The sequence below is a fragment of the Mesoplodon densirostris genome, chromosome 3 (genome assembly GCF_025265405.1).
Source record: "Mesoplodon densirostris isolate mMesDen1 chromosome 3, mMesDen1 primary haplotype, whole genome shotgun sequence".
In the NCBI taxonomy this organism is placed as follows: domain Eukaryota; kingdom Metazoa; phylum Chordata; class Mammalia; order Artiodactyla; family Ziphiidae; genus Mesoplodon; species Mesoplodon densirostris.
The window spans coordinates 177,421,073-177,492,073 of NC_082663.1; the positions used below are offsets into that span (position 1 = coordinate 177,421,073).

At 48.5% G+C, this 71,001-nt stretch overlaps 1 protein-coding gene across 2 annotated transcripts; it reads right to left on the minus strand.

The window, feature by feature from the left end:
• Positions 1-5,594: 5,594 nt before the first annotated feature.
• On the minus strand, positions 5,595-38,244 carry RASGEF1C (RasGEF domain family member 1C). 2 transcript variants are annotated; one of them, XM_060092670.1, is made up of 13 exons: positions 38,068-38,244; positions 37,774-37,896; positions 36,441-36,578; positions 29,270-29,470; positions 28,115-28,189; positions 22,697-22,786; positions 20,919-21,021; positions 20,331-20,410; positions 20,153-20,248; positions 15,040-15,135; positions 12,885-13,008; positions 6,111-6,183; positions 5,595-5,619 (listed from the first exon to the last, which is right to left on the minus strand). In XM_060092670.1, the coding sequence occupies exons 1-13, from the start codon at positions 38,242-38,244 to the stop codon at positions 5,595-5,597; spliced, it is 1,401 nt and encodes a 466-aa protein (XP_059948653.1). The 2 variants fall into 2 exon arrangements, with proteins under 2 accessions (XP_059948653.1, XP_059948654.1); XM_060092671.1 differs by lacking the exon at positions 37,774-37,896 and having other exon boundaries at positions 38,068-38,115.
• Positions 38,245-71,001: the final 32,757 nt, after the last annotated feature.

The window sequence follows — 71,001 nt, forward strand, 5'->3', positions numbered from 1 at the left end:
AGAATCCATTTAAGTTTTTATATTAAGGTCCCTGTATTAAATACTCCCATTTAGCATGATTTTAATTTCTCTTGTCTGGAATCTGATTGATTTATCTTCTACATCCCTGAGCAATCATTTTAGGGAGCGAGGAGAATTATACCAAGGAGTGGGATCACTGGTTTATAGGAAATATGCACACAATTATTCAAAATACTGCTAAAACATTTGCCAGCATGGCCAGCACACATAAACGCCCTCATCAGCAAACAAATGAGAGGCCTCATCCCCTCACATTCTCATCAATATTTGATATTATCTACCTTCCTAACTTTTTTTTTTTGGCTGCGTTGGGTCTTCACTGTTGCGCGCTGGCTTTCTCTAGTTGCGGCGAGCGGGGGCTACTCTTTGTTGAGATGTGTGGGCTTCTCATTGTGGTGGCTTCTCTTGTTGTGGAGCACGGGCTCTAGGCACATGGGCTTCAGTAGTTGTGGCATGTGGACTCAGTAGTTGTGGCTCGTGGGCTTAGTTTCTCTGCAGCATGTGGGATCTTCCTGGACCAGGGCTCAAACCCGTGTCCCCTGCATTGGCTGCTGGATTCTTAACACTGTGCCACCGGGGAAGTCCCTACCTTCCTAAATTTTGATGTTTGGGCATAGAAGTGGTATTTCATCTTGGTTTTAACTTGTTTTTTTCCTGATTCTTAGAGAGTTTTGTTTTTCTTTCTTTTGTGTATTTATTTTTCTTAATTGAAGTATAGTTGATTTACAATATTATATTAGTTTCAAGTGTACAACATAGTGATTCAATATTTTTATAGATTATACTGCATTTAAAGTTATTATAAAAGAGTAGCTATCTTCTCTGTGCTGTACATTACATCCTTGTATCTTATTTATTATATACATAGTAGTTTGCATCTCTTAGTCCCCTTCTCTTATCTTGACCCTCCCCTCACTCCTCTTCCCATTGGTAACCACTAGTTTGTTCTCTGTATCTGTTAGTCTGTTTCTGTTTTGTTATATTCATTCATTTTATTTTTTGATTCCACATAATAAGTGAAAACATACAGTATTTGTCTTCTCTGTCTGACTTATTTCACTAACCATAATACCCTCCAGGTCCATCTATGTTGTTGCAAGTGGCAAATTTCCATTCCTTTTTATGGCTGAGTAGTATTCCTTGTATGTATATACCACATCTTCCTTGTATGTATATACCACATCTCCTTTATCTATTCATCTGTTGATGGACACTTAGGTTGCTTCCATACCTTGACTACTGTGAATAATTCTGCAATATTGGGGTGCATTTATCTTTTTGAATTTCTGTTTTCATTTTCTTTCAAAGTATACCCAGGAGTGGAATTGTTGGATCATATGGTAGCTCTATTTTTAGTTTTTTGAGGAACCTCCATACTGTCTTCTGCAGTGGCTATACAAATTTACATTTCCACCAACTGTGTGCTTGGGTTCCCTTTTCTCCACATCCTTGCCAGCATTTATTATTTGTTGTCTTTTTGATGATAGCCATTTTTACAGGTATGAGGTAATATCTCATTGCGGTTTTGATTTGCATTTCTCTGATGACTAGCGATGTCAAGCATCTTTTCATGTGCCTGTTGGTCATCTGTATGTCTTCTTTGGAGAAATGTCTATTCAGATCTTCTGCCCATTTTGCAATCAGGTTGTTTGTTTTTTGATATGATGTTGAGTTGTATGAACTCTTTATATATTTTGGATATTTTAACCCCTTATCAGACATACCATTTACAGATATTTTCTCCCATTCAGTAGGTTGTCTTTTTGTTTTGTTGATGGTTACCTATGCTGTACAAAAACTTTTAAGTTTTTGTTGATTTGTTGATTTTCCCAGAACCACTTATTGAAGAGATTCTTTTCCTTATTGTATATTTTTGCTTCCTTTGTCATAGATTAAATTTCTCTATTCTGTTCCATTGATCTATGTGTCTGTTTTTGTGCCAGTAACATACTATTTTGACTACTGTAGCTTTGGAATATAGTCTGAAGTCAAGGAGCCTCATACCTCCAGCTTTGTTCTTTTTTTCTCAAGATTGCTTTGGCTATTCTTTTTTTTTTTTCTTTTGTGGTTCCATACAAATTTTAGGCTTATTTGTTCTAGTTCTGTGAAAAAGGTCATGGGTATTTTCATAGGGATTGCATTAAATCTGTAGATTGCTTTGGGTAGTATGGACATTTTAACAATATTACTTCTTCCAATCCATGAACATGGGGTATCTTTCTGTTTATTTGAAACATCTTCAATTTCCTTCATCAATATATTATAGTTCTCAGAGTATAGATCTTTCACCTACTTGGTTAAGTTTATTCCTAGGTATTTTATTCTTTTTGGTGCGCTTATAAATGGGATTGTTTTCTTGCTTTCTCTTTCTGATAGTTTGTTTTTAGTGTATAGAAAAGCAATTGATTTCTGTATATAAGTCTTGTATCTTGCAGCATTACTGAATTCATTTATTAGTTCTAATAGTTTTTTGGTGGAGACTTTAGACTTTCCTGTATATAGTATCATGTCATCTGCAAATAGTGACAGTTTTACTACTTTCCTTCCAATTTGGATGCCTTTTATTTCTTTTACTTATTTGATTGCTGTGGCTAGGAATTCTAATATTACGTTAAATAGAAGTGGTGAAAGTGGACATCCTTTTTCTGTTCCTGAATTTAGAGGAAAAGTTTTCACTTTTCACTACTGAGTATGATGTTAGCTGTGGTTTTATCATAAATAGCCTTTATTATGTTGAGATATGTTCCCTTTATACCAACTGGAGAAAGGGCACCAAGATCCCCACCTGCGGAGTTACTGAGAGAAGGCCCTCCTCCTGGCCTGGGCACCTGGGGCTTGGTACCAAGTGGGTGCCCAGTGAGGCGGGGAGCAGGGCCCCTGGGATTAACCCAAGACACAAACACACTCAGCTTGAGTCCTCTTGGCCCTGTGATCTCTGTGGGGCTGGCCATGGGCTGCGTCCTTCCCTCCTTCCCTGGACCCTCTCCCAGCTGGGGATGAGCCCAGGCCTCACACCACCATCCTCACCTGACACCTATTCTGCACTGGGCCACTGAGGGGCTTGCAGACTAGAGGGAGCAGATGTGGGTGAGGGGGCTGCATGTCAGGAACCCCAGCCTAGAAGGGGGAACTTACAGCGGAGGTTGCAGCTCCGACTAGATCAATAAGCTCAGGAACAGCATGCCAGGCAGTGGGAAGAGCAATTGCAAGGCCACAGAACTAGGAAATAGGAAATAGCCTCAGGCCTGGGGGTGGGCCTCTATCAGCAGTGACATGCTTGACCTGCCTCCCACCTAACCTCCAGAGTTTCAGCTGCGGGCCCTGTACTGCTTCTCCAACATCCTTTCTTCATGCTCCCCACAGCCTGGACGAGGCTGCCGCAGTCTCCCAGTATGAGATGGAGAGGACGGCGAGGGGTATGGCTGAGCTGAGGAATTTGGGATCTGGCCTTGGAGAGAGAGCTGGGATCCTGGGCCTGGGTGAGGGATTGCATGAGGCAGGGGGGACACTGTGGCCAGCTGCCCTCAGCCCCCTGACCTCACCTGCTGCTTCCTGAAGCTCAGCATTCTGGGGTTTCCTCATAGGTCCCTGCACTGAGTTGCTCAGGAGCAGGGAGCTGGAGCCAGGTGACCGAGAAGGTCGGGGCCCATGGGTAGACTGGGAGCCCCCTCCAGAGTGTCCTGTCTCCCTGTGGCTGGGGAAGGATATAACCTCCTCCTCCCTGGGCAGGCCTCCCAGAGCTCCATGGGCATCAGCCCTGGACTGGCCATCACATGTCTCCAAGGCCACTAACCCCTTCTGTGCCACTTGCCCCTGCTCCTGACAGGCAGCGCTCAGTGTGACCAGGACGCAGGGACAGTCCCTGCTGATGTTTGTAGGGGTCTTGTCTAATGTTGCCCCAGACACCAAGGGAATGTGTTGGGTAGGGACGAGGGGATCAGGAGGTGCTTCTAGTCAGGTCCTGGAATGCCTCAGGACTCCTTGGGTTTGGCACCAGGGCCCCACCCACACCCCTGTGAGGAGCTAGATATGGTGTGAGGCAGGGTGGGAGCCTGGGCTTGGCTGAAGCCCAGTTCCTGCTCTGCTACCCACTTCACTACTCACCCTCTCTAGGGTCTCAGATGAAAAGGGGTGGGCTGGTCTGGTGCAGAGCAGGTCCCATTCAACCCCAACGTGCAGCATTCCCGTGCCTCTGTCAGGCTGCAGGGCCCTTCTGGGGCCTTGCTGAGGTCCTGGGTTCATCAGGCAAAATTCCTCAAGTTGGGGGAGGCACCTGGGGTGCTGGTTGCTCTGTCTCTGCCTGTCCCTCAGGTGGCACCCAAGGCCACACTGCCAGGACAGCGGTGTCAGGTCCTAGCTGAAGGGGGCCTAGACTCTGAGAGTCCTGACATGGTCAGGAGCTGGCCAGGATGCATCAGTGCACCTTCAACACATCACTCTGCCCTCAGGCCCTGACCAGGAATGGGGGTGTACATCACGCTCCCTGACTTCTTGGCTGGGTGACCTGGTCACTTGTCAGGTGGGAGCTCAGCAGCTCCACAGCCCCTCCACTTCCTGGCCCAGAAACTTGGCTCAGTGTGTGAAGGGCTGCTGGGTGAGAGCCCCAGGGGAGGAGCTTCATGGTGGGCTGAGGGTCCTCCCTGGATTCATCACTCGTTACCCAAACAAGAGAGGCATCTGGCCTCACACAAGGCTGTCAGTATCCATTCACCGGAGCTTACCTAGCATCTACTGCACACCAGCTCCTTTTAGCAGGACATGGGGTTTATGGAGTGGAAACAGCCACCAAGTCCCCCTCCTAAGCTGTGGTCACAGCATTCCTGGGCTTGAGCTGGGAAACTGCCCTGCATCCTGGCAGAAGCCCACAGTGAGAGACATGAAGTGGATGTGGATACGCAGGGTATACCAATGTGTTTATACCAACTCTAAAATTTACAATGTACTGTACACACTGTCAAGTCAGTGACTTAAATTTGTCCTGCTGACCAGTATCATAGTGGTCACCAGAAAGCTATCCCGATACCAGCAGGATGCAGAAAGGGGGTGCTGCAGAAACCAGCCTATCTCAAGGGGCAGGGGCAGGTCCATCAGTAGAATGGCAGGGGCCACTGGTGGGCTCTGGCCTTTCTCACGTCATGGTGATGCTTGCTGGAGATACAGAGGCTCCCAGGCCATCTGGAGACGGACTGGGTGTCTGTCTCCATGGCACGAATCACCCACTGAGAGTGACACTGCAGTCACCCAACCCCTTGGCTCATCGCCGAGGACAGACAGACTGACCAACAATGTGAGCCCCACTGTCCTGAAGGCAGGGTCCCTGAGGCATGTGCCACCCCTGTGTTTGGAGGCTCTGGGCCCTTCCAGGGCTGAGGTTCCACAAAAGGTGGAGAAAGGTCTCCTGTGCTGTGTGGTCACTGTGATGGGCACCAGGCCACAGGGTCACGGTTTGCAAAGCAGCGAGGCACCAATGCCTCCTCCTCCCACTGGGCTGGCTGGGGCAGGGCGGCAGAAGGCTTCTGCTGGCTTCCTCTCCTCCTCCTCCTCCCCCTCCTCCTCCTCCAGCTCAGTGCTTTTCACGTCTTCCCCAGAATAGAAGACCTGCAGATTTAAACATGCCGAGCGAGGGTGGTGAGAGCCTGCTGGCCCGGCCCGTGGTTATAATCCAGCCCCCCACCCCACAGGGGCATGTGCAATCCTCTTGGCTCAGTCCTTAGAGCCCGCTGCTGCGCATCATTTCCAACCTCCGCTCGGCTGTGTTAACAGGCCGAACAAGCAGGAGGTGGTGTGTGTCTCACTTTCTGGCATAAGAGTATGGACTGCGGTTGCAGGTCCTGGGGTACACCTCTCAACTGCCCATGGGGCAGCCTCCAGTCGTGGGGGATCGTGGTTCCAGCCTCTTCTCCCTACCCCAGCGCTTAAGTTCCTCCCCCACCTCTAAGACCCTGGTCTGACCTGCCCCCTCCCCACGGAGGGGCTCCCAGGAAGCTGACAACCGGGTGTAGATGAAGTCCCTCTACTCTGTCTTGGCCCCAAGCGCCCACCCGCTCCCTCCACCTGCCTCCCACACTTGTCTTGGCACAGAGACTCACCTTAGAGATTTCCATCTCTCTTTTTCTGTTTGGTTCTCTGGACTCTCACTTTCATAAGAAGCCAAATAAAGACCTAGTCAGAAAATGAAGTGATATTATGCATTTATGAGCCAGGACAATAACCTCTTCTACACCCAGAGTCTCACCTGCTTTTTGTTTTTAAATTAAATTGTTGTTGGGAGGTAACTGTAGACTCACAAGCAATTGTAAGAAATAATACAGGGATATCTGTGTATCTTTTACCCAGTTTCCCCCAATGGTAACCACTTGCTAGACTATAGGATAGGATCATCACCACGATTTTGGCGCCGACACAGTCAAGATATAGAACATTTCATCACAAGGATCCGTCATGCTACCCTTTTATAGCCACACACACTTCCCTCCCATCCCCACACCTCTCTTAACCCCTGGCCACTACTAATCTGTTCCCTGTGTCTATATTTTGTCATTTCAAGAATGTGATATAAATGGAATCACACAGTATGTAACCTTTTGGGATTGACTCTTTTCACACTGTAATTCTCTAGAGATTCATCCATGCTGTAGTGTGTATCAGTGTGGTTCATTCCATTTTGTTGCTGAATCGTATTCCATACCATACTTTGTTTAACCATTCACCCACTGAAAGACATCTGTATGGTTTCCAGTGTTTGGCTGTGACAAATTAAGCTTCTGTAAACATTGGTGTATGAGTTTTTGTGCAAACATGTAAATTCATTTCTCTGGAATAAATATATGCCCAAGAGTGTAATTGCTGAGTCACATAGTAGTTGCATACTTAGTTTTATAAGAAACTCTTTGTCTGGTTCTACATCTTGAAGATTTTCTCTTGCTTCTTTTTTTCTATAAGTTTTATAGTTTTACATTTTACATTCAAGCCTGTGATCCATTTTGAGTTAATTTTTGCATAAAGTGTGAGACTTAGGTTGAAGTTCATTTTTTGTCCTATGGATGTCCAAATGCACCTGCACCATTTGTTGCAATGACTATCTTTCCTCCACTGAATTGCTTTTGCACCTTTGTCAAGAATCACTGTGGGGGGCTTCCCTGGTGGCACAATGGTTGAGAGTCCACCTGCCGATGCAGGGGACGCGGGTTCGTGCCCCGGTCCGGGAGGATACCACATGCCGTGGAGCAGCTGGGCCCGTGAGCCATGGCCGCTGAGCCTGCGCATCCAGAGCCTGTGCTCCGCAACGGGAGAGACCACAACAGTGAGAGGCCCGCGTACCACAAAAAAAAAAAAAAAAAAAAAAAAAAAAAGAATCACTGTGGGTATCTTTATGGGTCCTCTATTCTGTTACATTGATCTATGTGTCTGCAAACACCACACTGTCTTGAATACTGTAGCTCTTCAAGCTATATTGGCCTTAATATTGGGTAGAGTGATTCCTCCTATTTCATTCTTCTTTTCAAAATTGTTTCAGCTATTTTAGTTCCTTTGCATTTTTATATAAACTTTAGAATAATCTTGTCTGTATCTATAAAAACTCTTCCTGGAATTCTGATAGGAATTGCATTAAATCTGTCCTGAAATTTGGAAAGGAGAACTGATATCTTTGCTGTGTTAGAGTCTTCCAATTTATGAATGTCATGTCTCTCCATTTATTTAGATCTTCTTTGATTTCTTTCATCAGCATTGTGTAGTTTTTAGCATACAAATTCTATACATCTTGTGTTAGATTTATACCTAAGCATTTCTTTTTTGATTGATTGTAAATGGTATTGTATACTTAATTTCAGTGAACTCATATTCATTGTGAGTACATGGAAATAAAATGATTTTTGCTTGTTTATTTTGTATTCTGTGATGCTTGCTGAACTCATTTTGTTCTAGGAGTTTTTATGGATCCCTTGGGATTTTTTACATCTTCTGCAGATAGGGGCAGTGTTAATTCCTTTCTGATATGTATGCCTTTTATTCCTTTTCTTGCCTTATTGCACTGGCTAGGTCTTCCACCAATGTTGAATAAGAGTTGTGAGAGTAGACATCCTTGAGTTGTTACCAATCTTAGTGGGAAAGCATTCCATCTTTCACCATTAAATATGATGTTAGCTGAAGGGTTTTTGTAGATGTAATTTATCAAGTTGGTAAATTCCCTTCTATTCTTATTTTTCTGAGAGTTTTTACCATGCACGGGTGTTGAAATTTGTCAAATGCTTTTTCTCCACTGATTGACACAATCTAGTTTTTTTTTGTTCTTTGGCCTGTTAATATGGTGGATTATATTGGCTGATTTTCAAGTATTGAATAGCCTTGCATTTCTGGAATAAGGCCACTCGGTCATGATATATGATTATCTTTATATTTTGCTGAATTATACTTGCTAATATTTTCTTAAGGATTTTTTGCATCTATATTCATGAGGGATTATCTGGGTAGGGTGTATTATCTGTACTGTCTTTGTCCAGTTTTGATATCATGATAATACTAGCTTCATAAAATAAACTGGGAAGTTCCCTCCTCTTCTTTTTTTCTGAAGGAGATTGTGCAAAGTTGGTGCTACTTCATTAAATATTTGGTAGAATTCTCTAGTGTAACTATCTGGGCTCAGACATTTCATTTTGGGATGTTTTTAAATGAAAAATTCAATTTCCCTAATAGCTATAGGGCTACTCAAATTATCTATTTTATGTTGAGTTGTGGCAGTTCGTGTTTTTTGAAGAATTGGTCCATTTCATCTAAATTGTTAAATTTACATGCATAGAGTTGTTCATAGTATTTTCTTACAAGTCTTTTGATGTTGGCAGAGTCTGTAGTGATACCCTGTTTCATTCCCGATACTAGTAGTTTCTGTCTTCTCTCTCTTCTTCTTTGTCAAGAAGTTCTTTGCTAGAGGATGGAAATTTTATTGTGCTTTTCAAAGAACCGGCTCTTCAATTAACTTTTAAAAATTGTTCTGTTTTCTGTTTCATTGATTTCTGCTCTCTTGTGCTCTTATTTCCTTCCTTCTGCTGACTTTTGGTTTATTTCACTCCTCTTTTTCTAGGTTCTGGGGGTGGGAACTTAGATGATTGATTTGAGGTGTTTCCTTTTTTTCTAATATATGCATTACATGCTGTAAAATTCCCTCTCAGCCCTGCTTTAGCTACACCCTGCAAATTTTGATAGCATTTTCATTTAGTTCAATTTTTAAAAAAATTTCCTTGAGACTTCTTAACTCATGGATTATTTAGAATTGTGTTGTTTAGATTATAAGTGATTGGAGATTTTCCTGTTATGTTATTGATTTCTAGCTTGATTCCATTGTGATCACATGCTGTGAACACACGCTGTATGGTTTCAATTACTTTAATTTGTTGCACTTAGGATACAGTCTATCTTGGTATATGTTCGTGGGCAAATGGAAAAAATGTGTATTCTGCTGTAGTTGTATGGAGTGTTCTATAAATGTCTATTAGATCCTATTGTTTGATGGTATTGGTGAGTTCTGCTATGTCTTTGCTGATTTTCTGTCTAGTTGTTATATTAATTGTTAAGAGAGGGTGTTGAAATCTCCAAACTATAATTGTGGATCTATTTATTTCTCCTTTCAGTTCTATTGGGTTTTGCTTCACAAATATTGCAACTCTTTTGTTTGGTAGATACACATTTAGTATTGCTATATCATCTTGGGAGACTGACAATTTTGTCATTACATAATGTCCCTCTCTGACTCTGGAAATTTTCTTTCCTCTGAAGTATACTTTATCTGATATTATTATTGCCATTTCTGCTTTCTTTTGATTAATGTGTCCCCATCCTTTTACTTTTTAACCTGTCTACATCATTATATTTGAAATGAGTTTCATGTAGGCAGCATATAGTTAGGTCACATTTTTAATTTACTCTGCCAGTCTCTGTCTTTTACTTGGTGTATTTGGACCACTTACATTCAATATAAGTATTGATATGTTAGAGCTTAAGTCTGCCTATTTATTTATTATTTTCTATTTGGTCTGTGTTTTGTTTTTCTTCTCTTTCTGTGGGTTACCTGAACAGTTTTTAGAATTCCATTTTGACTTATCTACAGTAAATTCCTAAAGGATATTTTCACTGGATATAGAATCATGGGTTGGCAGTTGTTTTCTTTCAGCACTTGAAAAATGTGTCACTGCCTCTGGCTATGGTTTCTGATGGGGAACCTGATGTCATTTGAATTGTTTTTCTCCTATAGGTAAAGTATCATTTCTCTCTCAGTGCTTTCAAGATTTGTTTCTTTTTCTTTAGTTGCCAGAAGTTTGACTATGATGAGTCTTGGTATGGGTTTCTTTGGGTTTATCCTGTTTGGGATTCACTCAACTCCTTGAATCTGTAGGTTTATGTCTTTTCCACATTTGGGAAATTTCCAGGCATTACTTCTTCAAGTACTTTTCAACCATACCCAATTTGTCCTCTTCTTCCCAGACTCGGATGACATGGGTGTTAGATGTTTTGTTATAGTCCCACTGGTCCCTGGGGCTCTGGTACAGTCTCTATTTTTCTCTGTTGTTCAGATTGTAAAAGTTCTATTGTTTTATCTTCCAGCTCACTGATTCTTTCCTCTGTCCTCTCCATTATGCTGTTGAACCCATCCATTCAGTTTTTTATTTTAGTTATTGCACTTTTCAGTTCTAAAATTTCCATTTGGTTCTTCCTTATATCTCCTGTTTCTCTGCTGAGATTTTCTATATTTTCACTTGCTTCAGGGAGCCTGAGACTGACTGGATTGCCAGCATGCCCTGTCAGGGGAGGTCTGGTGGAGCCGAGGTCAGGGCCAGGCTTTTGTCAGAGGCTTTTACCATCCTAGTTGGGGCCCAATACATCTTAGGTCCCTTCTCTTGAATTTATCAGCTCTTTTGGGGGGGTGGGTAGAGGGAAGGATAGGAAGAAGAGAAGGTCAAAAAGGAAGGTGCTTCTCTCTAAGGGTATTCCAGAAGGGCAGGGATTTTATTTGCAAGTTCATAGCTGTCTGTCTGACTGGCACACAGCAGACTCTCTAGAAGTATTGTTGACTGAAGGAGTGAATGAAATGCCCCCACCCCACCTCTGCCCTTCCTGCCTCTAGACTCTCCCCACCTCTCTCCTAATGTGCCTTTGACACAATTTATTGCCCAAGTTCCGCTGGGTAATGACAACAGTCATCATAATAACTAGTGTAGTAGGTTGAATAATGGGTCCCAGAGATATTTAGGTCCTAATCCCCTGAATATGACCTTTTGGGACTTTGCAGATGTGATTTAGTTAAGGGTCTGGAGATGAGGAGATTATCTGGGTGGGCCCTAAATGCCATCACAGGTGTCCTTATAAGAGAGAAAGGGGAAGACGACTAAGAAGGCAATATGATGGTGGAAGCAGAGGCTGGAGTAATGTACCCTGAAGATGGGAGAAGGGACCACAAGCCAAGGAATTCAGGCAGCCATTAGAAGTCATAAAAGGCCAGGAAATGGATTCTCCCACCAGAGCCTCCAGAAATAACCAGCTCTGCCAACACCTCTATTTTAGCCCAGTGGAACTGATTTCAGACTTGCTAACTTCTGTAATCATAAGAGGATAAATTTATGTTGTTCTGAGGCACTAAATTTGTGGTGATTTGCCACAGCACCAATAAGAAACTACTACAACTAGTATTGATTGAGTGCAGTCCTGTGGGCTTTGCTTGTGTCACATCAGTTAATTCTCACCATGGCCCTGGGAAGTAGTTTCTCTCATTACCTCATTACCTACCCTTTATAGATGCAGTAGGTGAGGCTTAGAGAGGGTGAGAAGGCTGCCCACGGTAACACAGCTTCTGCGGTGGGAGCAGCCAGGCTGGTTTATCCATCAGGCTGCTGAGCTTCTCATGTATGTGGGGTAGGGGAGACTCCAGATATGGATGAGACCCCCCAAAATTACTGGCTCCAAAATATAAAAAATAAAATGGCAAAATTGAAAGTATTAACGATTCAGAAGCAAGTCATTAAAAAGTCCTTCCCCCTAATTTTTTATTTTTGGCAGAATATGTTTTCCTGAGCACGGGTATGGGTCCCTGTGTAAAATGCCTGCCATGACAAGGAGACGGGCCTCCTGTGTGCTGAGCAGGGTTCTCCCAGGGTGGTACCAGGGCATCCTGCGTCCAGCGAGCACCTAACCATGGGGCCACTCTGCTTCCCACAGGGCCCATCAACTCAGCCAGATGACTGTTTGCTTCTCCAGCACTTTCTCTTCTGGAGGAGGGAGCTCCAGGAGTATGCTCATTTAGCAACTTCATAAGCAAATCTGTTGTGTCTGACAAATGATCGGATGGAAATACTGACTATTTAAGGGGACAGACATCAACAGTGCTCTGGAGAAAGGATGCCTCATTTCATGCTGGTGTGTATTACACATGAACACACACACATACACAGGTACACACTCACACACGCAAACATGCGCATGCACACACCAGTTGTGGAAAGACCCACGGTCAGCCTAGTGCTTTGCCACCCCCACATGAGCCCTGGAAGGGCTGTTTTTATCATCATGCCCACTTTCCTGATGAGGAAATTAGGGTCAGACATTGTTCAGATTTACAATGTCCAATGACATCTAAACTGTGCCTGGGGGAAGCCTGGCCTTGGGGGCCCAACCTGCAGCTCTTCGGGCCCTGTCCTGTGCTCTAGGGGTAGCAACTCTTCAGTGGGGGATGCAGACTTCCCTGCTTCCTCGCAGACCTAGCACACATGGGCGTGGTGCACCCCTGCTCAGAGCAGGGGCCCTGAATGGTGATGTGACCAAGAGACCACCCACGAGTTCTGTGGCTGGGGGTCAGGGAGGCCATGGGGCCACCTTACCATCCTCGCTGAAGACGGGAGCAGTGTGCAGGTAGTGGGTGATGCTGGGGTCTTGCTCAAAGGGACACTCCACTTGTTTCCATGTGATGAACTCTCCTACTTGCTTGGCCAGCTCCAGAAATTTCTGCCAGGGACACAGAGACACAAAACGATGCACCCTGAGTGCCTGGAGGTCACCTGTGACAGTGGGGCCGGCCCTGGCCCAGTGTTTCTCGTCATCCCCAGTGAGGCCTGCCTCTAGGGTGGGCAAGGTGGGACATGGGGCAGAAAAATGACGGAATTACCCATCAGGAAATCTGGACGTTTGTCACATCTCTTCATTTTCTCTGAAGAATTTGCTATGCCCAGCACCTAGGATTCACCTGTCCCCCTTGTCATGGAGAGAGAGCAGCCTTGGGCTATGTCATCAGCAGGCAGTGCATTTAGCTAGAGGTGACTATTACTTTAGTTTTGTTCTGTTTATCTTTGTGATTATCTCAACTAATGGCAAGCGATATATCCCTACTTACAGCAAGTTAGTTTACATAGAGAATGAGACAACTACATTTAAATAAATGTATTTAAGTAAAATTTAATTCATTTAAGTAGAATTTTAATTGAGTAAAATTTAAGTACGTTTATTTAAGATTTAAAAAACTGCTAACTTAAAGCAGGATTTTAAATACAAAGCTGTGACTGGGTGAGAACTCCACTCTGTGGCATTCCTTGATCAGCCTTGGTGTCTGCCCCCAGTCCCCCCTGCCCATGCCCCGGGATCTGGGGACACATGAGTACCCTGCCTTCTTGCCTCTCACTGCTCCCCCGCCCATCCTTCCGCCCAGGCCTTGATTCTGAGGACCAATTCAAGAAAGGCAAGAGACAGAGTGTGCATTGATATCACCTGGAGAGTGAGCTCCCAGGCCCCCTTGGCCCCTCCAGTCTCTCCCAAGCCCAGCCTCTTCCATGTCGCCTCCAGCCTGGACTGCCCCCTGGGATGCAGAGCCCAGGCATCCTGCTGGACTGGACTTCCTCCAGCTATGCCGGCCCCTAGGGGTAACCAGGCCTGTGGGCAGCATGTGACGGTCTGCTGGGGTGTCCATGTGAGGCCCCACAGCAGAGGCAGCTCCAGGCCAAAGGGCCCAGGCATTCTCTGTGGGCCCTGTCAGCAGGAGACACGTGCAGAGCCTTTGGCGGGCCATGCGGCATGTCCACTCCTCCTAGCCACTCTGTGTGGTCATGGTGGCAGCCCTGTTTCACAGAGGGAGAGACTGAGGCTTGGACTGAGCGAGGGGCTGGCCCAGGACTCCTGCCCCTTGGAGTTGGAGGCTGAGTGGGGCAAGCACTAGGGGAGGGCTGGCCCTCTCGCAGGAGAAGAGCCCCTTCTTTCCTGTGGATTGGGGGGTACCACTGCTCATGGCAGGCTCTGTCTGACTCAGTGACCATCTGCTGTCACTGTCCTGTGCCCTTGAGGCTCCTAGGCCCCATTCCTCCCCCTCCCCATGCCTAGCTCACCAGCCACTTCGAGACGTACATGCTGGGTAAGCCTGTATGTGGGGTCGAGACATGGAGTGGATCAGCCTGGCCTTGCTTCTAAAGAGCTTGGGGACTTGGGTGCTGTGACTGAGGGCTAATAGCCCACTGTAGAAGGGGCCTCTCTCCTCCTGTGAGGTCAAGGGGAACTTCCTGGAGGAGGGAGCATTTGAGCTGAGAGTGATGAGTGTCTGCAGAGGGAGAGGAAGTCTTTCTCTCCTTCCCACTCTGCCTGACACTTCCTCCTGTTGCTAAGGGCTCCTCCTTTGGGAGGCCTCTCCTGACCGTGAACTGTGCCCCTGTGCAGCTCCTGTCACAGCACCACGTCAGTTGTCACGGTGGGTCTGCTGGTCTGTCTTTCTCGCCAGCCTGGTGCTCCTTAAGGACTGAAAATGATGTTACTTCACCTGTGCTAGACACGAGGCCTGCACAGAGTGGGGGTCAATGCCTTCATGAGCCTCAGTCTCTTCCTATGGAAGATGTGGGGAGATCCCAATCATCCCACTCTGATGTTGGCTGCGAACTGCTGCACTCTGCCTCGGAGTCCTCCTTTAATGCAACCATTCAGGGCCAGAACTCCTGCTCTGGGAGCTTTTATCAGCCTGCTTAACCAGGTGGCAGGCCCTCCAAGGCCCCTGGACCCTACCTCAAAATTGACGTGTCCATTGGGGAGGCGGTTGGCACAGCCTTCGTTCAGGAAGTAGATGTCTTTGATGAGCAGGCTGAAGAAAGGGATGACGATCTGGAAGGGAGAGGGTGCAGGTCAGCCCTCAGTGGGCCTCCCCACCGTGGCTGCAGCGGAGAGAGGCAGCCTTGCCAGCAGCCACCTGCCCCAGGGACCTCAGATACAACACCAGGATGCAGAAGGCAGGAGAGACTTCCCACCTGGGCAAGGCTGGCCAGCCTCAGGGCTTCATGGGCCATAGGCTACTTAGTACGTACCATGGGGAGCAATGTGGAAACCACAAAGAAAGGAGGCACAAACTGGGGCCAGACCATTTCTTCCCAGGTCCCACCAGACCCCAGTGCAGTGCTGATTGAGCTCCTACTGTATACAATGCCATTCCCCCTCCTGTTGGGGCTGGGTGAAAGATGCATAGTTTCAGTGGCCTTTGAACATTTCTCCCATCGTCTGTTGGGAAAGGCCAGTGGGAGCTTCTCCCCACAGTCTAGGGGTCCACAGGCTTAGGTCTCCTGAGTCATGTGCCCTAGGAGGAATGGAGTGTGCCGAGCACACTGTTAAATATAAAATAAAAATTTTAGAAAAGAATAAATATACTGAAATAGAAAAAAAATTTTTTTTAAAGTTTTGGTTTTATGAATCAAAAAATATGCTAATGGAATGTGAATTATCTGCTTTGAAATTCTGTGGCCTCTTTTAAAAATATACATTTAACAATTTGCCATTCTATGTCTTTCTTGATGTTAAAGATCTGATCCTGCTGCACTATGGTAAGGCTGAAAGCATCCCTAACTCTGGTTCCTGAAGGGACGGGCTTATGCGCTCAGCCTGAGAAGGATGGGGTGTCTGTGTTTCACTGTCAGATGTCTTGTTTCTCCCTCCTTGTTCCATACCTGCTAACCCCTAGAGAAAGGAGTCCAACTGGTAACAGCTCAGACTACTCTTGGGGAACCAGCTGGGTCTACCTTGTGTTGTGGGTTGAACTGTGTCCCTCAAAAAGTTATGTTCAAGGACTTCCCTGGTGGTGCAGTGGTTAAGAATCCTCCTGCCAATGCAGGGGACACAGGTTCGATCCCCGGTCCGGGAAGATCCCACATGATGCGGAGCAACAAAGCCCGTGCGCCACAACTAGTGAGCCTGTGCTCTAGAGCCTGCAAGACACAACTGCTGAAGCCTACTGAAGCCAACTGCTACAACTACTGAAGCCTACGGGCCTAGAGCCCGTGCTCCACCACAAGAGAAGCCTGCACACCACAGTGAAGAGTAGCCCCCACTCGCCACAACTAGAGGAAGCCCGTGCGCAGCAACGAAGACCCAATGCAGCCCAAAATAGAAAGAAAAAAAAAGTTTTGTTCATGTCCTAAACCCCCCAGTGCCTATGAATGGGAACTTATTTGGAGATAGGGTCTTTGCTATGGATGGAATCAAATGGAGATGAGGTCACATGGATTAGGTGGGCTGGTATTTTTATAAAAAGAGGGAAATTTGGACACACACTGGGAAGGTAGTCATGTGACAACAGAGACAGAGATGGGAGTGATGTGGCCACTAGCCAAGGAGTGCCTATGGCCATCAGAAGCTGGAAGAGGCAAAGAAGAATCCTCCCCTAGAGCCTTTGGAGGGAGCATGGCCCTTTCAACCTTGATTTTGGCCTCTGGCCTCCAGAACTGTAAGAGAATACATTCCTGCTGTTCTAAGCTACCTAGTTTATGTGCTTTGTTATGTCAGCCCAGGAAACTAACACATCTGCTCTGCCCTTAGGCTCCAGAGCTGGGCACATGTGGCCAGGCCAGCTAGGGCCGGCTTCCAGCCCATCACCCGTAGGACCGGGCACCAGGCCCTGACAGACACTTCTGGCACAGGGACTGCCTAGGTCATTCCCCATCCAAGCTGACAAGGGCTTTGATGCGAGCACCTGGGCACTGACCACTCGGCACAGCATAGAAGCATGGATGGCTCAGCTGGGCAGGGAAGATGGGGAAACCAAGGTCCATAGAGTGGCAGGGCCTGACACAGGTCATCCAGCTAGTGATCACCAGGGCCAGGACCAGAGCCAGGTTTAGCAGGGTTTGTCCACAACTGAGGGGTTTCCTGGGATGCAGGACTTGGGGCAGTCCTAGGCAAACTGGGATGAACTGGTGACCTTAGATTTATGTCACTTCCACAAACATTTGCTCATGTCTTCTCTGTGCTAGGTGCCGGGGCTTGGGGGACAGTGAGAGTGTGTCACACACATTCATTCCTGATCCCAGTATAGTGGGAGACAGTCAAGGGAACAACCTACAGAACAAGGAAGCCTCATCTTGGCTTCCCCCACGCTGGCTTTAGTCCCTTTCTGTGCTCTCAAAGAGTCTCCACTTAGGCCCTTGTCAGCAGGGCATCGGTGGTGGGCCTGAGTGCTTCACTGTGCTGAGGTATATACACATGAGATCATGTTTCATCCTCCTCACTGTCCTGTGAAATAGAGCTTTTATGACCCCCACCTCACCGATGAGGAAGCTGAGACTCAGACAGGTTAAGTAACTCATAGAAGCTCACACAACAGTAAGTAGTGGATGCAGGACTAGGATTCTGCTCCAGAGCCCTGTCCTGTCTTCTTCCTCACTAGGCCAAGACGGAGGGTGGTCTCCATCCATCTCCCACCACCCACACTGGTGCTGAGTCCCTGGTCCAGTTCTTGGGCATGATGGCTGAATTGAGTTGGAATGGGGAGACCCACTGAGATGGGCAGGGGTGGGGATTAAGGGCCATGGGACTCTGGGGACAGAGACGGCTCCTCATGGGCCTGGTGCAGGTTTCCTGGTGGCAGGGCCATTGAAGTGGTCCTCTGGGTGGCAGCATTTCCCACGTGTGAGAATTTTTCACCACTTCTGTCTGTCCACATGACTGTAAACCTGGGCCCTTGTTTTCTGGACCTGAGCATTTCCATCAGAACCCAGCTCAACCTGGAGGGCACCCAGAGAAGCCTGTGTGAAGGCTGCTTTGTCACAGAGACTAGGGGAGAGGGAGGGGCAGACAGGAGCCAGCCATAGGCAGGAAGAAAACACAAAGTGACCTCCTGGCCTCAAAGTTTCAGCTGGGGGCACTGGGGGACTGCGAGAGCATCTCCAAGCTTCTTTCCCTCCTTCCCTACTTCATTTCCTCCCTCTTTCCTTCCCTCCCACCCTCCCTCCCTCTTTTCTTCCTCCCACCCTCCAGCCTTCCATTCTTCTATCTTTCCTTCCTCCCTTCCTTGCACCCTTCCATCCATCCGTCCATCCGTCCTCCAGCCTTCCCTCCATTCATAAAGGAACTTCTGTGGGTCCAGCCCATGGTCCATAACTCCCTGGAAGTTAGAGGAGAATGCAGTGAAACTAAGTGCACAGCTCTGTCGGTCTCCCACCTATAGCCCCAGACCTAAATGCACAGCGTCCCAGCACCCCAGAGCTAGAAAGGGTGCAGAGAGCAGGAGCACAAAGTCCCAGTCTGTTCACTCTGCTCTCAGGGTAGAAGGAAAACAGTGCGGAGCAGCAGTGCCGTGACTGACACCTCAGTCCAAAGGCCGCAGCCTCCTCTAGGCACCCCCACCCACAGTCCAACTCCTGGGCCATAAGCCAGTACCCCTGGGACTGCCACATGGTACCTGTGTCCCGAGGACGGAAGGTAGAAGAGACTCTGGGAGACTCAGAGGCTGATCCCTGGCTCTGCCGCCTACTTGCTGAGTGACTTGGCTAGTGAGGGCTCCTCTCTGAGAATCAGTCTTCTAATGCAGAAAGTGGCAATGCTGAAGTCTACCCCATGGAATAGTTGTCAGAATTAATTGGGAGATGGTGGTCAAGTGGCTCTCGTGCGGTGGGTGCTCAGTGAAGTGAAGGTGTCCTTGTTGCTCTGGTTTTCCAGCTTCCTGGCTCCCGGGGGACAGGCTCACCTGCCCTGGGACATGCCTTGTTGAGGACATGCCTTGCTGAGTGCTGCACCCCTGCACCAGGCTCCCCGGGACCCAGCATTGCTGAAGTGCTGACAGCCTGAACAGGAAGGGCCAGCTGGACAGGACATGGCCAACAAGTGTGGCCTGGGTCTGCGCACAATCTGTGCTCTGCGGGGAGGAGGCTGGGAAGGCCTGGTGGGTTACACGAGCGTGCATATCTCGGCCTGCTCCCCAAACCTGACCACATATGCATCCAATACAATCACAGAGTCACTTCAAATTTCCAGAACAGCAACTGGTTCTATTATCCCTCAAGCTGGAAGCAACTTCCACAAACTATGATGGGGCCCTGATTCCACCAATGTTCCTGCAGGAGACCAGACTGAAAAGGCACAGCAAGTCTTGCTGTTTTCTCCCCATGGAGATGAACGACTCTAATCATCAAGCTGGTGAGAGGTTTTAAGCCAGCGGATCATGGCAATCCCAGGGCCTGGGATGGTTTCTTGTATCAGAGGCCACTAGGAGAATTTGGAGGAGAAACAAAATTGATCAGGACGACCAAATGTCCTCCAAGTGCAAATGTATAAGAACGAGATCTGTGAAAATGCAATTCTGTGGCAAGAAGCCACAGAATTTTGGTTTAGTCATTTCCAAAAACAAAAATGTGATCTGAGGCATAAGACCCTATGTACTTGGAACCACAATTTGATCTGAAACAGAGGGACCCTGACAAATGGAGCTGTTCAGAGAACAAAGGGACCCAAGAGGGGAGGGAACTGGAGACCGCAGCATGGCAGGGCAGGCCTGGGGCTGCTGACACAGGAGGAGAGAGGGAGGCAAGGCCTGGGGCTCAGAAGGACTGGTGGCTGGAAGAGGGAATGGCCTTACTCTGTGTGGCCCTCTGGAGAGGACAGCCCCAGGTGGCTGACACAACCCCACAAGGCAGCACTTGCTACCAGTTAGAGCTGCTTGGGGGTGGGTTGATCTGTTTGGGGAGGTGGTGAGCTCCCTATACTGGAGACCTGCGAGCAAGGTGACATGACTCTCTATTACAGATGCTGTAGAAGGGCAGGGGATTGGACCAGGTGACCTTCAAGTCACCGTCCCGCCTGGGCCTAGGTGGTCTGGAGCGGGGAGGAGCTCTGGGGCCTGGGCAAGCCTCTGACCTACCTTCTCCCGGCTGCTGTGGGCGGTCAGGGAGCGGTGGGCTGCCCCGCGCAGAGCTGTTCTATAGTTGCAGAAATTCCCTGTTGGGTCCATCTGGTGCTGGAAGGAGATAGAGACGCATCTGGGCAACTGTGTCCTGGGGATGGCTGGTGGCACCCAGCAGCCCAGCAGCCTTGCTTACCTCGAGGATGAAAAACTTGGCTGTCTTCACTTTGGCCCAGGTCTTCTTCAGCCTTGAGACAGGACTCATGTTCATGCCAGCTGAAAGAGGGAAGGCTGAGCTGGGGGCAGGGCCAGGCAGGGAGGGCCGTTCTGAGCTGCACAGTCCCTCTGTGAGGCCCCCAGCTGGCCTAGCCCCTCAGGCTGCACCCTGACTGGGGCTGATGTTTGTGGAGCCTCAGCCTGCCAGATGGAGGGTGGGTGGGTGCTAATGGACACTGTGTACAGGTAAGCCTGGCTTCTGTATGTGCAGGGTCCCTGTCCCAGTCCCTGTCCCACACTGGCCCTATACTGTGACCAGGGGCCTGCTTTGGGCCCCTGCTTTCCCTGGTTCTGGGGACACACTGCCCAGCTCTCATCAAGCACCCTGAAAGGGCTGGGCTTGCCTCAAAAGGGGCACCCCTCCAAGACCTTTGGGGTGGGGTGGGGGAACACGGGCCCAGCCTGCACCCACCCCCTGCCCAGGTGGCCTGCACCCCACCTGCCATGTGTACCCGTTCCACCCTCTCTGGGAGCACTTGCAGGCTCCAGGCCTGGCCGGCCCACTCACAGATGATGGCCATCAGGGAGTTGAAGTTGCCGATGTTGAAGCACTCACGGGCTACGTCGATGAAGAACTCAATCATCTGGGCCCTCCGTTTCTTCTTGGACGGCTGGGGACAGGGCATATGAGCCTCAGTGATGAGGTGTCCCCACCCTGCCCTGACCACATATCCTGCTTACCTGTCCTGTCCCTCATTAACCTTCTTTAAGCCCATTTCACGGCTGAGTTGCTTGAGGCCTAAGCAATTTGTAGCCCAGGGGCTGAGGCTCTCGGTGCACCCCGGGTGGAGTTAGCACAGAGCCCATTGCCACGGAGGGCCGGATGGGGGCTGGTGGGACACCTGTTGACACACAGGAGCCACCTGCAGTGTGGGAGGTGCTGGGGGCCCCTCGTGTCCTCCTGCACTCTCAGGCCTCGCTCCAGCACCCCTACACCTAGAAGCAGAAAACATGGCTCCCTCACCTCTCTTCCCAGTACCAAACTTCTTCACTTCACATGGGGTGCGGGGGCCCCACGGTGACCCTGAGGCCCTGTCCCCTAGCAGCCCCACCAATGCTTTCTGTCGACTGACTGTGATTTCAACCCCAGCTCGAGTCGAGTGCGTGAGACTTTGACCTCTCTGATGGGTCAGAACCAAACTGTGTCCTCTTCCAGGCTGAAGCGCTGCCTGACTCCGGGGTGGGCTCTGCCCAGGCTTCACTCAGGCAAACCCTCATCTTGGCTGCCAGGCCAGCGATGCGGTGTCTGCAGCAGGCAAGGCCCACGGAACCCTACAGTGTTCTGTAGATTGCCCTCCTCCCATAAGTGCAGAAGTGGTCCTTACTGCGGCCAAGAAGCTTGCTGTGGTGTCTGAGGAGCTGTGCATCCAAAACTCCTTCGGAGAGCTGCCCGCCTGAGGTCCTGCCCTGTCTTTCATGGGACAGCCCACACAGGGATGGTGATGGTGACCGAGCAAGGTGGGGGATCAGGGCCAGCTACTAGGGTGGCTGTGGGCACTCTCACAGGAAGCGCTGTCTCAGGCTGAGGTATCACAGGTGAGTTTCTCCTTTCTCGGTCGCAGACCCCTCATAAACACCTTACGCCCCAAGCTCTGTCTTAGCATCTGCTTCCAGAGAGCCCACCCTGGCACATAGGCTGCCTCCAATCTTCCCCTGAGACGGGGGACCTTGGGCTTCACCTGACAGTGGGAGAATGGGCTTGGGAGAGGGTTCCACTGCCATAAGGAAGGGAAGAGGGTGGGCAGGGTCTGGCTTGGCGGGGCTGAGACCCGGTGGTGAGCATGTCCAGCTCAGTGTTGCCTGGTCCTCCTGCTTTTCAGGAGAAGCCAGAGACCTGGACTTTAAAGCGCAATCTCCCACTTCTTAAAGGTTAGATGACTTCTACCTCTAAGTCCTGAGTGAGCCAAATGGAATTCGGCTGCAGGCCAGACCAGTCTGCCCCAGGAACAGGTGGAAGAAGCAAAGCCCCTCCACCCCCTCAGCAAGCATGTCTCTGACACCCTCTGTGACTGGCAGGTGGATCCACGCCAGGCAGGATCCACCGGCATGCCAGGATCCACCGCATCACTGGCCTGGCAGCTAAGAAGGGGGTTTTCCAGGCTCTACCCAGAGGGGAGATATCACTACAGGCAAGCTGGGTGACACCCGGTGTCCCAGAGCATGCCCAGCCTGGCCCTGGGCTTGGAAACAGGCTCATGATGCTCTTCTGGTTCCCTCCCAAGAAGGCTCCTCTCAAGTCCTGGCCACCTTTGGCCATGCCGGGTCAGGCCCTGGCTTCCTACGCACCATGCAGATCTCAGTAGCCACGAGGTAGCACAATCTGTTGAACCATTTCACGTAAGCTTCCAGGTTGTTAGTCTTGTCACTGAAACAAGGCTAGGAAAGACACAAGGACCATGCTCAGGCTTTTTGTCAATAACTTTTTGAACACGAATAACGTTTTGAAGTCAGCCATGATCATTATAGACAATCTGGGAAATGTCGAAAACCTCAAAACCATCCACAAATATCTCAAAACCATCCACAAGTACATGATTTGACATGTATCCTTATAGTCTTTTTTTCTATACACTTGAAGACGTAACTTAATATGATATATATATATATATATATATATATATATATATCATATACCCACACACACAGTTAATCCTCATTATTCACAGATTTTTATTACAGATTTTGTGTTTGTGAATCTGTCTACTTCCTAACATTTCATTTGTAACCCCCCGAATAACACTCATGTCACTTCTTGGTCATTTGTGGACATGTGCAGAGTGGCAAAACATTTGAGTCACCCAATGCACCTGTGTGCTCCCAGCTGAGGTTGAGCTGATGCCCTGACTTTTGGTTTCAGCTCCCATAATGTAAACAAGTGCCCTTTTTGTAGTCTATTTAGTGTCTTTTTTTTTGCATTTTTGTGCTTTTTCTTGGTGATTTCACTGTTTAAAGTGAAGACAGCGTTGCCGTGCTATCTTGTGTTCCTAAGCACATGAAGGTTGTGACGTGCCCTAAGGAAAAAAATATGTGTTAGATAAGCTTCGTTCAGATGTGAGTCACAGTGCTGTTGGCCATGAGTTTAATGTTATTGAATCAACAATATATATTAAATAAGGTCTTATTATACAGAAACACACATAAATCAAGGTTATATATTGACTGGTTGATGAAAATGTTGTGATGAAAGGCTTGCAAGGAACCTAACCCTGTGTTTTCCCCAGGAGTAATGGCTCAGTATTTGCTAATTCAGTGTTCACAATGACTACAGGATATAAAGATGGTGAATAATGAGGACCAACCATATGTATTTATGTACGTATGTGTGTATTTATGTATGTATGTTTCTATCTCTATCTCTATATTCTATATATATTCCCACATTTTCCTACATGAACCCTTTCATGTGCTATAAAATATTCTTTGGAAACATAATTTTAAAAATTGATGTAGACTATTCCACTGTATAAATATACTATAATTTCAGAGAATCCAAAAGAAGTAAAGAAAGAAGGAAAAAGAAGCACAAGAGGTAAAGAAGACAAGGTACAACAGAAGACAGTAAAAGCAAATCCATCTAGAGCAGTAATTACCCTGATATAGACCAGTCAGTGTAATTAAAAAAAATCCAGCCTTCTGCTATTTTCAAGAAATACACCCCAAACCCAAGGATATAAGTAAAAAAATGGAAAAGTACACGTGATAAATATTTATGTGATATTTATCATCACATAGCTATATTAATATTAGACAAAATAGACTTTAAGGCAAAAAAAAAGACTCCAAGGCAAGAAGCATTAGGAGAGTTTAAAGGGTAACTGCATATAGATAAAAGTTTTGATTTATTGAGAATATGTCATGAGTCTAAATTTGTCTGCACCTAATAGCATAGCTTCAAAATATGGAGGCAAAAGTAATCCAGAAAGGTAAATTCCTTATAAAGAGGAGATTAAGAATACTTGTTCATTAAAAGACAAAATAATGAGAACGAAAAGCAAAGCAACCAACTAGGAGAAGAAAATTTGCAGTACATCTAACTGACAAGGGATAATTAACTAGTACACATTTTAAAAACTCACACAGGGCTTCCCTGGTGGCGCAGTGGTTGAGAGTCCGCGTGCTGATGCAGGGGACACGGGTTCGTGCCCCGGTCCGGGAAGATCCCACATGCCTCGGAGCGGCTGGGCCCGTGAGCCATGGCCGCTGAGCCTGCGCGTCCGGAGCCTGTGCTCCGCAACGGGGGAGGCCACAACAGTGAGAGGCCCGCGTACCGAAAAAAAAAAAAAAAAAAAGACAACGAAAAAAAACTCACAGAAAACTCTTAAAAATCCTTAAGAAAAAGACAAATCACCAATAGAAAACCGAACAAAAATCAGGGACAGGCATTTCATAGACGAGAAAACAAGAATGTCCAAAACACATGAAAATATGCTCCATTTAACAGTTTGACAAAAATTTAAAAGCCTGACAATTTCAAGCATCAGTGAGGCTGTGGAGCAAGAATAACTCCCTGCTGGCAGTGTAAATGGATACAGCCTCACCTGGCATCACCTGGTAAGGTTGATCCTATGCCCACCCTGTGACGGACACAGTGATTCCCTTCATAGGTATATATTAGAGCAACATCTCTAAGTGTTGTCCATGGACTCCTGGGGGTCCCTGAGACCGTTTCAGGGGGTCCACAAGGGCAAACCTAATTTCATATTCATAGATTATTGCCTTTTCACCTTGTTGACATTTGTACCAATGCATAATAGAATGATGGGTAAAATTGCTGCCACCTTAGCCTGAATCGAGACCGAGTCACCGAATGACACCAGTGGCCGTTGTGTTCTTCACTACCACACACTCACAGTAAAAGAAGAAAAGTGAGTGTGACGAAGAATGTCCTTGAGGACACAAAACGTTTCAGCGTTATTAAATCTCAACCCTTGAGTACATGTCTTTTTCATGTTCTATGAAAAAGGGAGTGCAGTTGTCCCTCGGTATCCTTGGGGGAATGGTTCCACCTCCCCCCTCAGATACCAAAATCAGAGGATGCTCAAGTTCCATATGTAAAAGGGTGTAGTATTTGCATAAACCTATGCACATCCTCCCGTATACTTTAAATCATCTCTAGATTACTTATAATACCTAATACAATGTAAATACTATGTAATTAGTTGCTTGGGTGAGCAGCAAATTCAAGTTTTGCTATTTAGAACTTTCTGGAGTTTTAATTTTTTCTAATATTTTTGATCTGAGGCTGGTGGAATCCGCAGTTGCAGAACCTACAGATACGAAGGGAGAACTGTAGACATAGGCACTTCTGCTGCACACAGAGTTTTGATGGTGGTCTTGCAGAAAAGCACTGGTGTGACTGACTTGTGAGCTGAACTTTACTCATGGAGCACCATTTTTACCTGAAAGAAGGACTGACCCATTATGGTTACTCAGACTTCAGTGTTTGGCTGATATTTCCTTGAAAATCAACAAAATGAGCCTGTAACTTCAAGGAAGACAACTGATAGTATTTGTTGCCAAGGATAAAATTCAAGTTTTCAAGAGAAAATTGGGAACTTATAAAGCATGTATCTGCCTCTGCAGCTTGACAGCTTCCCAATACTTAAGAACTTTTGGGGTGATATCAATAGTGAATATATATAATGAATATCATTTAAAAATATCATATAATGTAACATGCCAACATTCAGAAGTTCTGCTTGATTCAGTGAACCCATATTTTCCAAATGGACAATATATGTCACAAAATCCTGCATGGGCAAAAAGATCCATTCAAGATGCAAGATGGACCAATGAATTTTAAAGTGATAGAGTTTATTTTCAGATTCCAAATTGCAGCTGATCTTAAAAAATTACCTCTTGTTGAGTCTTAGTGTACTATCAAAGAAGAATATTCACAATTATCTCAAAAGGCTGTAATATACTCCTCTCTTTTCCAACTACATATTTGTGTGAGGATGGATTTTCAACCAAAATAATGTTAGGTCAAGAGATTGAATGCAGAAGTAGATTAAGAGAATTCAGCTGCCTTCTACTGTCAGTCATTAAAGAGATTTGTAAAAATACTGTAAAACAATATCACTCTTCTCATTAATTTTTTTTATTTTGGAAAATAAGAGTTATTTTTCATAAAACTTACATTAACATATAATGAGTTATGATTTTTGAATAAATAAATATTTTAAAAAGTTATTGGCTTTAATGGCTAATAGAATAAATACCGGTAGATATTATTAGTACATAATCAAAAGTTCTTTGGGGTCCTCCATAATTTTTAAGAGTAAAAAAGGCATCTTGAGACCAAAATATTTGAGAACTGGTGCCCTAGAAAAAATGTACCCACACACATTAGAAATGTGTAAGAATGTTCATAGCAGCAATATCTGCAATAGCCAAGAGTCTGGAAACAACACAAAAATGTTCGTCTACAGTAGAGTGGGTAAAGAAATGTCACGGGCAATATTTCACAATAAAAAATAATACTTGGTAATGGCCAAAACCCCAAACAAAACAAAACCGAACAACAAACAACTCAATAAGAGTAGCAAAGTCTCCTTCCCACCCTTCTCCCAGCTCCATGCTGGGCTCCCCAGAGTAACCAGTATTCCTAGAGATTGTCCACACGCATGTGCAAGGAGATATGTATCGTGCACCTTCCTATCTGTTGTTGTTACACAGATGGTCACATACTCTTTGCCACTGTTCTTCACTCTACTTTCTTTTCTCAACAATGGACCTTTGGTGATTATTCCATTCTTACAGTCGCTCTTACTCTAATAGTTGCATAGCATTCTACGTATGGATGTATTATAATGTTTAATCGAGTCCCTGTGGATGGTAAGGTAGTTTGCTTCCAGCCTTTGGTCATAAAGCACAGAAAGATATCCCAAATATCTTTGTGCATACATCTTTGTGTACATGTGTGTGTATATCTGCAGGGTAAATTGTTAGGTGTGGAAAGTTGGGGTCTGGAGTGTATATTTCAAGTGTTGATGCTATTGCCATTCTGCTCTCCAAAGTAGCTGTGCCAATTTCACCCCTTACCAGCCGTGTATGAGATGGTCCCTTTCCCTGCACATACACACCCATAAAGTTTAATCTTTGCTTATCAGAGAGGTGAAATGCAATTGCATATTTAGTTTGCTCTTCTTTTATTAGGTGCCAGGGCAGAAGACAGGATACTTCCAGTTCTGGTTCGGATTTAACTCCTTGATAAGCACCAGGCTAACTGCTGGTTGGGCTCTGAGAGAGAGGGGCAGGCTCTGAAATGCCACCTTCAGAGGGAAGAGCATGCCCTTAACTTCCCTGGGCAGCTGGCACCAGCCCGCGTTCCCCCGGGTGGCCGCTAGAGGGCACCGGCGCCCACCGTAAAGCACCGGGAGGGCACATGGGGTCTTGGAGCGGGCCCCGTGCGAACCTCTACCCTCTAACCCACCCAGGGCTTCTGCTCCTCGACCGCCACTCCGCCCTCGCTGGGTGGGTGACCCGGCCAGGCTCATCCCGCCCTCCCAGGCTTCCCCAGGACTCAGGGCTGCTGGGGTGTGATGGCCTTGGGCTAGGGGCATGGGTGGGGTGGGCACGACCCCTCCAAGCCCATCTGCCCTTGGTCCCTCCGAAGCTGGCTCAGCTGATGCTCCGGGGAACCCCCAGAGGGACCGGTGAGGAGGGGTCACTGCTGGGACAGTCCGTCCAAGGGCCTTCTACCTTTGTGCTGGCCAGAGGGTCCTTGTTCACAAAAGCCTGGACAAATTCCTCAGGTCCAATGTGTCGAAGCCGTTCCTGCACCAGAGACAGAAAAGGGGTTGGGAAAAGGGGAAATGTATGGGGAAGGGATGCTCCCTGGGGGCCTGGCATGGGCCCACCTGCCCTTCTCACCGGGCCTCTACAGCCCTGTTCTGGGTTGTCACAGAGCTTAGCACCATCTTGAAAGGGGCAGCCCCTCCTTTCCCATGCTCAGGGGTTGCTGTATTTCATGGGGGCAGGGGTCAATGTCTCCATAGGGAGTGCTTGTGGGGTGTGATACCTAGGAAACCAGGTTCGAAATCGGGTCATTGAAATGACCTGCTCCCTCCGGGGTAGGCCTGGTGGCTAAGAGCATGGGGTCTGGGTCAGAATTGAATCCTGGCCCTGTCCCTTCTGCTGTGTGACTTCTGGCAAGTCACTTAAACACTCTGGCTTTAGCTTCCTCGTCTGTGAAAAGAGAATAATAATAGCACCTATCTGGTAAGGTGGTGGGAAGATGAGATCGTGCATGTAACTCTTGAATATAATGCCTGGAAACCAGTAAGGGCGCCATAAGTGATGGAGGTTTAAAAGAAAAGAACCCTACTCCCCAGCTTCCCTCCTCTCTGGGGCAGGCCCCTTTGGCCTCTGCATCTACAAGGAACCCAATATACTGGAGGTTAGGCCAGGGCAGCCCTTTCACACACAGGAAGGCCTGTCTGCGCTTCTCTGGAAAGCTGGGGTGGGTACAGTGTGACTGTGGGAGTCCTGGATGGGGAAAACCGAGGCCCTGGTGGGGAAGGCCCTCGATGTGGGGGGATCACACGTCCGGTGGTGTCAGAGCTAGGATCTGAACCTACTTCCTCTGCCCCAGGCCTGGACTCTCAGGCAGGCCAGAGGTCAAAGTTGGGCAGGGCTGGTACCTCCAGCCTTCCTGTTCCTCGCCCCGCGTGTGGTGAGAGACTGCTCCAGAGTCAGGGTCCTCTGGAGATGCCTGGGTGGCCCTGATGTGATGGGCTCAGGCCCTGGGTTAGGCTGAGACCAGGTTGGGGACAAGATGGGGAGTTGGGGGGTGGCCGGCTATTTTCAGTGTTCCAGGCTCTGGGTCTGAGTGGAGGGTGGTATGGACCTGCTCACCAGCTCTACGTGGGTCAGCTGCTGAGCCAGTGCATAGGGGTCACTGCAGATGCTGAGGAGCTCCCTGTGGATAGAGGCTGGAGGCTTGTTCCTGTAGGAGATGGGCTTGTCAGTGCCCAGCAGGCTTTCCGGCCCCTGGCCCAGAGCCGCCAGCTTCTGGTGCAGAGCCTGCAGGAGCTGATGCATCCTCTTTCGGTATGCCTGGAGTAGGGTAGAGAGAGGGTGCTCAGGCCTGGAAACCTGTCTCCGCATATCTAATCTCTGAGGCAGGCAGGCTCCCCAGCTGTCCTAGGTGTGCCTGCACCTCCCCCACCCTGAAACAGGACCCAGTCCAGGGCAGGCTGGGTTTGGGGTCTACAGTCAAGGCTGGATGGGGAGAAGGCTGCAGGATCACCAGTGGGAACCAAGAAGAGCACACATTAGGGAGAGTGGCTGGGTGTAAGCCCCCCCAGCTGTCTGGGGAGAGGGGCAGCGTGGGGTGGGGACTGCCAGGGAGTGGAGGGAGAGAGGAGGGAGATGTGGAATGGGCCCTGCCCTGGGCGCTAGTCTTTTGCTTGGCTTCAATGGGGGTCCCCTCCTGTCTCCCAGGCCTAGCTTAGAGAGGCTTTCCCTGACCAGCCTTGCTGTCCATCCTCTGCCCCTGGCACTCTGTCTCCAGCTCACCCTGTGTGACTTCCTTATGGGACTACTGCAGGAGATGATTGGGGTTGTTTACTCCCCTGCAGAATGACAGCTCGGCAGGGGCAAGGAAGTCCGCGTTAACCTCTCTGTGTCGCAGCTCTGGGCATGCAGTGGGCACTTAATAAGCATTTACTGTACCGACAGAGCCCCTCACCATGCAGCTCAGATGCTCTGGGCTTGGTGCAGGGACCACCCTCCCACCCCACGGGGAAACTGATTATTGCCCCTCAGAGACCCCTATTTCCAAGGAAGGTGCATCAGACTAGCTGGGTTTACTGAGCAAGATGTCCACACATTCCCAAAGGTTTGGTCAGTAGCCCACAGAACAGGCCCCTGCATGGTCAGCAAATGGCTCCCCCAGAGGTGGCTTCAACCCCCTTGAGCCAGGAGCTGGCCTGGGAGTGGCAGTGGGCATCCGGGGCCTGGACTCTTGCCAACAACAAGGTGTCAGGAAGACAGGTTCCCAGCGGGGCCTGGTCCCAGAGGCCTCAGAAGAAGGTTGTGGATAGTTAGTACTGCCAGGTAATTTCAGATAGAAACAGTGCACGTTCTTCATGCACACAAACCCAGAGGCATTTTGCAGGTGGGGCGTAGGGTGTAGGGCTTGCCTGGGGGACCTCAGTGTTTCCTCAAGTCTCTGATGGGGCTCAAAGGAGCACTGAGGTCCAGCATTGTTGGTGCCCAGAGCTCTGGTGATGGATGTGGCATCCCAGCCCCTTATGAAAGTGCTTCTCTGTGGAGCGGCCAGGGCCGCTGTGGTAGAGCCCTCAGGACGCAGGAAACCCGAACCCAGACCCTAACACTAACCCTAACTCCCAGAGCCGTGGGGGGCAGACCCCGAAGGCACCCATGGCTTAGCTGGGCAGTGTGTGGGGAAACTGAGGTCCAACTCTTCCCTTTGTCGCCAGTGGAAGGAACAACCCGTCTCAGCTTTGCTGTATCCAAAAGTGTGGTCAGCACACACGCTGCCTCCCAGGTCTTCATTCGAGTGCCAGGAAGACGGTGAGTTTGGTCCAGTCAGAGCCGGCCCCGGTGACACAGTCTCCGGTGGTCCCCGACACCTCCACCAGCCCCCCACCCCTCTCTGCTACCCAGCCCAGAGGTGCCTACACTGGCTGTTGAGATCCCGCATTTCCCACTCAACCCTCCACCACCCCATCTGGCTCCCCTCCTGTCACCAGACTAACTTTCACTGGCACCAAGGACCTCCTGTCATGAAAGCCAGGGGCTGTTTCTCAGGCAGCATCCGCCTCAGCTCCCCAGTGTCTCCTGCCTTGGCTGTTTGCAGGCTTGTCTGTCTGCACTGTGATTGCGTGCTGGGTTCCTCCTGCCACTGTCTATTCCTCTCTCCACCATCCTCTCTACTTCATTCCCGGGTTTTCTGGTTCACGTGCAGAGTGTCGTTTAGCATTCGTGTGCGGGCAACCTTCTCCTCTGATCTCCAGAGCCGTGTGGGCAAGGGGCCACCTGGACTTGATGCATGCAAGAAGTCATGCTCTCCTCCCCAGGGCTGCCTCTTCCGCCGGCATCCCTGTCCACTGAACGGAGCACTGGCGTCAGGCACCTGGACGTGGAGCCATCCTCAAACCACCTTCTCCCTCAGGCCCTCCAGCCTCTTGATTTTGCTTTCTTCCATCTCCATGCTTGTCGTCCACCACAGAGTATGTGGTCCAGGCCATAGTCATTTCCCCGCTGGCTGCAGTGGCCTCCTCAGTGGACCCCACGCATTCATGCCGGCCTCTCTCCATTCCACCCTGTAGCAAGAGTGTTCTGTTCAAAATGCACATTTGACCACTGCACGCTTCTTCCCTAAATTGCCTCCCTGCTTTTGCAAAGACAAAAAGCCTGACGTGGCTTGGAGGCCCTGAGGCCAGCTCTGGGCATGCTCAATGGCCTCCATGTAGCCCTTGCTCCTCTTTTCTGTGCTCCAGACACAGACCACTCCGCCATCCCTTTGACCACTTGTCCCTCCTGTTCCATGACCCAGGCAGGACCTGTACAGCCTTCTCCCTCAGAGCTCCATGCCCTTCCTTCACAGCCCTTGTCCAAGCCTCTCACTGGAGTACCAGCTCCATGAAGGCAACACTGGGTCACTCTTTGCTGGTCCCCAGCATGAACAAGAGGGTCCCACACATATTTGCTGATTAGATAAAACTGGCCTTCACCTGCTTCTAGTCAGTCAGCCTCTCCAAGGCAGACTTCAGAGCCCTACTGAAGTCAAGGATGCAGTGCATCTGTGGCTACAGTTTGATAGAACCAGGCACTGGCCCTATTTTTAAAAATATGCAGACAGGGTTCCCCTGGTGGCGCAGTGGTTGAGAGTCCGTCTGCCGATGCAGGGGACACGGGTTCGTGCCCCGGTCCAGGAGGATCCCACATGCCGCGGAGTGGCTGGGCCCGTGAGCCATGGCCGCTGAGCCTGCGCGTCCGGATCCTGTGCTTCACAACGGGAGAGGCCACGACAGTGAGAGGCCCGTGTACCGCAAAAAAAAAAAAAAAAAAAAAAATTGCAGACAATTTAGCAGGACTTGTTTCTATTGAACCAATATTCACTCCAAACAATTGCCATTGCTTGCGTGCTAATTCATTTAAAAATTTTCCAAGTGTTAACCTCAAGCTTATCTGTTGGTTTTTTCCTGAATCTTCTATTCCCTCTCTGAATGTGGGGAAGGTATTTGACCTTCTCTTTGACCTCCTCTCATTCTCTCACTGATTTCTACACCTTGTGGACACTGTCTGGGAGATCTCAGTGAATCCGGGCAGGCCCAGGGACCTGCCGCTGAGAACGCCAGTGTGTTCCTTGTCACTGTCAGGAGCCCACATTCGCAGCGCCAGGGTGCACCCAGCATGGCTCAGCTCTCCCCCAGTGGCTCGCCCGTGAGCTGGGAGGATGGGGGCTGGGCTGTTTTCTCTGTCATTCTCACAGAGCCGCCTGTTGCATGCACGGAGCCGGGTGTGAGTGCAGAGGTCGCCGTCCAAGGGTGGCCTGGGTGGTGGCCATGGCTCTCCAGGGGCCTCCAAGTTCTCTTGGACCGAGCGTTTCGTGATTAGGATCCATTTGCATCCAGACAAGTACGGGCCCTTGTTTTCTGAAGTTCCTGAAAGCTCCCACCTGAGCCAGCCCACGGCTGATGTCCAGTGGGCTTAGCCCACCTGCACAGGCAGGAGTTCTGCACCCACTGCCAGCTCGTTCAGCTGTCCACCACCTATGCCCTTGGCGGGAGCCAGTAGAGAGCCATGTGAGTGGGAGAGCAAGGCCAGAGCGAGGAGGGCTGCCCGTACAGGCAGCCTCCTCTGGCCAGCCCAGTGGGTGTGGCCAAGGCACCGCTGTCCTCCTGTCTTGTCTCCCTCACCAGGGCTGTGACCCTCTAGGCCGTCCTGTGATCCCCCAGTCTCCCTCAGCCTCGGCATTGGCCTTCCTGAGCTGTAACTGCTGAGCCCAACCTACCAGGATGGGAGCCGAGGGTGGACTGGAGCAGCACAGAACCCACAGTCACAGAGAATGGCCTTCCCAGAGCCGCTCCAGCCTCTTGTTCCCGGTTACTGAGAGGTGGTGGGGAGCACAGTGAGGACATGAGGCTTCCAGGAAATGGCAGGGGGGCAGGAAGAAAGAGAAAGGTGTCGCCTTTCACAGCCACTTTGATGGGGAAGCCGCACTCCTTCCTGGCCCTGTACCACCTCCTCCACGTTCCTGAGCAGCATGGTTCTCCTCACAGCCCTTTGAGGGAGGGCTTATCATCTTCCCTCTTACAGAAATTAATTTAAGGTCCAGAGAGGTTAAGTAACTTGCCCAAAGACACGCAGTTCTGAAAACACTTGTGCTCATCTCATTGTATTATGCACAACACTTTATATCATTTGATCCTATCTCTGTGTAAGAAATCTTTTACAAGATGATTCTGAAATGTTTTTGGAGCAAAAGATATAATGCCTAGGATTTAAAAACATAATTTGGAGGGAGGGGAAGTGTGTGCGGGGATAGAAGAAACAAGTTTGGCAGAACGTTGATAATTGTTGAAGCTAGGCTACGAGCGCACAGGAGTTCATGGTTACTATTATCTCTGTTTGTATATGTTTGGAATGTTCCATAACAAAAGTTTCAAAAAAGTTAAAAATAATCCCCATGTGCCTGAACTTTGGAAAGAACTTGTTCCTCATCATAGCTCACATTTACCAAGTGCTGAAATACGAGCACACCTGACTTCAGGGCCTTTGCCGCAGACCTGTGTGGTGGGAGCAGTTGTCGTCTCTGTTTGACTGATGAAGAAACTGAAGTTCAGAGAGGGGAAGCACCTTGCCCAAAGTCACATCGCTGTGGTTTCTGAGCCGGGATCTGAGCTCAGAAGGTCTGACCCAGACCTCATGTTCTGAGTCCTGTGGGCTCTGACTCATCAGTTTGGTTCAGGGCTCACCGGCTCCTTTCCCAGCTGAGACTGTGCCTGTGATGGGAGGGGAGCAGCCTGCAGGCCACCCGCAGCATCCAGGGGAGGGAAACCAGCACCTACAGGACATCCCCTTGGAGCAGGTGCTTTCTGGGGAAGGGCAACTTGGGGGTTACAAAGACACATGGGGCACCCCTGGCCTGAGCCTGGGTGGGTGGCATGGAGACTAGGGAATCCCAGGTCCAGTTCACACCACTCAGCACACCTAATTGGATTCCAAGGGAAGGAACGAGAAATGCCTCGAACGAGTTATTTCTGCTTTGAAAATCCACACCTGGTGGATGACTGCTTTCTATAGCCCATTGATAGATCTTGGCTGTATCTTATTTTCATCTACTGGGTAGTTAGAAAAGATTTCCCGGCACAGTCTTGACAGATTCTTGAGGGCTCAGTGAGGAGGCACTGCTTCTCAAGGAAACAAGCCCAGGACTTACGCCCATCCCACGCCACCGTGGCCAGAATGGCAGGGTCTGCCTCTGAAATTGCTCTGCCAAGGGCAGAGGCAGGCCTGAGAAGGGCAGATAATCCATCTTGTCAATGGCTTAGCCCTCACCTGCTTGAAGGCCTACTGTGTGGGGGAGGGAGATAAAGCAGAGGACTGGGCTCTCATCTCACTACATACCCTCTGGTCCATCCATCCATCCATCCATCCATCCATCCATCCATCCATCCATCCATCTACCGTCCCTGCAACCATCTATTTCCCACCCATCTGTTACTGCCCACCTCCCCTTTTATACAGTCACCCACCCACAGATCCATCAATTCACTTATCTATCCTTCCTCCCTCCACTCTAACATTTGCCCTCATCCATCCATTCATACATCCATCCACCATCCATCCACCCACCCACCCATCCATCCATCCACCATCCGTCCATCCCTCCATCCATCCATCCACCCACCCACCTTCCCATCCATGTTCTCACCCACCCATCCATACCCACACACACCCATCCACCTACCCATTCACTCACCCTCCCATCCATCTAGTCATCCATCCACCCACTCATCTAGCTATACCATGTCTACCATTCTCCTCCACTTCCTTCCATCAGTCTCTCCACATCCACTTACCCCATAAACCCCCCTGCCGACCCAACTGCCCAAACATCTTTCTTTCCCCCTCGACTCATCCATCAAAGTAGCCAACTATGTACCAAGCCAGTCAGTCAGCATCTCCCCTTCCTGCTTCATCCTTCTGATTCATCCAATCATTGAGCCTTCCCTGAGTCTCCTTTCTGCTGCAACCTAAGCCAAGTGTTATAATCCCCAGATGGATCAGGGGATGCAAAGGAGGAGGAGGAGATGACCCTCATCTCACCGAGCTCTCAGAACAACTAACTTGCTGGCTATGTGAAATGACCTCAGGGCAGGGCATCCCTTTCTGAGCCTCAGTTAGGCCTTGGACTTTAGAGCTTCCTGGTGCCCAGCCTGCCTTGGCAGCTATCCTTTGGCTCTGGCTGGCTCTGTGTTCAGACCCACTGTGGGGCATGTCACTAGCTGTCAGCTTGCTACATTCAGTCTCCTCCCAAGGCAAGCGACATGCACTCCCCCTCAGTGTTCTCACCCTAATCCTGGGAGGTAGGGAGTAGGGAGTTTTGTTCCTCTTTCATCTTTAAGTGCCTTCCCCAGAGTCATGCAGCTGGGAGAGCAGGGCAGGGTGTGGGGCGCAGAGGTACCAGATGCCCAATACACTGGCTGCCTCCCAAGCTACTGGGGAAGAGGGTTCTGCCAGGCCAGCCGAATGGGTCATTGGCCAACGGCCCGACCACGCAGCCACAAGAGCCCTTCACTTGCCATCTGATGCCACTGATGAGAGCAGGACAGGAGAAAGGTCAAGAGACCAGGCCTAGAACCAGAGGCCTGCTCTCCCTGCCAGCCCTGCAGTGCCTGATTCTCTGATGGGGCAGAAAGGGGCTGATTTTAGAGGGGCTGCAGTGTGCTGGTGGGGAGATGAGGACCCTGAGGCCAGCCCCAGAACAGGCTCAGATCTGGGGTGTGAGGGTGTAGACAAGGTGAAGGGACTCCCGCTCGGCTCCGCCCACCTCGTCACAGGGGGCGATGCGGCCCACCACGTCCTTCAGGTGACTGATGGTCGACTCCTCCTGGAAGTCCCGCGGGAACGTCTCTGTCCACTCGGCCAACAACTGGAGCAATTTGGGGCCAAACTTCCGGACCTGGGCCTGCAAGGCAAGCCGAGGGTCGTCTGCATTTGGTGAGGGTTGCTTGGGAGGTGGGGGTCACGGCAACCACTGTCTCAGCCACTCGGTGCGCGTCTGGGCTGTCCGAGGGGCAGCGGCAGTGGCCGAGGCGTGGTGGGTCTAGTGCCTTCTTCGTGCCAGGAGGCAGAGACGGGACATGGGGATGGGGGCTGACCACGGCAGAGCAGAGGGGGACAGACACACGTTTGGAATGGGGGTCATCTCTTGTTTGTAACTGCCGGTCATCCCAGCTCCCTTTCTGTGGTGACAGCATCTCAGTTTTCCTGTGGGGTCTCCCTCTCCATCCTTCCCGGCAGATCCTGACCCAGGGCTCCAGGGGCGTGCCCAGATCAGTGCTGGCCAATCAGGGCATGGCACACCCCCATCATGCACCGTGATTGGCTCACAGAGGGGCATGTGGCCTAAGCTAAGCCAATGAGATCGGGGCTTTTATTTATCAGGATCCTCTTTCCACAGGATTGGGAAGGGTGGACCATGACCCTGGAGCCGCAGAGGCCATCCGTCACCGTGCAGAGAACCTGCCTAAGCAAGAGTGGGGTTGGCCAGAGGAAAACAAAGCAAGGGGTCTTAGGGAGAAAGACCACGTTTTAATGGTGTTTTAGTCCCTGGAGCCAGTGGTAGCTTGAGACTTTGCAGTTACATGAGCCAGTAAAGTCCCTTTGCCTTAGGCCAGTTGAAACTGGGTTTCTATCACTGGACAGTGGAGCCCTACTGACACATGTATAAATAGACAGTTGCAGCCCATGGGATATGGCGAGGGACAGGGGAAAGGATACGGGGAACCGAGGGAAGGCTGAGCCAACAGGGGACCCGCAGAAGAAGAAAGGGTGGAACAGAAGGTGCTGGGGGCAGGGAGACCAGCAGGCACTGCAGGGCCATCCCAGGCCACAGATGGGGATCTACTCATGGGACTCTGGGGGCCCAGGTCTGGGCTGTGTGAGCTCAAGGCTCCCCTGGGGCATTGGAAAACAGCCCTGGGGTCAAAGGTTCTGACTCTCTCCCTTCTGGCTCTGGGCTTCCGACAAGTCAGAAACCCCAGTGGGCTCCCTGTCAGGAGAATGGGAGCGATCGCTGCCTCTCCAAGATGTCGATTCACGAGTGCATGCCAGGGGAGGGCCGGTACACCCGGAGGCCCCCGCCCTGCCCTGCCTCTCACCTTGTCCAGCACTGGCTTGTCCAGCTGCTGCTGCTCGATGCACAAGTGGCAGACCCGGGCCAGGAGCTCCCGGGGCTCGATGAAGAGGCGGGAGCTCAGCAAGAAGGTAAAGATGTAGTCTTTCTGGGGGGACACGGGAGGAAGGCAGCATGTGCTCACCAGGGCATGGAAGGACGCGCCTCCCGGCCTACTCCACCCCCAGGCCCAGCCAGCCCCAGCTCTGCTCTCTCCCCCATGCCTGGTGGAAGAGAGCCCAGGCTGCTACCCCTCCTCCCCACTGGGTGGATCACCCACCTCAGGGTAGTAGTCAGCTTTGGGCACCAGCTGCTGGATCAGGGTGTCCAGGGAGGCTGAGGATGGAGCTCCGTCCAGGGGGGACTGCCCAGCCTGCTCACCATCCGTGGGCTCAGGGGGCGGTGGGCCGAGGCAGCCTGGAGTGACCATGTCGGAGGTGCTCAGTGTCCGGGGCATGCCTACCTGCAATGGCAAAGGGCATTTGGACCTGCTGGTCCCCCGGGATCCTGGCTGGGCAGGCCCTGCCTCCCATAGGCTCTTCTGTGCCCACCTGAGCCCAGTGATCACCTCCTGGGAGGGCTGTCAGGGAGGGATCCCCCCACCCCATAGCCACTGCATCCCCAGGAATCATTTCTTTTCCATTATCATTCTTAGCCATTTAGGGACTGACTGTTTCCAGTATCTACTCCTACTTGCAGTGAAGGTTGTTTTTGACCAGGCTTAGACAATCAACGTATTTGCCCTGCCGCTGGCCACAAGAATGAATCAGGGGTGGACCTGATCCAAACTAGAGGGCTCAGATGCAATCCTAGAACTTCTGTGGCACTTGAAAGCTCTTTCCCCTGGGTCCCTGAGCAGTGGAATGGCACCGTTGGGACCATCTTGTTCGTCAAGGAGCCAGGAAAGTGAGCACATTCTTGAGTTCAGTGGGTGAGGTCCTGGATCCTGCTGTGCCTGAAGCTGCTCTGTGGACTGCTCCATTACATGAGTCTGTTTGAGTTTCTCTCAGGTGCAATCAAATGACTGTCCAGGCTCTTTGTGATTAGGACCCACGGACCTGTCCAGCTACTCCCCCCTTGCAGGAAGGCTCTCCCACCATCTTCAATCCTCCATCCCTCTGCACGTGGCTGAAGTGACTCCCCCTAGGTGGGACCTTCCCTGTTTCCCTGCAGCAACCCCTCAAGGCTGGGCCTGACTTCCGGTGGGCATCAGCAGATTCTCCCTGTCGGCACTGTGGAGTGCTTGGGGTGCTGCTGGTGCCTGGTACAGAGAAAGCTCTCCAGCCAGACCTCCTCCAGGTGAGGCCAGAGCACACATGTCTTCTGACCCAGCACTGAGTCAAGGTCCTGGCCTGCAGCAGGCACCCGTCCACGAGTGTGCACTGGACAGTGCTTCCTCCCTCGGGCTCTGCACATATGCCTGTTGGCCAGTCTTCCTGAACGAAGCCTTTGGGGCACTCGTGGCAGTGAGTCCTGGCCAAGCCTGTGACTGTTTAACCATCTCCCACACGACATTCAAGTAGCCCCCGCAGCCTTAACTGTGGAGTCCTGCAGGCTCACCAGAGGGGCCTTACAGGGAGCAGCCTCCCCACTGCCCCTCTCACCTCACCCCTGCTGCCCCCATGGCAGACCCTGGCCCCAGCCTGTTTCTGACTTCTCCTGCTCCCTGGTGACCTGGCCCTGAAAGTAAAGACAGAGGGACTTGGAGAGTCCAAGCTGATGTCGGGGATCGGAAGCAGCCCCGCAGAGGGCTGTCCCTAGGGCATGCAGGGACTGGGTTACGGTGCAGGGAGGGTGCGGGAACCAGTCTGGACAGCGGCCTGGACAGGCCCAGCCCTAGGGACAGCCACAGCTGTATTTCACCTTTCCAGCAAAGTTGTAAGTGTTCAATTTTCAGTCGATGAAACTGTAAAATTTCACAAAATTGTCTCCTGTCCATCCCAGTGGGAAAGCTGCTGCACATGAGGGCACATGGGGGCTGCCCTGCAGGGAATGGTGGTTAACTCTGGGGTGGGCGCTGCCTCTGCCCGACACCCAGAGCCCAGAACCGGAGCCCAGTTCCACTAGACAGAACGCTCTTGAGGCCAGGAAGGTCTGCTCTCTCCTGCCAGACACCTGGCACCTCCTCCCTGTAGCCTGTCCCAGATCCCAGTTTTCTCAAAAACGAGCCAGTAGTGGAGGTGGAGGCGATTCTGGAAACCTCTCTGTAGCTCAGGGTGGTCTGTCAGACAGTGTGAGAGGGGCTGCAGAGGGGCCTTTCTGGAGAAGCTGGGATGCCACAACTTCAAGAGGTGAGCTGGGAAGCATCCAGAGCACCTCAGGTCTGGCCTGGTACTGGGGGCTGGGTGTTGGGGGCCGGACACACGAGGAAGGGGGGAGGGCTTGGACACAGCTCTGTTCCAAAGCAGCAAGTTTACACTGGAGGTCAGGGGTTGCGTGGAGCTGGGGGCCAGAACCATTATGACTCACAGGGATGCCCAGAGAGCAGATGGGTGGCCGATGTTGCCCTCCCACCTCCAAGCACCCATCGTGTTGCCAGCTGGGCCCTGGCCTGAGTATCAGTGGGTGGATGGGCTTGTCCCCCTGCTGCAGTCTCTGGTGTCTCCTGCTGTTGCTGACGGTCATTCATGCATGCGTGGAGTGGCTGCAGACGGACAGGACCTCTCAGAGCTGGCAAGGGGTTGGGGAGGCAGACATAAGCAGGCCAAGGCATGCAGAGAGACTGTACCACTGAGGCTCTGAAGGGTGTGCCCGGGAAAGGGGAGAGGGGATGATGACTTCCTGCATCTGGGTGTTCCTTTGAGATAGGGTGGGTGCAGTCAGAGCCATGGTAGTGCCCTGACATTCCTCCCGCCCCTCCCCGAAGGTGCGCTGGCACAGACGTCATCCTCCTCCCTTGAGCAGGGGCTCCAGCCTACTGGGAACACAGATGGGCTGCGGAAGTGGCTCCCATTCACCCTCTCCCATAGTAACTGCTTTTATTAATTTCTTACCTATTTTTCTATCCTTCTCTATACAAGGACAAGAAAATATAAATATATATATTCCCCCCTTTCTTTCTTTATTACACAAAAAGTAGTGTACTGCACACACTCTCCTGTGCTCTTTTCACTAACAGTACATTTTGGAAATCTTCCCATGGCAGGACAGAGCATGTTCATGCTTTTTATTTTTTAACTGTCCCACACTAATCCATTGTTTGGATGTCCAGCGGTAGTTTTTTTTTTTTTTTAACATTTTTATTGCAGTATAATTGCTTTACAACGGTGTGTTAGTTTCTGCTTTATAACAAAGTGAATCAGCTATACGTATACATATGTCCCCATATCTCCTCCCTCTTGCGTCTCCCTCCCTCCCACCCTCCCTATCCCACCCCTCTAGGTGGACACAAAGCATAGAGCTGATCTCCCTGTGCTATGCGGCTGCTTCCCACTAGTTATCAGGGTAATTTTTAAAAGCCAACTCAACTGTCCATCAACAGATGAATGGATAACAAAATGTGATGTATACATATGATGGGCTATTATTCAGCCTTAAAAAGGAAGGACATTCTGACACGTGCTACCACGTGAGTGAAACTTGAGGACTCTAATGCTGAGTGAAATAAGCCAGACACAAAAGGACCAATCTGTATGATTCCTCTTACATGCAGCTCCTGGAGTAGTCAAGTTCATACAGACAGACAGTAGAAGGTGGGTCCCAGGGGAGGAGGTGCATGGGGAGTTACTTTTATTCACAGAGAGCTTCAGTTCTGCAAGATAAAAAGAATCCTGGAGATGGATGCTGGTGGTGGTTGCACAACAATGTGAATGTATTTAATGCAATTGAACTGCACACTTACAAATGGTTAGGATCGTAAACTTCATGTTATGTGTATTTTACCACAATTTTAAAAGAAGCCAGTGATGCTGGGAAAATTGTTTATTGTCACAATTTCCCTTGAGAATCCTTGAAATCACCAGTAGTTCCCCAATGTGTGCTTCTAAGCACACTGCCTGCATGGTGTACGTGAGCAGCAGCTGGGAGTACAGGGCCAGCATAGAGGTCCCGAGCACGCTGGCGGGCTGCTCTGTGCCCCATCTAAAGAGCTGTTTCAAGTTATCTCTCTTTGCCTTGCCTGGGGGCCTGGGACTCTGTGTGTGTGTGTGGATAGACAAGTGCATGGTATGACTCCAGTAGGTGTCTGCTTTATACCCACTAAATGAACAAGACAACAAAACAACCAGGGCTGTCTGGTATGTTGGAACAGCCCTTTAAACACTGCTGGGCAGGGCTATACACCATCACAGCCCCTTTGAATTGGACAAGATTTGTCTCGATGTGCAAAGAGCCTTATGTTTGAGAGTGTTCTTTCACCTTAATCAAATCCTTGGAAATTTATCCCAAGAAAATAATCTAAAGAGGAAAAGTTTTGGAAAGGAGTTTGGTTTGGTGTTAATTATAAGCAGTGAACAAAACGCGAAATGCCACAGATGATGAACAGAAGGAGAACATACTCATTAGTGGAGTTTCTGTTGCTGTTGAAATGACAGTTACGAGGACTCAGTGATAACGTAAAAATGGTTATGATGTAACGAAGTGAAAATGGCAGGAGAGAAAACTGCACATATGACACGATACAAGCAATATTATTCCAATGAATAAAATTATAATGGGACACTGAAAAAATGCTTCATTGATGTGCATGCCCCCTTTGCCCCGATGTATGTTATTGTCTTCGTGCTATCCATTCAAGATGAATGAAGGTCGAGCTCAGTCATCAAACATAGATGAGAAGATGAAAGGCCCCCGGAACACCTGAACACATCCCAGGGCTATGGCGGGTGGTGGGATCGCAGGCATGCTCACCCCATGACCCCCTGAGGGGACGCAACCAACAGTGGCCCAGCCATGGTTTGAATGCAAAGTCCACTTTCTGATGTGTCCAGGTGAGGGACCCTTTACCCCAGGACTAGCCACACACCACACCTTCGAACACACTGCACCTGCTTGCCTGGCATGCCTCCTGACGCCTGGGACCCCTGGGCCTCCCCAATCCCGCAGACTTCACACTGGCCTTGGTCTCCTGGCATTGTGTTCTCTCCAGGAGGAGGCTGGCTCGCCCACTGCTGTACTCTAGGGCCCGGCCCCCTGACACACATGCACAGTGGGTGCTCGGTCAAGATAGGTGGCGTTCAAGTGACTCAGTGGTGCAGGTGAGAGGCAGTGAAGCCTGAAATTGAACAGTGCAAAAAGGGATGGTTGGGCCTCCCTGGTGGCGCAGTGGTTGAGAGTCCGCCTGCCGATGCAGGGGATACGGGTTCGTGCCCCGGTCTGGGAGGATCCCATATGCCGCGGAGCGGCTGGGCCCGTGAGCCATGGCCGCTGGGCCTGAGCATCCGGAGCCTGTGCTCCGCAACGGGAGAGGCCACAACAGTGAGAGGCCCGCATACCGCAAAAAGGAAAAAAAAAAAAAAAAAAAAAAAAAAAGGGATGGTGAGGTGTGGCCAACACACCAGGCATTCAAGTGTTGGAGTCTGTGGGAGGGAGGCTGAGGAGAAGCCTGGGGTCCTGACCTGGGAAGCCCAATCTTCCCTGCCTGACGTCCCATCTCATCCCTTAGGCCTCCCATCTTACAGATGAGGAAACTGAGGCTCAGAGTGGGAAAGGCAGGTACCCAGTTCTCATGCTGAGTACATGGAAGAGCTGGGACTTGAGCACAGGTGTGTCTGAACCCCAGGCCCTGTTCCTGACCATCAGCCCACCTGGGCACTGATGCTGGTATCCCCAGGCCACAGTGTCAGAGGGACTTGGTCAGACACTTGGGGTGTGACCAGCAGTGTCCAAAACACGAGGAGAGAAAAAGCCCATGCTGATTGGCCTGGGGTCACAGTGGCCCCTATGGGGACAGGCCATCCCTTCCAGGTATTAACTTTGGCCTGTGGGCCCAGGTACACAGAGGACCTCCTCTCCCAGGTGCCACATCTCCTCCCCAGCCCAGACCTGAGCTCCAGAACCAAATCTACCCCTCTTGGCACCTCCATTGGTTGGGTCTGCTTTTTGGCCTCCATCTCCTTTCCTTCTGGCTACAAACACAGGAGTTTTGCTTTGGGGAGTAACCACCCCCTCTGATGAATACTGACAGTCCTGGTGGGACTACCAGGGAGGCACAGCCTCACGTGGCCAAGGGGCGGGAACCAGCCCAGCCTGGGCCAGTCAGACGCCACTGCCCTGGAAAATGCACCTGGTGGTGGTGGTGGTGGGGACCTGACCTAAGCAGGCGTAACCTGCTGCAGGCCAGGCCTGGGAGGGGCAGGGGTGGCTTCTGAGTCACAGTTTCCCCCCAACCTAGGCTTGCGCTCCTGCCTCAGTTTCTCTGCCCATGTCTCCTATTCCCCTGCTTAGTCCCTGCCCCTCAGGTGTATATATGGATCCTCGTGTTTGAGTCTCCAGGCCCCGCATGTGGAGGTCCTGGGACTCCCATGACAGTTATGGGGGGTAGGCAGCGAGCCTGCATTGCATGGATCTGATCTGCAGGAAGACTGGCAGATGCAGGGAGAGGACCCCCAGCAAGCCACCCTGCAGGTGAGGCTGGTAGAGAGTGGCCAGAGCTGTGGGCACGAGAAAACACAGCTCCACTGGGCTCCCCGAGGGCTGACCACGTGCTTAGACCTTCCAGGTTTAAGAAAGCCCAGAATTCCTGACATTTTTTAATTTTGATTTTAATTAAATTTGTTTTTTAAAAAAAGCCACAGTGGGGACCACACTGTATGACGAAAGCACACTTAGAAACGACATCTCTGGCTCCTGGGTGGCCAGTCTACCACCCTCATTCTGCTGGCCCAGCCCACAGGGCTGGTGATTGGCATAAAAAACTGCCAAAAATGGAAATCCAAAGACCCTAGGGAAGGAATGTGTGGGGCTGGTCAGTGCAACATGTCTTGGGGACTGGAGAGGAGATGTTCTCTCCAGCCTTCTTTCCTGGGTGGGCACTGGACCAGCCTTGGCCGAGGGGTCAGAGGGAAAGGACACTCCTAGAAAACGGGCCTGAAAAGTGCCTTTGTGCACTGAGAACAGGGAAGAGAATCCCTCTTCTTCAGTTTATGAAGAGGAACTGGTGAGCTTAAGTGCACAAAGCACTCAGCACAATACGTACCATGGAGAAGAAAGGACCACCAAGGCCAGTCCTCCCCACGGGTGCTCACCACCTGCAAGGGCTTAGAACACAACATGAGCAGCAATTCCAACTGCTAATGGAGCTCTGTGCCAAAATTCAGAACAGCACTCCTGTGCTTCACCAGGTTTTCCAAGCTGGCTGTGGCCTGATGGCCCTCTACCCTGCTCCTCCGGGCTTGTAGCTGGAGCTTCTGAAACCAGCTATCAATAGCTGCTGGGGGTTATCCCTGCCAACTGACTCTTGAAGGATGTAGTTGGCCACACCTTCAAATCAGAGCTACTTCTGCCTCTGCCTTCCTATGTAGCATACGTTTACATATTTACATCTTTGCATCCCATCATTTCTTCCCCTCCCCCATTATATCTTTCTCAGAAATTGTCGTAATATCTGCTTAACATAAAATTTATCATATTAACCATTTTTTTTTTTTTTTTGCGGTACGCGGGCCTCTCACTGTTGTGGCCTCCCCCGTTGCGGAGCACAGGCTCCGGACGCGCAGGCTCTGGACGCGCAGGCTCAGCGGCCATGGCTCACGGGCCCAGCCGCTCCGTGGCATATGGGATCCTCCCAGACCGGGGCACGAACCCGTATCCCCTGCATCGGCAGGCGGACTCTCAACCACTTGCGCCACCAGGGAGGCCCATAACCATTTTTAAGTGTACACTTCAGTGGCATTAACCATTTAGTTGCTCAATCATCACCACTATCCATCTCTAGAGATTTTCCATCTTCTCCAAATAAAACTTCATGCCCAGTAAGCAATCACTCCCCATTCTCCCCTCCCTTCAGCCCCTGGTCATCACCATTCTATTTTCTTCTTTAAGAAGTTGACAATTCTAGGTACCTGTATAAGTGGAATCATATAGTATTTGTCCTTTTGGAAGGCAGCTATGTTCACCACTATACCACCAACACTGCACAGCAGTATTTGTCCTTTGGGGACTGGCTTATTTCACTTAGTATAAGGTCTTCAAAGTTCATTCATGTTGTAGGATGCGTCAGAATTTCCTTTCTTTTTAAGGCTGGATATGTATACTGTATTTCACTGTATATTTATACTACATTTTCTTTATCCATTCATCCATCAGTGGACATTTGGGTTGCTTCCACCTTTGTCACACTGCTTTCCACAGCAGTTGTCCATTTTACATTCCGACCAGCAATGTAAAAGGGTTCCAATTTCTTCACACCCATGCTAAGACCGATTTTCTTTATTTTTGATGGTAGCCACCATTAGGGTATGAAGTGGTATCTCATTGTGGTTTTGATTTGTATTTCCCTAATGATCAGTGATGCTGAGCATCTTTTCATGTGCTTATTGGCCATTCATATACATCTTCTTTGGAGAAATGTCTATTCAAGTCCTTGGCCCATTTTTGTATTGAGTTGTTTTTATTGTTGTTGAGTTTTAGGAGTTCTTTATGTATTTCAGATATTAATCCCTCTTAGCTTTGTGATTTGTAAATGTTTTCTTCTATTATGTGGGTTGCCTTTTTACTCTGATGATATTGTCTTTTGATGCACCAAAGTTTTTCATTTGGGTGAAGTCCAATTCGTCTATTTTTTTCTTTTGTTGCCTGTGTCTTTGGTGTCATATATAAGAAACCATTGAAAAATGGAATGGCATAAAGTCTTTTTCCAATGTTTTCTTCCAATGTTTCAGCTCTTATGTTTAGGTCTTTGATCCATTTTGCATTAATTTTTGTATATGGTGTTAGGAAAGGGTCCAACTTCATTATTTGACATGTGGATATCCAGTTTTCCCAGCACTATTTGGGAAAGGATTTTTCTTTCCCCACTGAATGGTCTTGGCATGCTTGTCAAAAATAATTTGATTCTACACACTGGCATTTATTTCTGGGTTTTCTATTCTATTCCATTGGTCTATATGTTTGTCTTTATGGCAATACCACACTGTTTTGATTACTGTAGCTCTGTATTAAATTTGAAATCAGGAAGTGCAATGCAAATCCTACAACTTTTTTTTTTCCATTTCAAGATTGTTTTGGCTATTCAGGGTCCTTTGAGATTCCATATAAACTTTAGATGGAGTTTTCTACCTTGGCCAAAAACCCAATTGTAATTCTGATAGAGATTGCATTAAATCTGTAGATTGCTTTGAAAAGTGTTAACGTCTTAACAATATTAAGTCTTTCAATCCATGACACAGGTTGTCTCCATTTATTGATGTCTTCTCTTATTTCTTTCAGTAATGTTTTGTAGTTTTCAGGGTATAAGTGCTTTGCCTCCTGGGCTAAATTGATTCCTAAGTGTAAGTTTCTAAGTTTATTCTTTTTGATGCTATTGTAAATGGAGTTGTTTTCTTAATTTCCATTTTGGATTGTTCATTGTTAGTATATAGACACACAGCTAATTTTTTGGTGTTGATTTTGTAGTCTGCTACTTTGCTGAATTTGTTAATTAGTACTAACAGTTTTGTATTGTTTTTTGTATGTAATCTTTAGTGTTTTCTATATATTAGGTCATTCGTTTGCAAACAGTTAATTTTACTTCTTTTCTAATTTGGTTGCATTTTATTTCTTTTTCTTGCTCTGGCTAGAGCTTTTTACACTATGTTGAATAGAAGTGGCAAAAACAGGCATCCTTGTCTTGTCCCTGATTTTAGAGGGAAAGCTTTCAGTCTTTCACCAGTGAGTATAATGTTAGCTGTGGGTTTTTCATGTATGGCTTTTATTATGTTGAGGTAGTGTCCTTCTATTCCTGAGTTTGTTGAGTGTTTTTATCATTAAAGGGTACTGAATTTTTTCAAATTCTTTTTCTGCATCAATTGAAATGATCAGACGATTTCTTTCCTTCTTTCTGTTAATGTGATGTGTTACATTAATTGATTTTCATAGGTTGAGTCATCTTTGAATTCTAAGAATAAATCCCACTTGGTCCTTCTAATATGCTGCTGAATTCAGTTTTCTAGTATTTTGTAGAGGATCTTTGCATTGATGTTCATGAGGAGTATTGGTCTATAGTTTTCTTTTCTTGCAGTGTCTTTGTCTGGCTTTCATATCAGGGCAATGCTGGCCTCATAGAATGAGTTAGAAAGTGTTCTCTCTTTACTTTTTGAGAAAAGTTTGAGAAGGATTGGGGTTAATTCTTCTCTAAATGTTTGGTAGAAATTCACCAGTGAAGCTATCAGCTCCAGGGCTTTTCTTTGTCAGGAGGATTTTGATTACTGATTCAATCTCCTTACTAGTTATAGGTCTATTTAGACTTTCTATTTCTTTGTGATTCAATCTTGGTAGGTTTTGTGTTTCTAGGAATTGTACATTTCATTGAGGTTATCTAATTTTTTCTCATACAATTGTTCATAGTATTTTCTTATAATCTTTCTGTAGAATTGGAAGTAATGTTCCCACTTTCGTTTCTAACTTTAGTAATTAATTCTTTTTTATTGTCAATCTAGTTAAAAGTTTGTCAATTCTGTTAATCTTTTTGAAGAACTATCTTTAGGTTTCATTGATTTTCTGTATATTTTTTCTATTCTATATCTTATTTATCTCTTCTCTAATCTTCATCATTTCCTCCATTCTGCTAGATTTGGGTTTAGGTTGCTCTTCTTTTTCTAGTTCCTTGTTGATTTGAGAGCTTTCTTCTTTTTTTTAAAAAAAAAAAATCTATTTATTTATTTATTTATTTATGCCTGCATTGGGTCTTCACTGCTGAGTGCAGGCTTTCTCTAGTTGTGGCTGGGGGCGCTACTCTTCATTGCAGTACACGGGCTTCTCCTTGCAGTGGCTTCTCTTATTGCAGAGCATGGGATCTAGGCATGCGGGCTTCCATAGTTGTGGCACGTGGGCTCAGTAGTTGTGGCTCGTGGGCTTTAGAGCGCAGGCTCAGCAGTTGTGGCACATGGGCTTAGTTGCTCTGTGGCATGTGGGATCTTCCCGGACCAGGGTTCGAACCCATGTCCCCTGCATTGGCAGGCAGATTCTTAACCACTGTGCCACCAGGGAAGCCCTCTTTCTTCTTTTTTAATGTGTTTATAGCTATAAACTTCTCTCTTAACATTGTTTTCACCTCAACCCATAAGTTTTAGTATGTTGTGTTTCCATTTTCATTTGTTTCTAAGGATTTTCTAATTTCCTTTATGATTTTTTCTTTGAATCATTGGTTAAGAGTGCATTGTTTAGTTTCCACAAATTTGTGAATTTTCTAGTTTTCGTTTTATTGTTGACCTCTAACTCATCCTTGTTGTGGTTGGAGAAGATACTTTGTATGATAGATATCTTTTTTAATATATTGAGACTTGATTTGTGGCCCATTATATGGTCTATCCTGGAAACTGTCCCCTGTGCACTTGAGAAGAATGTGTAATCTATTGTTGTTGCATAGAGTGTTTTGTATATGTCTTGTAGACCTAGTTGGCTCACTGTGTTTTTCAAATCCTATATTTCTTTACTTATTTTTTGTCTGATTGTTTTATCCATTATTGAGAGTGGGGTATTAAAGTCACCAACTGTTATTGTAGAACTATCTGTCTCTTTAAGTCTTGTAATTTTTTTCTTCATATATTTTGATGGTCTGTTTTACAGTTATGTAAATGTTTATAATTGCTATATCTTGCTGTAATGAATCTTTTATTAATATATGATGTCCTTCCTTATCTCTTGTAACCTTTTTAAATTTAAAGTTTATTTTCTGCTATTGGTATAGCCACCCCACTCTCTTTTGGTTAGTGGAATATCTTTTTCCATCCTTTTACTTTTAACATATTTATGTATTTGAATCTGAAATGAGTCTCTTGTAGACAGCACGTAGTTCGATCATTTTTTAAAATCCATTCTGCCAATCTCTTTTTGACTGGAGAGTTTAATCCATTTAGATTTAAAATAATAACTGTTAAGGGGAATTTACTTCTGATGTTTTGCTATTTTTTCTATATGCCTTATAGTTTTTTGTCCCTCATTTCCTGTATTACTGTCTTCTTTTGTGTTTAAATTTTTATTGTGAAACATTTAAATTATTTTCCAATTTCCTTTTGTGTATATTCCATAGTTATTTTCTTTGTGGTTACCATGGGGATTACATTTATCATCCTAAAGTTATAACACTCTAGTTTGAATTTATACTAGCTTAACTTTAATAGCATACAAAAACTCTGTCCCTATACCATTCTGTCTCTACACTGTTTCAGTTATTGAGGTCACAAAACCATGCCTTTATGCAGTTAGTGCCAAAGGCTAATAATTTTTTTTAAATCCATTAGTCTCTTAAATCATGTAGAAAACAAAAAGTGGAGTTACAAACCAACTTTACAATAATACTAACTTTTATACTTGCCTATGTATATATCTTTACTAGAGATCTTTATTTCTTCATATGGGTTTGAGTTACTGATTAGTGTCTTTTTGTTTCAACTTAAAGGACTCCATTGAGTATTTCTTGTTCTGGTATAATGAAACCATTCAGCTTTTGTTTATCTCGGAATATCTTAATTTCTCCCTCATTTTTTTTTCTCCCTCATTTTTAAAGGATAGTTTTGCTGTATATTGAATTCTTGGTTGGTAATGTTTTTACTGTCAGAACTTTGACTATGTCAACCCATTGCCTTCTGGCCTCAAAGGTTTCTGATGAGAAAAATGCCAGTAATCTTATTGAGGTTCTCTTGTATGTGACAATTTGCTTCTCTCTTGCTGCCTTCCATATTCTTTTTGTCTTTATCTTTCAATATTTGATTACAAGGTGTTTCATCATGGTTCTCTTTGAGTTTATTTTACGTGGAGTTTGTTGAGATTCTTGAATGTTTATATTCATGTTTTTCATCAAATTTGGGAAGTTTTCAACCATCATTTCTTCAAACAATCTCTCCACTCCTTTCTCTCTCTCCTCTCCTTCTGGGAGTCTCACAACATGTATGTTTGTTTTCTTATTAGTGTCCCACAGGCTCCTTAGGCTCTGTTCACTTTTCTTCAGTATTTTTTCTTTATGTTTTTAAGACTCAATAACTTCAATCATCCTAGCTTTAAGTTCACTGATTCTTTCTTCTATCTGCTCAAATCTGCTTTGGAATATATCTAGTGAATTTTTCATTTCAGGTATTGCACTTTTCTGCTCCAAAATTCCTCTCTTGTTCTTTTTTATGTTTTCCATCTCTTTATTGATATTTCTATTTTGTTCATGCATAGTTTTCTCAACTGGTCACCTCATCTTTGTCTAATAAGTCCATCATCTGGTCTTTCTCAGGGATGGTTTATGTTGATTTTTTCTCCTTTCAATGGTCCATACTTTCCTGTTTCTTTGTATGCCTTATGCTATTTTGTTGTTGTTGAACACTGGACGTTTGACTCTTATAAAGTAGTAACTAAAATCTGGAAATAAGATTTCCTCAGGATTAAAAAAAAATTTCTTCAGTGTGCCTTTGTGCTGGGATCAGCCTAACATGTAAAATTAAGATCTTTTTGGATATTTTACGAGCCTGCACCTTTCCATAGGCATGTTCAGTAACTTTAGAAATTCTCCCCTATATGTGGTTGTTTTTGAAAGTCCTAATCCTTAAATGTTTGGCTCTCAAGAGGGGAAAAAGAGAAAAAAGAATGGAGGGGGAACCAGACTCTGGGCCTTTAAATCCCCTAAAGCCTATTCAGCCAGCAAGAATTGCAACTATGGTGGCCGGCTTCTGTATCTGTGCCTCCATGATCAGAAGCAATAGGTATAAGAACCCAGATCCCTGATATTTGGAGAACAAGGGCATTATTGCCCACCTTGGCTCCTATAAACTGTGTGCAAGCTGCCCCAGGAATATGTGCATGGCTGCCTGCCCTGAGGCTGAAGGGTGGAGGATGCTACTACCATGCTCAGACCTGAAACTGACCAAAATTAACTGAGATTTACTACTTAAGCCTTCCTCTGGGAGCTGCAAGCCTTTAAATAGACTCCAGAGTGCTGAAATAATTACATTAGACAGATTCTGCCAGTTCAACTGTCATCTAGGTGGAGATGGAATCCTGGTACTTCCTATGCCACTATCTTCCCTGATGTCCCCCCATTATATCTTTAACTGGGTATTGCTATTGGGTTTTTGTTTGTTTGTTTAGTTTTTTGTTTTATAAATTTATTTATTTATTTATTATTTTTGGCTGTGTTGGGTCTTCGTTGATGCACACAGGCTTTCTCTAGTTGTGGCGAGTGGGGGCTACTCTTTGTTGTGGTGCTGCTCTTCTCATTGCGGTGGCTTCTCTTGCTGCGGAACACGGGCTCTAGGCATGCGGGCTTCAGTAGTAGTGGCATGCGGGCTCAGTAGTTGTGGCTCGCAGGCTCTAGAGCACAGGCTCAGTAGTTGTGGTGCATGGGCTTAGTTGCTCCGCAGCATGTGGAATCTTCCTGGGCCAGGGGTCAAACTCGTGTGCCCTGCATTGGCAAGCAGATACTTAACCACTGTGCCACCAGGTAAGTCCCTGCTATGGGGTTTTGTATATAGATTTTTATATCTCATTAGTTCTAATAGTCTTGGGTTTTCCAGAAACCAATCATGTCTACAATTAATAGTAATTTCATTTTTTCCTTTCTGGTGGTTAAACCTCACTCCCTTTCCTTGTCATAGTGTATTGGACAAAACTCTTGCAAAAACAATACTAGTGGGAATAAACATCTTACATTGTTCCATCTCTCCATCAGGGACAGGTATGCTCTGGGACAGAGATGAGAGCCCTTCTATGATGATGCTTCTACTCCCCTTGCAACTTTTTGGGAGGTTTTGGGGCCACACACAGTTCCTGAATCTGTGTGTGTCCTGGAAGCCCAGGCATCCTCCTTCCCCTGCCATGAGAAAGAGCTCCCTGTCTAGATGGCCTCTTCAGAGACCACGTTTCGGTTTTACTTCTATCTGTGCAGGGCCACCAGAAGCTCTGAGAAGAGGCCTAAATTCCAAGCTTTTCTCACAGGGTCCAGGCAAGACCTGCTCCCCAGGTAGGGCATCTGGAGCCTCAGCTGGCCCGAGGCATGATTGAGAGAGCTGAATGGGCATCTTTGATTGGGACTGCTTCTGCAGGAATAGGAACAGTCTCTGTGCCCTTAGGGGAAGGGGAGCTAAATTTGGGGCTGTTTCCAAGGGTCCTGGATGAAGTACTTACCCCATGTGACCCAGACAGGTTCTGACCCCCAGGGGTTTCATTTCAAGAAGAAACAGATTCTGGGCCTCCCTGGTGGCGCAGTGGTTGAGAGTCCGCCTGCCGATGCAGGGGATACAGGTTCGTGCCCCGGTCTGGGAGGATCCCATATGCCGCGGAGCGGCTGGGCCCGTGAGCCATGGCCGCTGGGCCTGCGCATCCGGAGCCTGTGCTCCGCAACGGGAGAGGCCACAACAGTGAGAGGCCCACATAACGCAAAAAGGGAAAAAAAAAAAAAAAAGAAGAAACAGATTCTGTATCATGTTTCATGTGTCTTTTGTTCTCACATGTCACTTAATCCTTAAAACGACCATATGGGAATGATTGCCCACTTCATAGATGAGCAAACCTGGGTCCTACATGGTAAAGTGGAGTGGACAAGGTTACTAGCTGGTGACTATTACCCAGATCCCAGACTCCAGACCCAGCTCCTATCCTTGACCCTGGGAAGGAAACTGGTAAATGCTGAACGGAAGACAGACATGGCCCAGAGATTCAGCAGGGTAGCTGGGCTCAGGGGCTGAGAGCTTGAGGAGGGCAGCCTGGTTACTGGGAATCCCAACATGGCCCAGCCTCCAGGAGGCAGGAAGCCCCCTGAGCAGCCCCTAATGGACTCAGCTGAAGAGGAGGTTTCAGCCCATGGCCAAGCCCTTCCCCCACCCTCACTGGAACCTCAGAGGAGGAAAGGGTCCAAGGGTAGGGGCCTGAACCATGCCATCTCATGCTTGGCTGCTCTGAGCAGTGGCAGCATTTGTTCAGGGCCCAAAAAACTCTGTGATCCTCCTCCCCTCCCTCCCTAACAAAGCCTGGAGCTGACACTCATCTCATTCCAGTTTGGGTCCCATGAAGGGCTCCTCCCTGTTTCCTACTGTCTGAAGGGATACCATGGGGGTGCTAGGGTCTCCCTCAGAACTGAGTGCAGAGGTGGCACATGCCTAGCCTGGCCTTGCCTTTGGGAGGCCATCCAACAGACTTGGCTGTGAGGGGAGGACTGGCATGGGTTATTTTTGTGCTCCATATGGCCCTCAGCTCCTGCTGACAGAGCCTGCTGCTTCCATATCTTGGGAAGCTCGGGTTTCTGAGATCCTAGGGCCCAGCTTGCAGGCAATCTGTTGAGTGCAGGTTGACAGCACCAAGACCCACCACAGGTCAGTAAGTAAAATAGAGCTCTTCAAAGAGGGAAAATTGGTCTCTCTCTCGCTCCATAATCCATCCAGTCAGTCCCTTACTCTTGGTCCACATCCTTGATTGTTTCCTGAGGACACACTTCTAGAAGGAGCAAGACTGGGCTGAAAGACACCAGTCCTTACAAGCGAATCAAACTGTACTGCCCAGTTGCTCCCCCAAACCACAGTGAAGGGGTTTTGTTTTACCCTTCCAACTGCCATGCTTCCTTACTTCCAGGAACCACTTCTCCCCACTGGCTGGAACCCTGCTTAGGTGGGCTTGGGGCAGGTGGTAAACTGGGTCCTGGCAAATGAAAATGAAGCATCCCCTCCTCTCACCCCTGAGCGAGGGACCCAGGTTATCCAATCAGAGTAAATATGGGGCCTTGCTTGGCGACCACCACAGAGAGACGTTCCCTTGATACTTTTTCCTCTCTTCACTTAAAAAAAAACCTAAACACAAAAGATTCTATGAACACACCTACAATTTAAATAAGAGCACAGGGAGATTGGCTCTGTGCTTTGTGGCCACCTAGGGGGGTGGGATGGGGAGAGTGGGAGGGAGGGAGACGCAGGAGGGAAGAGATGTGGGAACGTATGTATATGTATAGCTGATTCACTTTGTTATAAAGCAGAAACGAACACACCATTGTAAAGCAATTATACTCCAATAAAGATGTAAAAAAAAAGAATTATTTTTATTATTATTAAAACAATATGAATGAACATCTGTGAACTTCTACCCAGGCTAAGAAAAAGAGAATTACCAGTATTCTGGTAATTACCAGAATTACCTTAAAATCCCTTACGTACTTTCCCTGATGAATCCACTCCTTACTCCCTAACCTCTAGGCAATAACCATTTTGACTTTTGTGCTAATTGTTCCCTTGCTTTTCTTTATAGGTCTACTTGTGTATCTATCCCAAGAAACATACTTCTTAGTCTTGAAATTGAAGGGCAAGCACACACCAGCCATGCAAGGAGTGGGCAGCCCTGTCCCCGCTGGGCAGAGGCTCCAGGAGGAGGTGCGTGGAGCAGTCTTGGGTCTTGGTCTGACTTCCGCTTCTCTGAGAGGTGACAAGCCCCTTTCTGGGGATCTCACGAGCAAGGTCACAAGTGAGTCTTGGAAAACACTGGGCTTTCCACGGTTGGGTGCCTGGCAAGACTGAGGTGTAGACCAGGCGCTGGACATGCAGCAGAAGTCCGGTCAGCGAGAGTGGGCTGCTCTGTCCTTTCTATATCCAAGCCCACCGTGGTCTACCTCCCGCTCTCAGGGAAAAGCTGGAAACTTCTGTGAGTGATATGTGTGTCCTCAGCAGAGCCTGAGGGGAGAGACCCTCATCAGCACATGGTCAAGACAAGCCAAGTACTGATGAGAATCTGGCTCAAGTTCTCCTGGGCGTTCTGTCCTTGGGTTGAGAAGATGGCCTGATGGAAGGGGGGTCTTAATGATGACAGTTTGTCTCTTGTGTTGCCCTGATGCAGTGTGGCTCAGCTGCCCTCCACGTGTGGTGCAGAGCTGCTATCCTGGAATCATTTTCACCATCCTCCAAAGGATGATTCCCTTGTCATTTCTTTTGTGTGGGGTCTCCTGCTTTCTGTAGCTCATGTCTTCTTCTTTTCTGGGTTATTCTTTCATTTCGATGGAGCTCATCCTCCAATAGCTTCTTGAGAAGAGTGCTTAGGAAACAAATTTGAATTGTAGGACACCCAGCTGGTGCTGGGGGTGTTGTGAGTGTGAGAGTAAAGGAGAAACACACACTAGATCTCAGATCACATCATGCAGACCTCCTTTGGAGGCCTCTAGACATTGCATCACCAGGGCTATTTTCTCACAGTCTTTGATACCTACTGAAATTCTCATGTCTGTTTGTTTACTTATTTCTCCTCTGTTTCCCCACAAGATCAGGAGCCCTGGAACATGGTCTCTCATGTCCACTGAAGCATCCCCAGTGCGTGGACTGTGCTTAGGCACATGGTAGTTACCCCAAAACACATTTAAACGAAGAAATGAGTGAGCAGATAGATGGCTATTAGAGTCTGGTCCTATCTGGCCACTGACCTGTGGTATAGCCTGGGGCAGAATGCTTCCATTCTCTGGGCCTCATTTCCTCATTGAACTAAGGGGACTGGGGTGGGAAGGTACCTGACCTTGTCTAGCTCTGGTCTGCACAGGGGCAAGAGGACTGTCCAAAGTCAACAGCTTCCTGCCCACAGGTCCTGCCTTCTTTCTGAAAATCAGGATGATGTGCCTCTAGACACCAGATCCCTCCATCTTTCTGGGCTACAGAGGTCCCACGCAGAAGCTGGAAATTCATCTCTGAGTCTCAAAGTGCTGGGCGAGAATCCAGCTGGACCAGGAGATGGAGAAACTGAGGACTGGAGAGGGGACACTCACACTACAGGTCCAAGCTCTGGCTGCCAGCCTGGAGGATTCCCAGTCCTGGGTGGTGGATGGAGGGACCACAGTCCACATGCCACCATGCAGAGCAGACCCAGGTGGGTGTCTCAGATTCTCAGAGCCGAAAACAGAACTGTCCTCTGGACTTAGATCTCCTGTGTGTCACCCTGAGCAACTCAAAGCCAAACAGCATTTCATTAGTGACATTTGATGATCAGCTCCCCTTATCTCATTAAGGAACTTTTTACAGGCATGCATTGTCATAAATAGATTTATGATTTTACTAATATTTTGTTGTTTTAAACTATTCTGGTTCCTTTGCCTTTCCATATACATTTTAGAATGACCTTGTCTGTATCTACAAAAACCCCTGCTGGGATTTTGACTGGAACTGTAGCAAATCTGTAGATTAATTTGGGGAGAACTGGTAACTTTACTATGTTGAGTGTTCCAACCCATGAGCACGGTATTTTTTTTTTTTTTTTTTTTTTTTTTTTTTTTTGCGGTACGCGGACTTCTCACTGCTGTGGCCTCTCCCGTTGCGGAGCACCGGCTCCGGACATGCAGGCTCAGCGGCCATGGCTCACGGGCCCAGCTACTCCACAGCATGTGGGATCTTCCCGGCCCGGGACACGCACCCATGTCCCCTGCATCGGCAGGCGGACTCTCAACCACTGCACCACCAGGGAAGCCCCACAGTATGTTTTTAATGTCATTGATTTCTACATTTATCTTTATTATTTCCTTCCTTCTGTCTGCTTTGGGTCTATCTTGCTCTTCTTTTTCTAGTGTCTTAAGGTGAAAGTTTTAATTATTATTTAAGACTTTTCTTCCCTTCTAATGTGAGAATTTAACGCTATCAATTTCTTTTTAAAGTACTGTTTGAGGCATATCCCACAAAGTTTGATATACTGTATTTTCATTCTCATTCAGTTAAAAATATTTTCTAATTTCCCTTGAGACTTCCCCTCTTACCTACGAATTATTTAGAAATGTATTGTTTTATTTCTAAGTGTTTGGAGATTATTCTGTTATTGTTCTATATGTGATTTCCAATCTAATTCCTTTATGGTCAGAAGACATACTTTGTATTAATGCAATGTTTTTATATTTGTTAAGGTGTATTTTATGATCCGACATAGTCTATCTTGGTGAATACTCCATGTGCATTTGAAAAGAATGTGTATTCTGCTGTTGTTGGGTAGTGTTGTAAAAATGTCAATTAGATCCAGTTGGTTGATGGCGTTGTTTGGTTCTGTATCCTTGCTGATTCCTGTCTACTAGTTCTCATGATTAGTGAGAGAAAAGTGTTAAAGTCCCTAACTATATTTGTGGATTTGTCTATTTTGCCTTTCAGTTTTGTCAGTTTTGCTTCACATATTTTGATGCTCTGCTTTTAGAAGCATACACATTTAGGACTGTTATGGACACTTTGCAAATGACCCTCTTATCATCATGTAATGTCCCTCTTTATCTTTGGTGATTTTCTGGAGTTCATTCTGTCATTAATATTGCTACTCTAGGTTTCTTTTGATTAGTATTTTCATGGTATGTCCTTTCCCATTCTTTTTCTTTGAACCTATCTATGTCATTATACAGTTGACCCTGGAACAATGCAGGGGTTAGCGGTGCTGACCCTCCATGCACTCAAAAATCCACATTTAATTTTACAGTCAGCACTCTGTATCTGCGGTTCTGCGTCTGCAGTTCTGTAGTAGATTTTGCATAATTCTTAAGGGCCCAAGGATTTGAGGAGTGGTAAATGAGCACTGGCTTTATCTTAAAGTTAGCCCCTAATGAGAGATTTCTCCTACTCTTTGAAGCTTTGAAGCCAGGCACTGACTTGTCCTCTCCAGCTATTAAAGTCCTAGATGGCACCTTCTTCCAATATAAAGCTATATTAAAAATCTGTTGCTTAGTGTAGCCACCTTTATTCTTAGCTAGATCTCCTGGATAGCTTGCTGGAGCTTCTTCTTCAGCACTTGCTGCTTCACCTTGTACTTTTATGTTAAGGAGACGGCGTCTTTCTTTAAACCTCATAAACCAACCTCTGCTAGCTTCAAACTTTTTTTCTGCAGCTTCCTCACCTCTCTCAGCCTTCACATAATTGAAGAGAGTTAGGGCCTTTCTCTGGATTAGGCTTTGGCTTAAGGGAATGTTGTGGCTGGTTTGATCTTCTCTCCAGAACACAAAAACTTTCTCCATATTAGCAATAAGGCTGTTTCACTTTTGTATCGTTTGTGTGTTCACTGGAGTAGCACTTTTCATTTCCTTCAGGAACTTTCCCTTTGCATTCACTACTTGCCTGTTTGGCACAAGAGATCTAGCTTTCGGCCTATCTTGGCTTTTGACATACCTTTCTCACTAAGTGTAATCATTTCTAGCTTTTGATTTAAAGTGAGAGGCATGTGATTTTTCCTTTTATTGAATACTTAGAGGACCTTGTAAGGTTGTAATTGGCCTAATTTCAATACTGTTGTGTTTCAGGGAATAGGGAGGCTGGAGGAGAGGGAGAGAGACAGGGGAATGGCCTGTTGGTGGAGCAGTCGGAACACACGCGTATTGATTAAATTTGTTGTCTTTATGCGTGCTGTTCGTGGTGCCTCAAAACAATTACAGTAGTAACATCAAAGATCATTGATCACAGGCCACCCTAACAATTATAGTAATAATGAAATAGTTCGGAATATTGTGAGAATTAACAAAATATACTGCAGAGACACAAAGTGAGCAAATGCTGTTGGAAAATTTGCTTGACACAGTTGCCACAAGCCTTCAATTTGTAAAAAATGCAGTAACTATAAAGTGCAATAAAATGAGGTATGCTTGTAGGTACTTTTCATAGTCTATTTAGAATCAATATTTTTCACCACTTCAAGTGAAATATAGAAAACTTAGTCACCACTAGGGTGCTTTACCCTCTCTCCTCTATATTGTAAGCATCTTATATGCTACATCTACATACACTGAAAACAACATCTGACAATGTTATCATCGTTGTTTTCAACCACCAAACATATTTTAAAGATTCAAAGGGAGAATAGTCTGTTGTATTTATATAGGTATTTATCTATTTCTGTTACTATCCCTTCATTCCTGATGTTATAAGTGTCCTTCTGGTATCATTTCCCTTCTACCAGAGCAACTTCCTTTAGCAATGCAAAGGTGCAGGTCTATTGGCAATAAATTCTTAGTTTCCTTTCAGCTGAGTGTTTCTTATAACATCTTCATTCCTGAAGGATCTTTTCAATGGATGTAGAATTGTGGCTTGACAGTTCTTTTCTTTCAGCACGTTAAAAAAATGTTGTTCCAATTATTTGACCTCTATGGTTTCTAATGAGAAGTCCACAGTCATTTGACTCACTCTTCCCTTCTAAGTAAAGCATCATTTCTCTTGGCTGCTTTTAAGATTTTTTTTTTTGTGCTTAGTTTTCAGTGGTTTCATTATGATGTGTCTGGGCATGAATTTCTTTGTGTTTTATTCTGTTTGGGATTCACCTTGTTTTTGGGGTTCTTGAATATGTAGATTTATATTTTTGATTAAATTGAGAAGTTTTCAGCCATTATTTCTTCAAATACTTTTTCTGCATTACACTTTTTCTCTGGCCCTTTTGGGACTCCAGTGAGATAACTGTTAGACATTTTGCTATTATTCCATAGATGCCTGAAGCTCTGTTAATTTTTCTTTCAATTTCTCTCTGTTGTTCAGACTGGATAATTTCTATTGAACTACCTTCAGTATCACTGATCATTCTTTCTCATTTTCATTCTGTTACTGAGCCCTTCCAGTGAGTTTCTAGATTTGGGTTATTATGGCATTTTTCAGTTCGAAGATTTCCATTTGGTTCTTTACATCTTTTATTTCTTTGCTGACATTTTCTATCTTTCCATTTGTTTCAAGAGTGTTTGCCCTTCCTTGTTGGAGCATTTTTATAATAGCTGCTTTAAAGTCTTTGTCAGATCATTTGAATTTGCTAAATTTCATCTTAGCATTGGCATCTATTCATTGTCTCTTCCCATGTGAGTTGAAATTTTCCTAGTTCTTCACATCTCAAGTAATTTTGGATGGTGTTCCAGACATTTTGAATACTATGTTTACAAATTCTGGTTCTTTTAAAAATCCCATGGAGAATATTTATGTTTCTGTTTTAGCAGGCAATTGATCCAGTAGGGCTTGTTCCAAAAGTTGGGCTTGTTCTGATGGGGTTGTGGTTTTTTTTTCTTTTTTTTAATTATTAGTTTCTGCTTTATAACAAAGTGAATCAGTCATACATATACATCTGTTCCCACATCCCTTCCCTCTTGTGTCTCCCTCCCTCCCACCCTCCCTATCCCACCCCTCCAGGCGGTCACAAAGCACCGAGCTGATCTCCCTGTGCTATGTGGCTGCTTCCCACCATCTATCTACCTTACATTTGGTACTGTATATATGTCCATGCCTCTCTCTTGCTTTGTCACAGCTTACCCTTCCCCCGCCCCATATCCTCAAGTCCATTCTCAAGTAGGTCTGTGTATTTATTCCTGTTTTACCCCTAGGTTCTTCATGACATTTTTTTCCTTAAATTCCATATATATGTGTTAGCATACGGTATTTGTCTTTCTCTTTCTGACTTACTTCACTCTGTATGACAGACTCTAGGTCTTTCCACCTCACTACAAGGGGTTGTGGTTTTAATGTTAGTTTGATTTTCAAAGCCATTGAGTTGATGTTCAAACCTGTATGTCATGCAGTGGCTAATCTGAGATGTGGGCAATAGTCTACTTTGTACTTTGGTTATCAAAGCCTATGATGTGCTCTTTAGGGTCAGATCCCCACATGTGCAGCTTGGGTATGAGCCCAGGAGTTCATAAACAACTTTATGAGGTTGCTTTCCTGACCTCCTCCCTTTCTACAATCTATGGTATTTTCCAGTGTCCTGGGGCTCCCTTTTTTTGGTCTTCAAGGCAGAAATCTAGGGCTTTACTTACCCCGTTCTGCTATGCACTTCCTATGACTATGCCTGCATCCATGGCTAAGTGGTAGGAGGACAGAGAGAGATAGAAAAGTGGCAAGTTCACCCTGCCTTCAGTGGGGCAACAGCTCCTCTGCTTAGAGAGAAAGGTTCCCCTTCCTCAGAGTTTTAGGTTCTTGTGGGGTCCAAGAAGTGGTCTTGTGGGATTGCTTGTGAGCTGGAGTATAAAAGAGCACAGGAAAGATTTTTTAAATGGATTTTCCTGTTCTCTCAGAAATAAGAGGCCTCTCACTTGCTCCTTGAGCCAGAACCAGTGGGTGTCTCCTGAAGCTCTCTGTGTCAGTGTTGATGTCCCTTTTAGGTTTTAGGCTGCCCTGAGCTCAGGCTAGCAAACACCAGTGGAGGAAAAATGGTACACTCACTGCCAGTTAGGTGGTACTTCAAATTCTGATTTTCTTCCCCAATCTGCCTGCTATTATTCAGTTTTCAAAGTCCTCTAGCTGCTCCATGTGTACTGTTAGATTTTAAGCTGCAGTGGGAGAGATAGAATGGAGTATGCTTATACTATCCTAGAACCCGAAAGCTGGTGTTTATATTACATTTTGTAGTTTTATTCTTTTTAAAAATCAATAATGTTTGTTTTCATTACATTAATTTTATGGTCACTTTCAATTGATGGGAAGTGATACTGGTGATTTAGATAGGAATGTAAAATTTCATTACAGAATACTTTCATTTTAATAAATGAGTTGATTTTATAAAAAATAGTAAGCAAGACTACACCAGTATCTGCCTGCCTGCTGTGCCCCAAACATGCATCCACACTCCCACCACTGAGTCAGGTTTTCAACTGTTTCCTCCATTTTAGAGGACCCGTCTTCTGTTCCTCTTGAAGGTCCAGCTGCAGTGTCCCCTCTTGGAAGAGGCCTTCAAAAATGCAGTAGAGGGCTTCCCTGGTGGTGCAGTGGTTGAGAGTCCGCCTGCCAATGCAGGGGACACAGGTTCGTGCCCCAGTCTGGGAAGATCCCACATGCCGCGGAGCGGCTGGGCCCATGAGCCATGGCCACTGAGACTGTGCGCCCGGAGCCTGTGCTCCGCAACGGGAGAGGCCACAACAGTGAGAGGCCCACGTACCGAAAAAAAAAAAATGTAGTAGAGAGGGGGCTGGGGCCAAATGCATTTGGAGGCGGCCACTAGAGGAACAGAGTAAAGAAAGGGTCCTCTGAGCAGCTGGGGTTATAGAGACAGACTTGGAAAGGGATGGTAGGCTGGGATAGGGGGAGCGGGTGGCAGGTGGGCGTGAGCTGCAGGGGTGTGTGTGGACTCCTCCCTGAGCCTGAGTTTCCCCCCATGAACAATGGGCATGGTAAGCTCACATAAGCTTGGAGAGGTTGTGAGCAACTGCACCCAGGACAGCACTGGAACCTGGTCAGAACCATCCCCAGCTACATCCCATGACATGGCTGAGCCCTCCTCTGAAGTCCTTCTCATGGCCATGGGGTCCCCCTGACTGGGCTCCAAGCCCACCACTCCAACCTTGTCCTAAATTCTCTCCTTGCACACTCCGCACTCATTCTTGCCTCGGGGCTCTGTGCTTGCTGTTCCCCACTGGGAACACCCTTCTTCCCAGATGCCTCCCTCTCACCTCCCATCAGAGCCTTCCATGACTGCAGGTCCACATGGCATTCACTGCCCAGTCATTCTCCACCCTGGACCTCATTTCATCTTCCTGTGGCATGAAGCTATCGTGTGTGTTATTTGTCTCCTGTTCTCCCCAGGGGACCGTGAGCTCCTTGGGGGCACAGCTTTGTTAGTCCTACTCATGGCTGCACCCCCAACATCTGGAACAGGGCTCAGCCAGCACTTGCTGAATGAATGAATGAATGAATGAACAAACGAACAACAGTCACTAGGCGGTGACTGGACGCAATGACAGAGGAGGGCAGAGAAAGTGCTTAGTGGTGCCTGGCCAGGGGCTGAGGCTGACAGTGGTGACCATGCTGCTTCACGGGGCTGGCCAGCCAGGCGACAGCTGCCGGGGGGGAGTGTGGCTTGTTTTGTGAGGGGAAAACAAGTGTCTTATTTACCACAGACAATGAATATCAGACCGTGTGAAAAACACATTTGTCACTGAGATGTGTGAATCAAGGACCCAGGAATGAAAGCGCTAACTGTTCCTCAGCTGAGATTCTTTTAGATACCCCTACCCACCAGCTGAGAGGCACAGCCCTGCCTGCCCTGCCCAGGCCCAGCCACCTCGTCCCCGTGGAGGCCACCACCCCAGTCAGGCTCACCATCTTCTTGTGACTGACCAGAGTCAGCTGTCCCCAGGTTTCTCTCTTGTCAAACCTCCTGATGGCTCCTGTGGCCCCAGTCCTCAGCTGAGCCCCTCTCTGTGCTGCAGCCAAAGGGGCTGCACCGTCAGCTAGGTCATGCCCCTCTCTTGCTCCCCGCACCATTGGAGCTGAGTCCTGAACATGGTGGTAGCTGTGGGAGCTGCCCCGAGGCTGGGCCCCCTGCTCTTGGCTCCCTGCCTCACCTCAGGCTATGATGTGTGTGTCTCCCTCCAGTGGGTGGGGTCAGGATCACCCCTCTGTGGCCCCTGTCCAGCGAGAGGCTGGGCATAAGCACTGGCTCTCATAAGCACTGTAGAGCTGCTCCAAATTGGGGCCTTTGAGTCCCAGAGAGCTGGAGACAGCCCGGGTCAGAAGGCCATGGTCCTGGTTCCAGGTACAGGGGCCACACCTTGAGACACAGGCCATGGCCCCCATCCTAGGCATCCTGGGGCCCTCCTCCAGCCCAGGAGTGGGATCCTCACCTCTTTAACCTCCTTGGGGAGGGAGTACCCAGTGGGCTACAGGGAAGGAAAACCATTCTCAGCTCAGGTTTTGTGGCTTCTGAGTTGCAAGAGCCTGGGACTTTCAGCTTCCACGGCTGAGCTCCAAAGGCAGGCCTCAGGTGCATCTGGAAGGTGTGAGCCATCTAGGAGGTCATGGGCCCTGGGGCCTGCTCACCTGGAGGCGGCAGGGCAGGGGAAGCCTCATGTTCAGACACTGAAGACTGGAAGAAAGGGGACATCAACAAGGACCACGGTCCCCACCCTGCATGGCCCTGGAACCCAACATAATCCTGGAGATGACAACACCCCAGCAAACCCAGAGCCAGCCTTCTGGGCTGAGGGATTTGTCTTTGTTAACGCTGAAAACATTTGGAATGTCTAGTCCACTGTGCTCAGCACCCACTGCCTTGACTCTCCACTGTGGGTCAGCCCTGGCTGCCTGCGCACCTGCAGGGACGCTGCCCATATCTCCTTGGAGTTTGAGGCAAAAATAGCTAATCGCATCTCCAAGTGTCTGCATGAGTCACCCGCACCTCCTGACAAACACCTCTCAGGCGTTTTCAAGGATAGGAAATGGTTGGCAAAAATAAAGCCTTTGTTTTTTTTATCCCTGTGGCTTCTGGGATTCGTTTCAGAGTGTCTGGGGAAGCAAGCCTGGGAGGCTTGGGGACGTGCCCTGTGGGCTACGCGGTTGGGGGGGGGCTCTTCCTCACCATCTGGCACTGGGACAGTCCCCTCACCTGTATAAGCCTCAGTTTCCACATCTATAAAGTGGCCCCTGAGGTGGGTCTACTGGGGTCAGGAGCAGAGTCAGTGCTCTATCGGTGTGGTCCTGCCCACCTCTGACAAGGGGCACTCAGGATCCTATCGTGCTCAGATGGCTGGGAGGCCATCCAGCCTGCTCCCCTGCCTCCTTCAGGCAGGAACTGCCCCTGACCCAGGCTGCCCGGCCTTCCACTGCCACTTGTGTTATCCTGGCCTCTCTCAGACCTCAGGGCCTGGCCAAATGCACCTTATGCCATCCTGGTCAGGCCCCAGGAATCAGGAGGTGGCTAAGGAAGTGGGGGCATGGAGGTGCAGGGATCCCCAGCAGTCAGGACGGTCTGGGGTGTGCACAACTCCCAGATGCTGCTGCCCACTGGCTCCTCTCAGACCCTCCCGTCAAGCCCAGCCAGGGCCTTCCTGCCCCAGCCTGAAAAGAACTGGGCCCACCTCCTCCTTTCTCTAGAATCCCTGCCAGGCCCCACCATGGAGCTGGAGCCCCCCTGGATCTCCTCCCCACAAGTGTGGCCTCTCACCCTGTAGCCCTCCCACCTGCCCACCAACATTCCATTCCCACCTCTCGGGACCCTCCTGCCTCCAGGCCTTTGCACCTGCGGTACGCTCTTCTTGGATGGCAAAGGCTGAAGTTCAACCCACTGTCCTTTCCTCCAGGGAGCCTGGTTCAATCCCCTCCGCTGGTGGCCAGAGCTCCCTTTCTGGGCTCCCATGCCCTTCGCACAGTCCTCTGGGCACACTTGTCCCTGGGCAGGGCTTGTGTCCCCTGTCTGGCTCTCTCACCTACTTGTTCGTGGCCAGGGAGGGTGCAGTTCACCCCTCTGTCCCTGGTACTGGTCTTGGCGGGCACCGGCCAAGTGCATGCTCAATGGTCACTCCAGGTAAGTCACCTGAGGTTGATAAGCAGAGGCCCAGGTGTCCTGCCTTTTTAAACGGTGAATTTGCTGACCTTATTGACACAAGGGCTTTCATAAGAATCAGCATTTCTGCCTTCACTCAAGAACTCAGAAGAGCCAGCCACATCAGGCCTGTCTTCCTGCCTGGCACCTGTCCCTCTACCCGGGGATGCCACCACCTCACTGTCCCCATCAACCGCCTGCCCCTGCTCTGCCTGGCCTGATTAAATCCTCTGTGGTCGCCTGGGGTTTGGGCACCTCAGGGGACCCTGGGGCAGGGGTCCTGCTGTCCTGGGGCACACTGGAGATCAGACCCTCACACTGACTGTACCTGTGGAAGCCACATGGACATCACTCCCTGGGGCTGTTTCCTTCTAGCTAGAGATGTCTGTTAAGGGTCTGGAAAATCTTAATGAACAGAGAAATCATTTCATTTCTCCCTGAATTTGGAAATCTGGAGGAAGGAGTTAAAACCTGTGGGATGGTCCCAGAGAGCTGGGCAGCTGAATGCCTAGGAGGGCGCTGCGGACTTCCCACCTCTTCCCCTCCCGCCACGGACGGCAGGAACTGGAGAAGTAGGGCCTGAGTGACACCCAGCAGGGCCACTTATCTGAAAATAACTCCGAGAAGCAAGAAGCTGCTTTTAAATACTTCTCATTCTTGCTATAAGAGGAGGCTCTCACAGCTGAACTTTAACAAATTCGTCATTGTCTTTTCTGGGAAGGCAAGGGAAGATGAAGTCATCAGTGTTATAATAAAACAAAGAAACATACTGTTTTTCTCTGGCTTCTCTCAGGAATGTCGAGTAGACAGAGAAAAGGCCCTTGTCAGAGAGGCTGGGAGGATGTATGTGTGTGTCTGAGCCCCGTAGCTGGTGGCTCCATTCGGCATTCTGAGTCACTCCCCATCCTGGGCTGTAGCCTCTGGACCACTGGGGACCTTGTCCACGGCCAACACCATGCAGCATGTGCACAAACACAATTGTGAATCTGGTTCCCTCTAGGCTTGCTGAAAAGCAGTTTGACTGTCACCTGCAGGGGACACAGAAGGGGCTCTGTGGTTGTCACAGAAGGGGAAACTGAGGCTCAGAGAGAGGGCCTGACCTGTGCTAGGTCACCCAGCTGGATTGAGATGGGAGGACCAAGATGGCCCCCACCCCTTCCAGGGATTCAAATTGATATTGGGCTTTTATTGACTTCTGAAATGGGTCCGGGGAAGCCCACAGCCAGGACTGATTCTGACTTGGGAGGGTCTCCACACATAGACCCCAGGCGGCTCGTGTGGGGAAAAGCCCAGGCTGGATGGTGGGCTACTTGGATCACAGGCACTAGAGGCTGCCCCAGTGCGCATGGTCAACCCCGGGGCCCCAGGCAGATCAGTGCCTCCCCAGCCACTGTCCTAAAAGACAGTAAAGGAGGTAATGGTGTTCGAGCTTGAGTCCTGTGTAAGAGGCCACTTGTCCATGGCCACCTTTGCAGAAGGCAGCGAGCCTCTGCCTCTGAGGCTGAGACCTCCCACACTGGGGGTAGGGCCATCTTGGTCAGATGTGGGCACTGGACATCTGTCCCTGCTCTCAGCATCTGGGGGAGGCTGGAAGTCACTGGAGTTGTTCCTGGAAAATGCAGATGCCTGGGCCTCGCCCCAGCTCGTGGACAGCCTGGGTGGTTCCAATGCTCAACCAGCCAGATCCTTCACCTAGAGGAGTCCCAGATGTGGGGACCCACAGACCACCACCCATCTGGGAGCCCTCGGGCAAGTCCCATCCCCCTCAGAGCTTCCTAATAAAGTGGATAGAGTGCACCGCCTCACTTGTGGACAGGAGGATACAGGTGTGAACCAGCCGCCACGCGCCAAACTCACAGCCCGAAGACGGTTAACACACACATCCTTGAAAATAAACACGTGAATATTAAGAAAGCCCAACAATGCCCTGGCAGAAAGCGGACGGCCAGTTCTCCCTCCGACAGATTCACCAGTCCTTCTACTAGTAGCAGTAGTGATGGTGGGAGCAGTAAGCAGAGACAGCAGGAGCCCGGACACACTGCTCAGCCACTGCGTGGATTCCTCATCGTCTCTGTCCCCCACCACGCCGTTGCTCTCATCCTCCCTGTTTCACATGAGGTGACCCTGGTTGAGTGACTTGCCGCTGCAGTGTGGGGAGCTGGGGGAGCCAGGCCATGGCACGGCATGTGACCAAGAGCCCAGCTCACCCCACTTCCTCCATGCTGGGCCCTGGGCCACACGTGTCAGTGCGTGGAATCCCCAAGAGGGAGTGCTGGAGAGGTGAGGACACCCAGCAGAAGGAGAAGTCTTCACAGGGTTAGGGACACCGATATGCCAGGTACCAGCAGGGTGATAAGGGTGGGGCCCCCTGCGCACACCTGCCCTGTGCAGCCCCCTGGGTCCCTCCAAGAGACTGGCTTGGGCCTTCAGGAAATGAAACCGCTCATTTCAGCGTTCGTTGAACGACACACTCCAGGATCACTTTCATGATATTTCTGGGTCTGACTACTCTCTGCACAGCTATTCACTTAATCATGTTCTTTATAACAATTCACATTTTAAAATTAGCATCATTCTTACCAACAATGTCTATGAACTCATAGGTCTAATGTGCTGTGTGCTTTTTACAATGCATTAAAATAAACATGTCAACACATAACAGTGACTGAATAGTGAACAAATGTTGTTGTAGTCAATCCTCAGCCCAGCCTGAAGACGCAGCATTGCTGGTCCCTGAGGACAATGGCTGTCGGGTGAGGTGGATTTTAGGACCTCTAAAATCTTGGGGTCTCTTAGGCGAACGAAGCTGCCTCCTTGACATGCCTGAGACCCACAGGGACCCATGTCTTTGGGCCTCAGCTGGCGACACCCTCCAGCAGCAGGTGGCCCTTGAGGCAGAGGTCACACAGGCCACGCCGTCCCCTCAGCACACTTTCGCTGTGGTCTCCAGTCCATGGAGGGCCTGAGAGGGCAGTGAATGGTCCAGCCATGCTGAGTGCTGCTTTAATCCTGCAAAGACCTGTCCTAAGTGGCTGTCAACCCTGTCATCAGGACAATGACTTCCAGGTTCTGTACGGGCCGCCAGGCCAGCCCAGGCACCACCTATCACACCTCCAGGACTTGCCAGGATGTGGCAGGGAGGAATCACCTCTTGTGCAGATGGGTCACGCTGCTCTGGGGACAGGGGGCCCTGGCTTTCTGGGACTAATACTTTTCTTCAAAATAAGACACAGACACTATGAAAACATCACTGTTCTGGTGATGGCAGCTGTCAGGGCCTGGCAGAGGCCAGTCCCACGTGAGTATCCTCCTGGCCCCAATCTGATCCTGGAGGAGGGGGCTGCAGAGAAGCGGGGATTCCAGGGATGGTGACTTCGCCAGCACGTGGGGGACCGAGTTGTGAGGGGTGAGACCCTCAGCGAGAGAAGGAGTGGCCAGGTAAGGGGCAGTGAGGGTGATGCTAGTCTAAGGGCCATAGAGCAACTGGAGTTACTTCCAGAAACATTACTCCTAGGAAAGGATGTCTTTGGGGCTGTCTGCACATAATACCCCTGGTTCAGCAGCCCTGATCCCTTCCCTCTCCAGGCCCACCTCCTACCTGGTGCAGCGGTTGGCCTGCCTTAGTAACTTATTTCAAGGTGAACTCACTGAGTGCTTATGCTCTGCTCACCTAGCAGTTTCCCTAAGGAAGCAGCCTGTTAATTGGCTCCATTTTTAGCCTCTTCTCAGTTCCAGCAGCCCCAGCAAAGCCCCTCAGATGAGTGTCTGCACGATCCCTCTGGCCAGGCTGCAGCAGTACATGGACCAAGTGAGGCTAGGGCGCAGTAAGCAAGAGGAAGACCCTGGCTTGCCTCCTGGTCTACACCAAGACTTGGCCCTGCTGTAGCTGCCCAAGGTCACGGCCTCTGTGGCTTCTGCCTACCCAGCATCCACTCCTCCTTCTGGCAACAGAACCCATTTTGTCCTCTCTCTCTTGCCTGTGGTATTAAAGGCACATGGTCCTAGGGGCTACGTGGGGTAGGAACTAGCTTGGCCTACAGTGCTTTGGGATGGGCATGTGATTCAGGCCCGGCCACTTGGTGCATTCTACCTCCAGACTTTGGGATAGATTCGTGGGTAGGCATGTCACTTGGGTGGGCCACCAGACAGATAAATGTTCTTGGGACATTTATCCCAAGATAAATGTCTTGGGAGCAGAGACTCTGTCTTCTGCTTAGGGAAAGTAAAGGACAGGAGGTAAGTGCAAGGTTGCTGAGACCCTCCTTATAAAAGAAGCCCATGTGGAGAAAGCAAAGCCAATAGGCAGAGAGCCTGAGACCGTGTCCTAGATCTAGCCATGCCTGAAGGCTACCCCTGGGCTTTTTATTTACAGATGCAAATACATTCTCTTTTTGTGCTTACGTCTGCTTAAGCTGAGTTTCTGCACATACAATAGAAAGAACCTTAATGCCCCAGGCTCTCGAGACAGGCATGTTTTTGGCGTACACCACCCCTGTGGGCTGTGGGAAGTGCATTGGCTTTACACATAGGCTGACCAGGGCAGATGTGGGTTTGGTCCTTAGCTGTGAGTTCCTGGGGAGGTCACTTTCCCTCTCGTATGCTCTTCTGTAAAATGGATCTAATGACGCCAGTTCACAGGCTGATATGCCAAGGTGACATCTGGCCTGGAACTCAATGGCAGGAAGGACCAGATATGGGAAGCACATCCTGGGAGTTGGGGAAGGGCTGTGTAGGGGGGCAGCAAGTGCCAAGGCCCAGAGGAGGGAGCAAGCCAAGAAGAGCGAGGCCGCTGTGGCTAGAGCGGGTGATGAGAATCCTCACCCATGGGGCATGGGATAGGGAAGAGGTAGGTTTGGTCAAGTGTTGTGGGATGGTCCTGGTGGGTCTCTGCTGGGTGAAGAAT

Excerpts from the sequence above, each read along its gene's own strand:
- RASGEF1C (XM_060092670.1), bottom strand. The coding sequence starts at position 38,244 with ATGCCCCGGACACTGAGCACCTCCGACATGGTCACTCCAGGCTGCCTC. Across the intron at positions 37,897-38,067 it reads AAGCTGACTACTACCCTGAG|AAAGACTACATCTTTACCTT; the intron begins GTGGGTGATCCA and ends GTGTCCCCCCAG. Across the intron at positions 13,009-15,039 it reads ATGGACACGTCAATTTTGAG|AAATTTCTGGAGCTGGCCAA; the intron begins GTAGGGTCCAGG and ends TGTCCCTGGCAG.